At 31.8% G+C, this 72,089-nt stretch overlaps 1 long non-coding RNA gene across 2 annotated transcripts; it reads right to left on the reverse strand.

The window, feature by feature from the left end:
• Positions 1-9,985: 9,985 nt before the first annotated feature.
• On the reverse strand, positions 9,986-58,710 carry LOC118203743 (uncharacterized). 2 transcript variants are annotated; one of them, XR_004760633.2, is made up of 4 exons: positions 58,527-58,710; positions 21,531-21,643; positions 15,956-16,217; positions 9,986-10,317 (listed from the first exon to the last, which is right to left on the reverse strand). It is a non-coding gene; the product is annotated as an uncharacterized LOC118203743 (long non-coding RNA). The 2 variants fall into 2 exon arrangements; XR_004760635.2 differs by lacking the exon at positions 21,531-21,643.
• Between the last annotated feature and the right edge of the window lie 13,379 nt (positions 58,711-72,089).

The following is a 72,089-nucleotide window of genomic DNA, read 5'->3' on the forward strand; positions in this document are numbered from 1 at the left end:
AAGGCAGCAGCTTATAACTTAGCACTTAAATATATGAACGCTATATTAATGATATGAACGCTGAAGGAATTTATTCAGAAATATCTAGTTTTAAAAACCATTCTATTTCAATAATTCCGAAAACAAAAGCAGATACAAGCTTAGAACTTTTAAAAATACTTCACGATTATAATTTAGTTCAGTCCTATCCGAATTTGGAAGCAGTGTTAAGAATTATTTTAACGTTGCTGCAGCTAGTTGCGAAAGAAACTTTAGCAAACTTAAAATAATAAAGAACTGTATGATATCTTCACTAGGCCAAGAAAACTTTCAAACATGGCCATTCTGTCTATAGAACATGAGTTAAGTAATCAAATAGATTTTGAAAAACATTATTGTTGATTTTGCTTCTTTAAAAGCAAAAAAAATTAAATTATAAATATGCTTGAAAAGTTTATGCCATAAATTTTTGAGCAGATGTTTTATTTATACTACTTAATATTACTTGCCATTTATTCAAAAAGCATATTTTTAATGTTTCCCATTTGAAAATTTTTAATCATTATATGTGTTTCACTTTGTGGAATATACAAAGTTATAATTAAATATTACTGTAAGAGTTATTGTATTTTCACTTGAAATAGTTACTTTTAATGAGCATAATATATATATAAATATAGTTAATTTCTTCTATATGTATATGTAATGCAATAATGCATATATATATATATATTGCTAGTGTTTGTATAATGTTATGTTTTAAAACATCATTTAGTATTATTTATTTATCCCCCCCCCACACACAAATAAATAAATAATCTTGCATTGTATGCAAGGACGCTCATTTACCGCTTTGCCTCAATGAAAAAATATATAGGCACGGCTCTGTGTAAGGTATTTCTCCTTTAAGGTATTTCTCCTTTCTGCATTCCTTCGTGGTGTAACGGTTAGCACACTCGGCATGTATTCGAGAAGTCAAGGTTCGAATCCCGGGAAGGACATTGCTTATTTTTCACGTCTCCAGCATCAAATAATCTAATGACAATATAAGTTTAATTTCACATTTCTTAAATATGACGCAGCAAGTACTTTTAGTAGGATGGATGTTAGAAATACATATCTCAATTAAAATTTATTTCAAAATTAAATACAGTAAATCAGATTCGAATTCATTTTCTCATTTATTACGATACAAATATTTCTTAATATCTGAATAAAAAAATAATGAAACCTTCCTGCTGCAGTCTATTGTGTATTTGAGTTTAAAGAATGGTATAGAAATATTTAGCATTTTCATTTTTCTTTTACTCCAGCCTGGAAGATTTGGACTAAGTTGAAAGGTATATAATGAAATTTCGCATTATTTCTAGCTCCTGTTTTGGACATTAGAAACACCTATAGCTTGATCTTTCCTTTTCAACATCATTAAAGACGTTACAGTACTAAGACAATTATTAATTGCTAATCAAATGTTGTCGTTCAAAGAGGATATGATCTCTCATTTATCATTTATCTAGCCTGGCATACTGCCAGTTCTTAGAAATGCTAGCATTCAAAATTCCATAAGATTTTAATTTATGTTTCAAATTAAAGCAGTGTATTATTTAATTAATTCAGCTATTCAAAAACAACACACATATTTAATAATTTAAATCTTTACTTTAATGATACATTTAATTTATATAATTTATGATGTATTCTATTACTAATTTTTGTAATTAACAAAATATCTCTCTGACGCCATGCAAACACATAACTCAGTTAGAGAACAGAACAATCTTTCGTGGCCGCTTAACAATAGGTTTTTTATTAGTATTATGAAAAATCCATTAGTAAGCTTATGTAAAGCTGTTCATTAGAGTGAAAAATATGCGAAAAAATTTTTCGTGCACATGACGCATGTTCAAGTGCATATGTGTCTAACATATTTATAAGTAAATGGGAATATTATGTTAATGCTTTATATATCCTAATTAGGATAAAAGTTATTAGATTCTTAAAAATATATGAAAATTAAGTGTCACATTTTCACAGTTGGAAGAGAGCTATACCTTCGTTACTACATTTAGCAAAAATTTACAGTTTATTTCTAAATTATATGTTACAAAATATTGTTCTATAAAAGTATTTAATACGAATAGTTTCTCAAAAGTGTTAGAAAGTTATTCCTGTAATTAGTGGCTGAGTGGTTAAATCCTTTGAATACTGGGAGTTCAACCCAAGTTCGATCCCAGGGTAAAGGCTTCCCTGCAACTTTGGTTTTCTCCCTGTGCAACGGAAATACGAGCTAATTTTCTTTCAAAAATCCTCCAAGAAAACATCTCTCTTCTCAGGCAGATAGCACTTGCGCACTTTGCCATATTTTCGTTTCTGTTTCTCATTGCTGCACTGTACTTTTTGAAAAAGCGAGAAAAGTGAAAGAAGGACGCGATTACGAGTCGGGAATCGTTCGAATTAACAGCTAAGGAAAACGTTCCGAGACAATGGTTTGTAGAAACATTAGGCATTAAAAATGAACAATGCCCTCGCCAGGACTCGAACCTCGGATCGCTCGAATACACTCCAAGCGTACTGACCATTAAACCACGAAGGCATGCCAAGGAGAAATACGTTATATACTCCCCCTTTAAAGGCAACTGGGGATTAGGGCACCCTATCTCCAAATCGTGGTGGTGGAGGATCATCATCCACCACCTTTTCTAGTTCGGGCGCCACTGCAGAGACATTAGGATTTTTTTTTTTTTTTTTGGAAGCAGAAAACATGGAAAATGTGAAATACCCTCGACAGGACTCGAACCTCTCGAATACGTGCCGAGCAAGCTGACTATTTACACTACGAAGGAATCCTGAGAAGGCGAGAGAAATACTTTATAGATTTAAGACAGAAAGAGTGGAAAACAACCAAAAGAGAAAGTAATAAATGGCGGAGGGAGAAACAGAAGGAAGAGAGAGAGCACTCCTGGATGCACGGAGGAAAAACGCTTCTCTTGAGAGAAGAAACTTTGGCCGAAATGCTCTTGACGAGAAATATAAGAATAATCAAAACATTAAAAAATACAACCTGCAAATCGTCGATTTTTAGTTACTAAGTAATATTTGACTTTAAACGTTTTTGAAATCTATAAGAATAAAAAGGATCTTTTGAGTGAATAATGAGGGTTTTCTTCTATGAGTACGAAGCAATGTACGGCCCCCTGTTCGCACAAAATATCAGAAAAAAAAAAAAAAAAAAACTAATTCTTTTTTCTCATGGTGGTCCCTGAATGTATTTAACATATGAAATTCAGTTACAGACACAAACATATTGACAATTCATGTCATACTACACTATACTCCTAAAGCTTTGGACACTTTGACTAAAATGGTTACTTATTTTTTATAAATTACTTTTCATAATTTTTATATTTTACATATAGCCATGATAAATTGTGTTTTATAATTTTCTGCGTTTTACATATAGTAATGAAGGAAAGAATTTTTTTTCCAGCAGCATATAATAAAGCAGCGAATAAAAGTATGTGTGAGCATTTGGTAAGCAGACAAAAATTATTTGAAACTTTACAGTTAAATTCCTATTTTCGGCAGAAGTTTGTCGGGTTAGATGAATTTGCTTTTGATTATGTAATACACTTTTTTTCTCAAATGATCTAATTAAAAGGAAATTACTCTGAACACTTTCTGGTATTATTAAAATTACGTGAACGGATATGATATGAATCCTTGTTAACATCACTCACAGTGGTAGCTTTAGTTTCACTTTTCCGTAACAGATGGCGCTAGGTACTACCCCGGCAATTGTAATGCCGCCAAAAAAAGGGGGGGAAGCTCAAATTTTCTTTTTCATCCTCATGAAACTTATTTCTACACATTTGAATTGTATCAGGAGCTACTATAAAATTTTTTTTCATTCATTTACTGCCTTTACCTGTTTATTTTTCACTAATTTTTATCTCGTGAAAACTGTAAGGGCAAATTATGCGCTGAATCGCAATTTTTAGGGTAAGACTTAAATGAAAAGTCTTGCACATATAAACAAACTAGCTATCATTACCATATTCTGTATTTTAAAGGAAGTTAATTACCGTTTTTTACTGAGCTAACATTCTTTTTACTTACAATGTGTACCTTCGTAACTACTCATGCGTTTTGTGTTATAATATTATAAATTGAAAGTTTCTCAATCGTATGATGTTAAAGCTAGGAGGGTGGATATATATGAATAAATATTGTTTATATGTACTTTTTTTCCTCCCTCCTAACTTTTAATAGCATGCATACAACGTATAAATGTGTTAAGTTTGCATGGAAGAAATATAATCGCTTAAATTAAAAAGACAAAAGATCTTTGATGATCAAACGCCCAGTTTTGACCCATTACACTTGAGATAAAATTCACCCCAGATATGCTGTGCACGAGTAGCATGACTAATGAGCACTTAAATTTGGAAACAAATAATTTCTATAAATATTATTTCAGGGCACATTTAAATTGTTTTATTTTAATCAATTGTATTCTTGTCCTTTAAAATAAGCTAGATGAATACTCACTTTCGCTGGTGATATTCCACTGAAAGATGTCGTTGATGCCTTTTGCCTTGTTGGTGGGTGGGAGTAAGCGAAAATGTTATCATTGTCATAAAAGTTGAATATTCTTAGATAAAATACACGCTAGAATTTAGCTTATTTAAAGTGGCTTTTTTTTTTTTTTTTTTTTTTTCGTTAAACGTTTTTTAAAATGTACACATTCGAATTTATATTAAATTCTTAATTTATGCTCTCATATTGCAAAAAAGGAGGGCTAATAAAGTTTCAATTGTATACCTCACTTGGATAAGAGTTAATTTTGTCGCTGAACCCTAACGATACCATCTAGTGTAATCCTTCTTATTCAGACTTACTCCCTTTATCTGCTACAATTAATTTTTATAGCTTTTTTTTAAATAATACTATGGATTAACAAAACTTAGAATCGCAATAAAACAATTATTTATGAAAGTAGGGAATCAAACAAGATTTAATTGATAATTATAAAAACTTTAACATAATATTAAAATGTATATCGAATGCGATATGTAGTATGCTCCAGAACATTACCAAGACTCCCATCAAAGATTCTAGAGTACTAAATCTCATACCTTCAGCATTGGCAAAATTAAAACTACTTTCAAAATCTTAATCGAGACAGTTAACTTCGCGAAGGAAAAAAGCATTTCGACTAACTGCATAAATTTTGATATTCTCCTACAATTTAGCATGATTTGTTTCATACATATTATATACGAATATTCTTTATTTCCCGTTTTATGCTTAAGTTTATCGAAGAAAAGCTGATACTGTTTCAATTTCTTTTTATATATTTAAAATATATATTAAAAGGCAAAAAGAAAAGTTAATACTTTTAAACCCCTTCTTAAGATGTTCCCGTTTGGTTTGAAATGCCACACCTTCGGCAGGCTGTTTATTCCTTTCTGAATCATTAGTGTTTTGCAGACAGTGGCATGTCCAAGCATGAATCCCTGACACGATTCAGTTTAACAATAACCTTTTTTGATAAAATTCCTAAGGAGATTTTGGCCAAAAGTATTTCTAATTTCATGCATGATATTAATTTTGGATTTATTTCTGTACAAGAAAGGCTATCTGTTTAAAGAGAGGGATACTTTCGTGAACCACTTTCAAAGGGAAACAGACTCGTAGTCAACATAAACATTGAGACAACTGAGAAAATACAGCAATTCCGTTCTTCGCGATTTGAAGCCAGGTCAATCTACCAATTATCAGCTGTGATATCCGCTCGTGAACACGAATGATTTTAGTGATAGACTTTTCAATACCATTGTGGTTGTAATGTTTCAAATCAAGTTGATTTTTCTGTTGATTTTTTTTTTTTTTTTTTCAGTAGTCAATATTTAAATAAAAACTGTATAAGTTATTTCTCCCGCCTTCTTAGAATGCCTTCGGGGTGTAGTGGTCATCATGCTCGATGCGATTTCGAGAGGTCCATGGTTCGAGTCCCGGCGAGGGTATTGCTCATTTTTCATCTCTTCTGCTTCGAAATAATAATGTCCCTACAACTTTAATATACCTTAACAGCTTTCTATGCATGCAACGCATCTACATCAGCATCATCTTATCATCCTAATTCATTGTTTGAAATGAGCTAACCTCTAGGGTGTAACTTGCGACTCACCTGTTAAAAACACAAAAAACTGGTAACAATTGTTCAGAGAAGTTTGAAAAATGCTTTGTTGAAATATTTCTTGTTCTTCTTCCACTTCTCTCAAGAGCACTTTGCAGCTCCTGAGCTACCCTAGGAGCGGGCTATAATTTTGAAATTTTATCGACTTAATGTGCAAGGTTTTCCAAACATGTTCAATCGAGTTTAAATCCAGCCCATTCTCTGCATACGTTCGCTTTACAAGTAGCCACAACTGAGTTTCGCTTGATGTAGTCGTGAGCTTTCTTCCACTAAGATGAATTCATTGCTGATATGCTCACTATAAGTTTCCCGTTTGAATACCACATTTTAACTCTGTATGTAAGAATTTAAAAAACTACCTTGAAAAACAAGCAAGGTGTGGGTTTTCTTTTTTAAACGCATGTCTTTCTAATACTTTGCTAAGTCAAAATCTTGTTTGTAACACTCTTTAAATAAGTGTTCGTAGAGAATCCCTCTTTTAGCAGAATATTATAATCTATGAAAATCTAGTTACCACGTCCCTACTCCGTTTCAAATGTGCACGCTTACTGTCGTCGAAGCAAGAGGTACCAAAATGTGGGTATCTCGCATAGAAGTCTCTTTCGTGCAGCCTAGTATAGATCAGCAGATGTGAGTTCTTGTATTTGCAGTAAGCTCAACAGCGATCTATGGTGATCTTACCTATCCGTTTCCCTTCAGGGTTAAAATGGTCCTTCGACTTAGTTGTGGTCCATAGAAGGCCATATTTTACACAAGGTGTTTTCCTATTCAGTACTCTTAACAGTTCCACAAGCTAGGCACATGCTTTGTGGTGTAATTGTGAGGATCGCAATCCTTTCTTACCGCCTAACTTCGAAGTATAATTAGAAGCACTTCGGGTTAGAATAAAAAGGTCCGGAGTTCGAATCCCGACAAGGGCACGCTGATTTCTCATGTTTTTCGGCTACAGAAAATTTGTAAGGCGCAAGTGGTTCGAGAACTAAAATATGGTGGACGATAATTCGTCACCCACCTGGATTTGGCGAACGGCTCCCGTCCTTCTCAGTCGCAATAAAGTTGGAGAGAATGTAGGGAATTTACTTCTTCCTTACCGCCCGTCCTTATGATGTAATCGGAAGCACTTCATTTAGTATCGGGACTTCGAATCCAGTAGAGCGCATTGTTTTCTTCCTTTTTGTGTGTGTGTGTTTCCTGCTTTGAAGTAAGACTTAGTAGATCTAGATGACTGTCCGTGACTTTTTCCGTTCCTGTTTACATACGGTAATACTAAATATTCTTCATTACTAAAGGATCCGCTGTAATTTGCAAGAGGAAAATCTTACCCAGCTCAAAGTAGGGCCAAATATGAATTATGACTTTTTTATGCGTTCTAAATTTCTTAATACAATTTTATAGTATATAATAATAATTTTAATTATTTATTTGAATCGAAATGTTATTTAATCAAGACATTTCAAGAGTTGAAAACCTGGATGTCATTGAAAGAACAACCTATTTGGTTCGAATTAACAGTTTACATTGACATCTTAAAACTCAAGTAGTTAAGAACCTTAAAACTTTTGTCCAATTTCAAAGGATAAGAAAAGAATGCAGAATTAGAGCTGTGATATGCTTACAGGAACAATACATTAAAAATTCAGCCAAAATGCTAATTTTAAAAGTAATGAAATATAGGCAAAAATATTTTTATGTATTCTTAAAAATTTTGATTTCTTAACTTTAAATTCAGTATTATGCTACAGAAAAAAATTCAACAATTCCTTGATTTAGTTCTAGATATTTTATGTTTAATTTAGAAAACTTATTTTCAGCAACAAGATTTTTTTTTGATTGAATAAAGTGAATGAAAATTTAAAACGTTCTGAAACCTCTTTCTTTGTAAGGAAAATACGCACTTGAAATTTAAACACGGGCTACAAATGGTAGTGTGAGTATATTAAACTTTTAAGTTTTATATTTAATCTGTATAGCATTTTAACACTCTAAAACTGTTGACATAAAGTGTTTGTATCAGTTCCATTAATCTACTTTAGTTCAAACTTCTTTTACTGTACTGAAAGGGAGAAGATGTCTAAATGTCCCAAAGTATTCACTATCGTATGGTTTGCAAAATCCGTTTTCGCAGCTTTTAGAATACGAAACTGCCTCCAAATATCATCAATACGCACCAGGAAGCATCAGCACAAAGAAGGACCCCTTTTTTTGGTCTTGAATAAAAGATCGACCACCGAAGAAAACGTATCCAAGTCCCACTAACCGTGGGAGACTCCGGACATCAACAAAGCAACTGAAAATTTCTCCTCGCTTATGCTCTCGGAGATGAAGCAGTCGCGAACAAAGGGCGAGGTTTTCCTCCCCAGGTACATGTCCTTGAGATCTTTTATTCTGGTTATGGAACGTGCAGCATAGGGAATTTTACCTACCTCTGGGCTTTAACGTATTTTCCAGTCTTTGTCTAAGACACCCATTCAAAACTACCTTCTTGGGGGTACACTGAAAACAGTTCCTCCCAACAAAGGAAGCTGAGTAAAGGTAGGTGAATACAGGTAGGGGTTACTTGGGGTACCTATTCTCTGGGATGGGAGAAGGGGCCGAAATTGACCGACAGCTGGGCTGAGTCGTGGATCAGCGCGCTTTGACCCGAGGAACAGATGCGATGCTGAAGCAGCAGCTGGCGTTCCAAGAGGGAGGGTCGAACCTCGAATCCCGATTGGCCAACTAAGGAAGAGAATACCAGGTGCTCGGATAGTCTTCGATTCATCGGATGAACGACCTTTCTCCTCCTTTTCTTAGACGATGCTAGTTGAAGAAATACAATAAGTTTTTCGTTTTTAAAGTAGCTAAGCTCATTTTCTAATATGAATGATGAATAATCCCGTGAAATGGATGAAGAACAAGCTTGCTACTTTGAAATTATTATATTATGCATCGGAGGAAATTATCAAAATTCTATGGAGTTGACTCAACGTTGATGCTTTAAAGTAGACTTCTGGAAATCCTAGTCCAAGGAATTAGACGAAAAAGCACATAAAGCGCTTTGTGAGCTTTCTATTTATCTCAACACCTTTCTTACATTAATCGTCTTTTAACATGAAAAAGGGATTGTAAGCTTCGTAAAAACAAAAATAAACAAAGTACTATTTTAAGTGACCGTATTTTTTGGAAAGATGACATTCGGGAAATTCTTTCGGGAATTTCCCACTTTCTTAAAAGAAAGAAAAGTTAAGCAGGAAACTTAGTTACAGTTCCCATTTGTTTTATGCCCGAGATAAATGTTCGAAATTTTTGATATTCAAGGTATAAAAAAAAAAAAAAAAAAACTCCAGAACTAGCCGAGGTACGGTGATTATGTATTATTTTAAGTGCTGCAATATTTGTAAGTTAATCAATAATAAAAATAAGATTAAATTCTTAAAATTTAGAATACTTTAAAAATGAGGGGAAAAAAAACAAGCTAAATTTTGGAGCAGATTTTGAACAATCTTGATTTCGAGAAGAATCAGATATAGGTCCGTCTTCTTCAGAAGCATTTTAATCCTGAAGAACGTTGATCTGTATTTGGTCTCCTTCGAAATTGATAAAGTTTTATTCAAAATCTACGCCAGACTAAGATTGTTATTATTATTATTTTGCCTAATTTTAAAGTTTAAACTGGCGTGTTTCTTTTCTCTTTGATTTAGAATACTGTTCTAAACTTTAGAAAATTAGTTTGGAAGAAAATTATTCAAGCAAGAAAAATATATAACAGTGAATAATAATCAAAATTAAGGAAATGCCTGTTAATTCACATCAAAGCAGAAGAAACTCCATCATTCGATATATTTTATTAATCTCCTCATCTAATAAAATCACTCAAATCTACTTCATAAAAAAGTCATGTTAAACATAAAACCTTAAAATTTATGGGCTGGGAAATGAATTTGATTAATTTGTTTGTAGAATTCCAGTCAAGCAATATTGGTTTTAGAGATTCGAAATCGCTGACTTGTCAGCTTTGCAGTTAGTTCTTTAACAGATTTTGAAGCTACAGTTTCATGCGTTGAATTCCAGCTACATGATATGATCTGCCTTTTCGAAGAGAATATCTAGTATCCAGAGAGTGACTTGTCCAAACATCGGTTCTGAAACCTATCTGTTAGCTAAGAATAAAATAAGATAGTAGTATTAAGGTTTTAGAAGTTGATATACGCAATATTATTGTTACAATTATAATTTACATATTCTCTGTAAATAATATAAGGTTTATTATAATTATATTCAATAATAAGTATGCAAGATTGTTTTTTAAAAGGCAGATTTTTGATAAAAAATTGTTATTTATGACAATGCAATAACGTGTCATTCATTATTTGATACAGCAAAAATGAAAATTGCTCTTTCAGGCGTTCACTATCCATAAGTCAGCCTACATCACTGCGATAGTTAATTTTATGCCCCTCGCACTCGAGCTGTGAATTAAACAGCAATACGGTTGCAACAGTTTTGCTACTTAGCTTACCAGGGACCGAGTGGATAAGATAAGAGCGGTGAATATAGGTAATTCTAAAAAAATGTAGGCTAGAATGGGCTACCTGCGCGTATTTTTACATAGTTTTCCTAATGTGTGAACTAAATGTGACCCAGTTTTCTTTAGGACGTTCTTCATAAACTCATCTCTTTCCTTGAACAGATTGCCTTCGTATGTTTTGCCACTTTTGACTAAACAGCAGTTAGTTACCAAAGGATTTGAAATGTAGTTGGCAAACGCTGCATCGTTGACGAATGAGAAGAAAGCAATACCTATTCATTCATTCATTATTAAGTGTGCCGAGATATTGCATTTAAATGTAACGTGTCCGGCTCATGACAAGTAGCAATACCTAGGCATCAGATTAGAGAAACAAGAAAGTCAACAGTCACACGGTCACAACACACGGCCAACTGGCTTATTATTCAACTTGATTAAATTTGGGCAATAGGTGCTGCAGGAAATGAGCAGAAATTCCGCATTTGTTGCCTCTGTGCTGTTTACGGATGAACTGCAGTTCCAAGGGCCATCCTAAGCTTTTACAACACACAATGCTGGTCATCAATTAGTCAGTCAAGCCTCCCCATCTTCCGATAGGAATCGCTAAAATTATTCCCTATCTTTGGGACATCAGAAGGCCGAATTCATCCCCTTGCTGCAGCAGACGAATTCCAAAGCGGAATGAAGCTGTCACACATATCCGGAATATCCCTGGACTCTGAACAGATACGTCAACCTGCGATATGACATTGTACCTCTTGCATCATTCCTGATAACTCGCACTTCGAACCGTAAATAAGCTATTGCGGTAAAAACGAAAAATTTTACATTTTTGAAGAAAGGCTAACGAAAGTTGATAGGTTTGGTTTGGTTTATTTAATTATGACAAAGCACACTAGGGCTAGCTGCCTGAGGGAAGGGATGCCTTCGTGGAGGACTTTCTAAGGGAAACTGGCTCGTATGCACGTTACACATGGTGAAAACCACGAAAACGCCCGTGCAGTCAGCCCGTTCGCGGGATTCGAACCTCAGCAAGTTGATAGAAGCGAAGGGAAAAAGCAGATGACGACTATGCTTAGTATGGAAGCTTAATTGAAAATGAAAAAGGTTTTTGTTTACAATTTGGACATTCAGTTCAGAATTAGCTGCGCCACCAGCGTTATGAAGCAGACAGTGAGTTGATATATCCAAATTAAACTGCGGAGTAAAGGAATTATTGCAAAATAAAATTCTTTTGTTTTGTTTAAAATTAAATGCTTCGTTTAATTATCAGTTCAAATAAAATTTATCTTTATTTGGCTTACTTTTAAATGCTTTCGAATAAAAAATATGTGTGAGTTTTTTATTCAGTAACTTTAATTTAGAAAATTTAAAGGGAATTTATTAGGTCATCCAAGAGGAAGTACATTTTCAGCTTTAAATCGGAGCTTTTACACAAAAAAGCTTGAAAGCGTAATTAAAAAAAATAAAAAATATGCAAAGATCATAGAATTTTCTTTACTCTTCATCACAGTATAATTAGTTTCAAGTTGCGAAGTATATAAAATATTTCAATTTACGGGATGCTTATCATTATCTTCGCAGACACAGCTAATTAAACTCAGTAGTTCAGAGACAGGTAAATTTATTATCATCTTTCCTCATTTTAAAAAAAAATTGAAATAAATACAAACTAATTACAGATTGCAAGCAGGTAATATTACAGATAAATTTATGGAATTGTTTCATAACAATTAAACTTTACTAAGTTGGGCAAAACGCCTAATTTATCTCCAGCTACTTCAGTTTATTAAAATAACCTGATTTCAATCGAATATAGTTCTATCAGAAAAAATGAAGCTGTCAGGTCATTTACAGCACATAGAATTGAATATCTGAGTAGAGTCGGCAGCCTTACCAAGACATAGTTATTAATGCTGAGGTTACAGTGAGATCAAAACTACAGAGATTAGACAATCAAACTAAAACACCTGCATCTAGAACGTAAAACTTTTGCAATACGGTTTAGACCCTCTTTTGAAGGATAATATTGCAACGATTCTTCTTGAACATGAGAGTTAGAATTCTTGCTTAGACACTAAATGTATTTTTAGCATTTTCTTCTTTAGCAATTTTTCAAAAAGGGGCTTATTTCACTCGATGATATTTTACAAGGATAATTTTTCTATGTCCTTTAACATTCCCTAGACACACTCAGTGGTGTTGAGATTAGGGCTTTGTTCAGGATGGAGCAGATGTTCAAGTTTACTTTTATGGTCTTCAAATCCCTCTGTCACCAAATCGTGATGTGATCTGGTGCACTATGATTCTATCCTGATACACATTACCTCTTCCGGGATACAATGTTTGAACATCTGAGGGCAATTGGTGCAATGAAAATCCGTGAAAGGGAATCAAGAATGATAACTGCTCCCCGAGTTCCAGGCTACTGTGGCCCAAACCGTCACCAATTCATCTTTACCGCCACTGAGAATACCAGAAAACTCACATCATGAGCCTTTGTAGGAGCTCTTCATATATAAACTCTATCAGACGGGGGGGGGTGGAGACGGCGACTATGGACTCAGCGCTGAATTATACACATTTTTGCGCTGCATACTGTATTTGCGCGTTTCCCTCCTGACAGCAATGAAAATGGTGCTTACACTAGCGCTGGTCATCAAAAGCTTTCCTATATCTGCTTGGCTACGAATAATTTGAGTAGTCATTTTACGTTTTTTGGCTACAACTTTTTCTTTAATATTCTTACATCTTTTCTGGATAACTTCCTCTTACCTTAGAAACTGCATAAATTATTCGAAGTTCTTCATTTTTCCAGATATACAAATATAAGGCTGAATGTTGTGCTACGCATATTACAATACATAAAATAAAATTTTGACCTTGATGAAAGATATAGCAGCCAGATGGGCACTAATAATTTGTCCTGTTTTGAACTCTAATACATCTCCCATTTATATCTAGTAATTCTAGATATTTGAAGTCAATACCTGTAATGCCTCTGAAAATTCCCATTTTACACAGTTAATGTAGATAACATTCTGAAACATTCATGATTCTCAACCGAATGTGCATACGCTTGGTTTGAAATATTGAGTGCTATATTCGCTCCATGTTTCAGTTTTATACTGTGTAGCTCTTCTATATCTTTGTTAAATCGTTCTGTACTAGTGATTGTCAAATGAGGTTATACCAGGAATTCTCGAACTACTTTTATAAAAATCTAATATACCTTTATAATAAAATTTATGACAGGTTTCAAACCTTTTTTATGCCTACCTGGAAAATTAAAGAAGCAGTTTTTAATCAAGCTATTGCCAAAGAAAAAAAAAATGCAGTGAAAATACTGTAAACGTTACAAAACTATTTAAGGAATTTTAATTTATTTCCCCAACATTACCTTTAACTGAGAACCGCTATGATCATTTAAAATATTAAATAAAATAAATTACAGCATAATAATACTTTAATTTTAATAAAAACTTTAATAGTTCTATATAGAAAATGTTTAAATACTTTAATTCTTTCAGTCATACAATACAATCTTTTATTTATTTATTTATCAAAAATCATGGCCAAAAATAAATAAATAAATAAAAAAATAAAATAAAAACAGGTATTTCTAATCAAAATTTATAACCAATTTATGTCTGAGAGGTTTTGAATCTTCAGGGAGATAGGTGTGCCTACTTGATTGTACTGATCAAAGTGATAGCCGGTTGTTCTAAAACCCTTAGATGCAGCAGCAAATTTAATGAATTTATCTACTGTGGTTTTTATGTTTACATGTACCATTGTTGAAAAACTCTTATCGCACTCACACATTGTTAGAAAGACTTAAATTTGAGGGAACCTTTAGCGATACGATGAAATATGTTCACTCTCTATAATCAGAAGGATGTCAAAAAACTTTTTTTTAATTGGATTTGAGGATTTCATCATAGGGCAATCCTGCAATTTCTTTTTTATTTGATTAAAACATTTCTGGAAGCTCGTAGGTTTTTACTGGAGAAAAAGTGTCTCACACCCTAAAATCACTGTCTAAATGTCTGAAAAGTATAATATACCGGCTTTAATCAAAACCAGTCACGAAACACAAAGGTTGTTGCGCAATTATCCTGCAGACCTTTATTCGTTTCAGTCAGCTGCTGGAAGATGCCAAGAAAGAAATGTAGACTACGCAGCCTTTTCCAATCTATAAAATCTGTTGCCCCATCCGCATCTGAGTCAGAGAGGAAAATTGAACATCATATCTCGTTATGCGAATCTTGTTTCTTCAATAACTCAGCTTTCTTTGGAGGTGCTCTTGATGAAAACTAGGTTGAAACTACTAAACAGATTTCCTTCATGTAATTTTTCTATAACTGAAAAATTTAATCATTTTAATTTATTTCCTGTAGAAAGTCACATTATTTCCAAATTTCAGAAAATGTGTATCACTACCCATTTTTTGTGAGACTGCAAATAATCTATACCTCTTTTAGTTTTAAGTAGCAAAATGTCTTTCATACCTCCATTTTTATATCATTTGGGCAGTTCTGGGAAATCACAGCCGCCATCTGAACTACAGAGGACTAATCTATCTCAACCTTTTTGGGCTACAAAAAGACAATTATACTGGAAGTTATAGTACACCCCATGTCAGAGTAATCTGCAAAGCACTTTTCTTTGTCTATATCATGCTGAGTCACGAAGTTGTCAAATATCTCCGATATCTTTACCCATCTTACAAGTTTGTTGCAGAACGAAATACTTTCTACAGTAAGCGGAACAAAATTAATATACGCTAAAAGTGTTAGTAGCTGAGCCATTCTTGAGTATCTACAATTTCATTTTGTTTCCGGCAAATTTTGAGAATTTGTATTCATTATGGAGAAAATGATTAATACAGAGCTGGTTTACTCCCCATTTACAAATATTCTTCTCAAAATGACTTTCGCAACAGGAAGTAAATATAAGTGGCTATCAGAGTGAAATTTCAAGCCATTTCTATTCTTAAATTCTTAAAGTGATTTGTAATGATGCTTCAAGGCTTTTCATATCCCAAACTGGAAGCGATGAAATTACTTGTTTTCAGATTTTATCCCTGTTCAGGTACTCTTAGAAAACCCCACAGGCTTTGCCCTCTTTAAGTTATTTTGTGTCTTACAAAAATATTTTTAAAACGAAGATAACTTTATTGAATTATTGGAAACTGTAAATAACACATAAAACTTAAAACTATCTTCTTTTCTTAAAATATTCTTAACACAAGTATCATACTTTCTTACCTCTGAAAAAACTTGAGCTAGAATATGAAGGCAGAACTTTCTTTTCACTATATAGGTGCTCTTATTCAATGACAACCAGCAACTAGCTCAGAGTAGTTTCTTCCTAAGCAGAGAAGCTTCAGCTTCCACTGAGTCAGTAACATAATTAGTTGTAAATTTCTTCCATTTTTCGATTCGAATCTTTGTCTTTTAACATGTCATGTTTGTTTAAGGTTAGCCACCAATCCATTTTGCCCAGCATGCGAGAGAAAGTTGGGGAAAACTGCAAAAGATATAACAATTTCGAAGTAAATTTAGGATTCTAATTTCAACATACATACCTGATAACAGAGTTATTAATCGGCTACTCGTTTGCGTTCAGAAGGAATAGAAAATAATCATAAAAGCATTTCATGAATTATTTTTTTAAGCAGGCACTTAATAGTTCGGCTACCATTGCTTTCTCTGGAGGGACTGACAGTTACAACTATGCCTTCTTCGGGATTCGAATCCGGACTCTTCGGTATCCCAGTCGGCTCCACTAACCACTGGAAGATATTCCATTAACCACTGGAAAAAGTCTATATAAGCTATTTCAATATGTCAGCAACAGAATATGTGATATGTATGTTCATTATGTAATTTTGTATTTATGCTGTGCCAGGTTCTCATACATAAAGTTCGTACTGTATCTGAATGCTGTAATGTATCTGTACATGTTTATATCTTTTATTTATGGTACCTAGTTTATACTAAGGATCACGCGTACCTCAATGGCATGCTTCTTGTAAACTTTAACTATCATGATAACTTATATGTATGGGTGTATATATCAATATGAGTGAGAGTATGTATACTTCTATTTGTTTCGGAATATCTATGTATGTAAGTGTGTATATGTCTGTATATGAGTTTGTATTTATATGTATTTACATATATTTTGATTGTGCTCTTCTTCAAGTGCCTTGTATGCACATGTATATATTTCTTTGTACATTGTTGTACTCTTCTTCAAGTGCCTTGTATGCATATGTAGAGCTGCGGCCTGGTAGCTAGTGGTTGACTCCCGCCGAGTTGGTAACCAATTCTGCGTGGATATATCTATACCTGGGTCGGAAGCCAACTCAGCGGTTTACCTCCACTAACCACTATATCGTCTGGGTGGCAGTAAAGGGGTTATTATATTCGCTACTTTAAAAATAGTAAGAAAATAATCTTAATTAAAAAAATTGCAACTAAATATTCTTCTAAGGATAAAGTAATAAATGAAATTAATAGGAAACCAAAGGAGAAAATGTCTCTCAGTTCTTGAAAATTCCTCGCCACGATTTGTTTCTTACCATGACAACTCTTCGTATATCTTCTGAAGGGCAAACGTATACTCCTGGGTTTTACGCGCAAGACAGTAAGAACTACCCGGTATCCATTATTTTCTCATCTTCATAGTCTTTATTATTTAATAGCTCACTGAAATACTTTTGAGTAAAATGAACAGCAGTAGTTAGGGAAAAGGCAGAAAAACTAACTTGTTAATAAATTAATAAAATATTTATGTGTAGCTATGTCTAAATAAGAGGAAAGAAGCTTGTCATGTTATTACAATGTCAGTTTATTCTTTATTACATAAACAATGCTTTAAAAGTGTCCAAATTTTAAATGAAAAATGTAATCAAAACTATTTTGCATTTTCGGAGATTTTAGGAAAGTTACTTATTCTACTAATTATGCAAAACTGCCTTACGATCTCTCGATTTAGATTAATACAATTATTACTTGCGACTACATCATACTATAATAAATCGTTCTATTCATAGCTCCTAGGTTTTCATTTCATGCTGCAGGTCTTCGTTATTTGGGACAGCACTATTTGGCTAATTTGTGGATTAGGTTGCTGCAATGTTTATAGTGTCTTTCGACACTAGCTTATCTTCCTTGAGATATAATTTCGGTATACAGCAATACCTCGCGTAGTACGGATAATTGGTGTCACCAAAATAATGGACTGTTTGGGGGGGAAACCAGAGGAGGAATTAAATACATACAGAAAATGATAAATGGTTCCAAATTTTTTTCTCGGTATTTTTCAATCAATAAAACACGATTAATCAATTGAAATGTCATTATTAGAAATAATTGTAAGAAGTGCATTTTTCGCAATTCATTTCTTTATTTTCTATAAATAAATGAAAGTAATAATTTTAAGAAATGTAATTTTTCGTAATTTACTTTTTATTCTCTAAAAATTGCAATATTCGATATCTGTAGATTTCTCTTCTTTCTCCTTTCCTTTTTATATATTTTTTTAAATAACGAATTACATTGTTTATCGTTCGGCGAATTGTAAGGCTATGTTCAGTATCGGAATCGAATTCCATAATATATTTGACAAGGTTTCATGATTTTTTATAGTTGTTCAGTTATTAATTTTCGAGCAGATTTCAACTTAGTCACCATTGCCTAAGTTGTCTTCCCGTTCTTGCATCAGTTTAATAAAAGTCTTTATATAATTCATCAGGATTCGATTTGATGCAGTCAGTTACGTTGACAGAATTTAATTCAATGAAACCAAGTTGCTCAGTTTTCACTATATTATTAACGACATCATCATTACCAGTTTCATAACTAATAAAATCATCTGCACAGTATGGTATGATGTATTTCCATACTGTCTTCATATTGCTTAGCGTTAATTTATTTCATGCTTGACAGTATTTTCGATAACGTTTCTGATGTTTTAGCTCTCATTAAAATTTCATTAAAGAAGGCAGTAGACGCATTTTTTTATAGTGTTAATGGCTTGCAAAAAAGTGAAGCACAAATAATAGGCCTTAAAATGTCCCTATGACACCTTGAATCATTGGTCGGATCCATAGCACAAGATTTTGCAGAAAGAATTTTATGTAATATATAAAGGAAGAGGAACTGAACTCATCATTTATGAATTAAAAGTTTTGTGCAGTAATATTTTAATTTTGCTGTATTCGAATTTTGTTTGTTTTGAAATTTTTAAATCGTACTATGGAAAAATTGGATTGATCGAAGCCGGGCTATGCGATTGCTGTATTTTGCCCCCCCTTTTATTATACCATTAAAACCAACATACCGCTGAGTGATACCGTTAATAAAGTAAGACGTACATATATAGCTAAATATTAGCAATCATATTCCAAGGCCGAATACTAATCGAGTTTTTCTGTAAATGTATTTGAAGAAAAGCATAACTAATACTCGAACTTATCAATAACAGTTCAGAATTTTCGCACTTAATAATACGCTAATGGTGTTTTCTTCTTTATTATTTCCTTTCCTGTATATAACACACAGGAGGAAGCTTTCCCCACGTCAGTGGTTATGAGTCCATAACATTTGATCTATCCGCTTACACCATTGCCAGTAAAAGACGTTCAAAATGCTTGCGATGCAATTTTATGAACCCCCCTAAAAATAAAAAAAAAAATAAAAAAAATAAAAAAATAAAAAAAACTTCATTTGATTCAGCTGTCATATTAGAAGATATTTCATTGTTATTATTATTATTATTTCTTTTCCTTTCTTTATCTCTTTTTGTTTAAAAAATATTAAAGATGTCTCTTGGTTCTGACAACATGACGGGGGTCTCCCACATTCAGTGGTTGACGCTGAAATCAACCAACAATCATTCGCAGGTCAATGTTTTTTTACCATTGAAGGATGCGTGCTTATTGGCGAACGTCCTTCAAATCTTGAAGTGGTAGTTTATTATACCAACTCGCGACACTTTCCGACCTCTAAATGAAACTGGTATTCACTGTAATTCCTATAAACACCTTTTTCTCACGAGTAATTTAAAACCCTTTGTTGGCGAAACAGCTTTCATGTTATAACGGTTTATTAAAGAACATTTTCATCGTGAATGAAATGCACTTTTGCGCATGTTATTCACGATGGATTATTACGATATTACGAATTTCCGTAAATGGATTTTGCATTCTTAAAAAGTAATAATATTAAAGCAAAGTCGATTAATTTCGTTTTCAAACTTTAATGTGAAGCTGAAAACTATATGCAGGAATGCTTCTGGAAGATTTCTTTCTGAAGCATGAAAACTCTTCTCAATTTACTTTCGTCTGTAAACTTCATTAAAAACTATTTTATTAACTTAAAAGAAATCTTTTAATAACATGCGAAAAACTCTTACGCAGTGCACTTGAAATGATAACAATTTAACCATTCGTTTACCCTTTGGTAACTCAGCTTTCCTTTCGTCTCACATTTTAGAATTTTCATTTTTTTCAACCATTAAACATTAGAACCTGTAAGATTTCACATTAAGCTCTAAAGATCACAATTAAGCATCCTCAACAGTGGTGTATCACCAGGGTACCTGGGCTACTCGGCCCTGCCCCAAATCGAAGAATTAACTTTCCTAATTATACTGGCAAATGCACAAACTTGTAATAAGTTAGGAATTTCACATTAATAATTGAAGCTAGTGCTCATGATAATTTTGACAGTGAGTAATAATTGAGGTATTAAAAATATAATAATATTTTTTTTTTTTTTTTTTTAAGCTGTACAGTTCGAGTTGGTGACGAGAACCTGAAATAAAAGGGATTAATAGCGCAAGTAAACGAAAACTAGTGCTGCTATGTGAAAGAATTTATAAGAATATGACAATATAAGATATAGATTACCACATGGAAAAATGCATAAGGTACGAGGCAGCAGAATACAAATATACAAACAGGTAACAGGTACATAATTACAGGTTCAATACAAATTACATATTATAGATGTTTAAAATAGACACTGGTTTGCTTAAGTTGGACAAATCATTATAGTCATAAATTACATACTTTAACAGCTGTGCTGCAATTAGTTGCTTGACCCTCGTGAAACTTCTTGGCAATGTTATAATAATGGGTTCTAAGCAGGCCGACATTAAGTTCTTTATGAATACTTTTATTACGTATGTACCAAGATGAATTAGTGACCTGACGGAGAACACAGTTCTGAGCCGTTTGCAAATTTTTTCGATTTGTTCTGCAGGTTCACCCAGACTGAATATACATAACATGGTAAGAGACGCAGAACGGACTTATAAATGAGCAACTTGTTATCTAAAGACAAAACACTGTTTCGAGCAATTAAGGGAAAGAAGTGAGCTTTACGCACTCGAAATTTCTGTATAATAGATGTAATGTGTGTGTGGGGGGGTAAAAGTTTTATTGAGGATCATCTCAAGTTAAAGAACTTCCTTGGCCCAGGGTAGGGTAGTTCCATAAAACTTGAGATTCTTCTTGATGTTCTTTTCCCTAGAGAACTTGATAGTTTGGGTTTTGTCAATATTTACAAGGATCTTTCACTTGGCAAGCTAAATCTCTAATGTTTGTATGTGTTCTTGTAACCGTTGGATGACTGAACTAAGAAATGCACTTTGTGCTAGAATCGCTGTATCATCAGCATATATTGCGAGTGTGGAGATGGGTGTGGTGGAAATGTTGTTCACGTAAATGTTAAATAATGTGGGTCCATGTAAGGACATTTTTGGTACATTAGCATGGATAGCTCGGCGGGTAGAATATGTGCCAGAGACGCGAACGATAAAGGTGTCTACCTGTTAGGTAAGATTTCACAATGTTTGTGATGTAGTTTCGGAAACCTAGACAGCGTAACTTGTAGGTGAGTGCATCCAGCCATACATAATCGGAGGCCAAAGTCAGAAGTAAGCTACAAATAAAGCAAAACAATATAAACATGAATAATTTAAAAACATGTGTTTTAAGCGATAATCAAATAATCATGAAAATGAACATTATGTTTTGTAATTTTTTCCCTAGTTATGAAAAATTTTAGATCATCTAGATAAAAATAATATTTTTAAATAAAAAATATGGGAACCTTAATAAATCTGTAGTTTGATGGGGAAATGCCAAAGTAATGAGCTACAGGATAATTTTTTCACCTTCCACTGAAAGGCTACACGTTGTTTAACTAGCACTGAAAGTTAACATTTTATGTACATATAAAAAAGGAATGAAAAATTAAAAAATAAAATTCATTTGCTCTAATTGCTGCAACAAATAATGTGATATATTGAAAGAATTTTTTCCCCCTACAGGCCTGGCAAACCGAAATAAAAAATACATTAAAATGGAGTCCTCAAAAAATACAAACATAGGAAAAACATGCAAAATTGTAGCTCTTCGTCAGGGAGAAAACCGCAGTTTCACACGATCATTCGCTTTCTGCTGAATTTATTTTTAGAAGAATTTAAAATTGTGAATAATTCAGAAAATCTCCAAGGGCAGTAATTTGAAATAATTATTAATTCCCAAATCATCCCCAAAACAGACTAGTTCCAAAGCGAAAACAGTGTCAAATGTATTTATAAAGAATAAAAAAACCCAGCTAGATTGATCAGAAGCTTGCAAAAATTATGGAAAATTAAAAATTTTATTTGCAACAAAAACTACGCATTTGTTTGAACCTTATTTGAAGCAGGAAAAATTATTAATCTAACGTAAATATATTACTAGTTGAAAGAACGGCATTTTGCTAAGCCATGCCTTCACAGGTATTTTTTAAAATCAATACTGCTGCTTTTTTTTTTTTTTTTTTTTTCATTGTATAACTAAAAGTTCTTTCCACGAATCAAAATGCCATTGTTTTCTCAACTGCCATATCCTGTTGACAGTTTTGTTTCTGGCATTTTTTAAAAATTTAATAAAATTTTTGTTCTGTTTCAAATGAGGTTCAAACAACTGCTTAAGTTTTGAGTTACAAATAAATCTAAGCTTATGCATTTGTTTGTATATAAATACACACATAAATTTTAATAATTAATTTCGATTTGATTATCTCCTAAGAAAGGATAAGTAAATACTAACAAAATGGGGCATTTTTAAGATGAAATACTAATGCAATCGCCATCACCTCTGTAGCGTGAGCTTCTTATTTTTGCAGTTATTGCTGGTTTACGTGGCATAACAGCCACTACTTTGCTGCCACTAGATTTCGACGCGGTTTTAAATAACAGGATTATCTGAGCCCTGTAAAGTAATTTCTTCTGCTTGTTAATATCTTCGAATAATTATTTAAGTTCTTGTTATTTGAGATACCGCTAGAGTGAGCGTAGTGTGTTAGCGTCAAGTCGACGCATTGTGAATTTTAAAGAGTTTAATAAAGGGTACTTTTAACCCTTCTCCTGTGCAGTTTCTACACTCACTTCAGTTGTCACTTTAGAAGATAAACAAGGGGTTCTTACAAGCAATAAGGCTTTCCTCATGTTAATTTGGGTACTTACCCTTTCTATTCTAAAAATAGTAACAACTTTTTTCTGGACTGTGTCATTGCTAGACCAATCCATCAAATAACTTGCACATAACGACGATTATGTAGCTAATTCGAATTTCAAAGTTTCGAAATCCGAAACCCTTCTTTGAATAAGTCTTCATACTGGATAACTGTGCACTTGCTTTCTGCACCTCTGCTTCCATAGACTACTGCTTGCTACTTCTTTTCTTATCACAAAGCTATCAAAAATGTAAAATGTCCGAAATAGGCGCGATTAGCATGCAAAGTGAATTGTGGTTGCAAATATCAATTGAAATAAAAAAGGAATATTTAATCTGCCTCGGCTGCCAATTTTGCTTCTTATTATGGATCAACATCTTCACAATCAACTTTCATACATCATTACGTCTAAGTCTACAACAACATTACACACACACATATATATATATATACATATATTCAATTTCAAAATGAAGTAAAAAGTCGGAACGTAAATTAAATGCATACATATATATACATAGACAGACATATACATATATATACATGAATACATAGACAGACATAAAAATTAAAGAATATTTAATTAAATAATGAATTTTGTGCAGTGCTGCGAAATTCATTAATTAATTAATAAAAGAATGAGACACGTATAGAGCAGATATCGACTAAAGATGGGAATCTAACAGGAAGCCATTAATTAAAACAATATGAAGAAATAAGTTGGACATCAAACCCGAAACAAAAGTAAATCAGCCCTCCCCCTCAAAAAAAAAAAAAAAAAAAAAAAAAAAAGGGAGGAGAGATAACAGAAAATTCGATGTCTTTCTCAAGCAGCAGCCGAAAGAATTGTCAACAGATACACATTTTTGAATTATATCTGGAAACAAACTGCAAAAGAAAAATAATCAAATTAAAATATGTTTTGAGAAACACTGAAAACTAAATTTATAGAACATTTTTAAGGAAATTTGATGGACATTTAATAAGGAAATTAAATATATATTTATACATATACAGATAAGAAATTATATGTAAAGCAACTTTTTTAATTTTTGCGAACATCACTTAACATTCTAATTGAATGTGTAACGTGTATACGAGCTAGTTTCCCTTAGAAAGTCCTCCACGAAGGCACCCCTCCCCTTAGGCAGATAGCCCTCGTGTGCTTTGCCATAATTAAATACACCAACACACACACCATTCTAATTGAAATTGGATATTCCGCTCTCCATCCTTTTCATAACAGAGCTAAATCGGAACTTAAAGTCAAAATTTGCAAACCAAAACATTTTTCCTTCTCAATCAGACCTCCATCTTGGATTATGTCACATTTCGTTTTCTGCTTCGCTTCTTCCAAATATTCTAGCTAGTTGTCCTCGAAATTATATCTAAAAAATTTATGTAGTTCCTCAAGAACAGGCAATATTTGTGCAAGCATTTTGTGGCCCCTTAACTAAATAAAAAGAAATATTTAAATTTGCCATAACTGCCAAGACTGTTTTTTATAGATTAACATCTACGCTATCAACTTTTCTACATTATTATTCTCATGAGAGGGCCCGCCAGAGGCCGAGCGGTAACGTCGCTGAACACTGGTAGTTCGGTCCGAATCCCGCGAACGGGCTGGCTGCATGAGCGTTTCCGTGGTTTCCCCATGTGTAACGTGTATACGAGCCAGTTTCCCTTAGAAAGTCCTCCACGAAGGCATCCCTTCCCTTAGGCAGATAGCCCTCGTGTGCTTTGCCATAATTAAATACACACTTACACCTATCCTCATGAAAGTAAAATTATACTCTATTATTACGCATTTAGCATTGCTGCACTTGAGCATAATACACTGGTGTGCAAAAATTAAGGACGAAGTCGAAAAATTAGCATATCAGCTGAACGAAGAGGCAGAGCGGACAGAAAGACCAATCAGGAGATTAAGTAAGGTGATGTACGGTAGCACATGCGCAGATATGCAGGTTGACGTAATGGGGGAGTGTCTGAGTAGTATAAAGCATGTTGTCGGTGTAAGATCAGTATTTCTGGCAAAGAGATTGCACGCCGTATAGCAGTTAAAATCACACCGAGTTGCTGCCTCAGCGAGAAATGGCGAATAATTAATCTGTTAGACGACATCTGGATGCTTTTACCCGAGGTCGAATCATTGGGAAGTTGGAGGAAGGCCGCAGTGTGACAAGTGTGGCTGCAGAGTTCGGAATTGCTACAGCATCGTTTCACGACTTTGGAGACAATTTCAAACTACAGGAACAGCTATCCGGGGGGTTTAGTAGTGGTCGTCCACGAGGAACCACACCCGCAGATGACCGGTATATTGCCTTACAGGCCAGAAGAAACAGGCGGCAGACAGCGGGAGAAATCGCTAGACACACGACACAGGCGACTGGACGACCGATATCGCGTTTTACCGTGGCCAGAAGACTGCACGGTGGTGGCCTGTTTGCACGACGCCCTGTACGGTGTGTACCGCTAACGCCTGCCCATCGGAGAAGGCGTTCTCTGTGGTGCCGGGAACACCGGAATTGGAGAGACAATGAATGGGGACGAGTACTCTTTACAGATGAGAGCAGATTCAGTCTGAGTAGAGATTCTCATCGCATACTCATCTGGAGAGAGCGGGAAAGCCGCAATCATCCCTCGAACATCATTGAAAGGGACAGGTATGGAGGTGGCAGTGTTCTCGTTTGGGGAGGCATCATGGTTGGTAGTCGTACAGACCTTCACATCTTCGACGCAGGTTCAGTCAACGGGACACGTTATTGTAACGAGATTCTTCTTCCATATGTGCGTCTTTTTAGAGGCGCTATGGGTCCGCAGTTCCTTTTCATGGACGACAATGCACCATGTCATCGCACAGTATCTGCCGAACAGCTCCTAGAGAGTGAGGATATTGAACGTATGGATTGGCCGGCACGATCTCCGGATCTCAATCCCATCGAGCATGTATGGAATATTCTAGGCAGACGCTTGGCAGCTCGTACCTTACCACCAGTAACGATTCCGGAGCTTCGATTGGCGCTACAAGACGAATGGGCAGCAATGCCTCAGCAACTCATTGACACCCTCATTCTCAGCATGGGCAGACGCTGTGAAACCTGCCTAGCAGTCAGGGGAGATCATATCCCCTATTAAAGACCGGATGTTTCTTGCTGGACACCCATCACAGGGATGTTTCGGCCTTCAGTCGCATTGCTCTCCATGCTACTTTTTCAATAAAGCTTCTTTTTATCCCTCTGATTTCTCTTTTAGTAAGTGTTGCTTACATTACTTATGTCCTTACGTATTGGGAATCTCACGGTATTAAATGTGTTGATTTATAAAGCTTTTGTACAAAGTTATATTGAAAAAACCGTCTCGTACTTAATTTTTGCACACCAGTGTATATATTTATTTGGGTTTCGGGTTAGGACTTGGATTAAGACCTTTTATTGATTAGAAGCAGACAAAAGGTAGAAAATGGCATTTTATAAGTTGAAGTTTTACTTTCTTTGATGAAGGCAAAATGCCAAATTTCGTTTGTTAAGTGATACAGTACGGTCATATTATTTTGTCATCATTTTTAACGCACGGGAAGTTTAAAGAGTTCATAGCATATGTTAAGCATTTTTTAAATTACATTTTTGTTCCTTTGAGGGAATTAAGTTGTACTGCGTAGTTGCAAACTGAACTTAAAAAAAAAAAACGTTTTAACTCTTAGGAGTGTTAATTTTTCTCTTCATTCACTTGGAAATGCTTTATAAGAAACCGAAAGATTTGCAATCTTTTTTCATAGGGTTGGGAAGAATGCCTTGCCTCTGAATATTCAATCAAATTTTACTCTGCCCAGTCTGTCACTAAAACGTAGCTCATTACAACCTAAATGTGAAAAACTTTTGTTCTTAACATAAAATACGATTTTAGAACAGGTGCCTAAAAATGCAAAAAAATTTGATTTCAAAGATGAGATAAATAAATCTGACTTATTTTACTAGCTCCACCTCTTGTATTCATCCGTTGAAGTTTCATAGAAAATGCAAATGAGAATAACAAGCTTAGTCTCGTTTTTTTAACTAGCTTCGTACTTTCAGCCTAAGAAATCCCAATAAATACATGACTCTCTATTGTCTAAGCAATTTATACAGCGTAAAAGAAATAACTTAATGTTATTGCTGTATCAATCATACTTTGCAGGCCATTAATAGAGAAATTTAAAAAACTGCATTTTCAACTGCTGTCAACCTGCAAAGGACTAAAAACTTCGTACCTATTATTATTACAGATTGGTTAAAATAGACTACTATTAACAAAATTTCAATGGAGATATCATAGGAATGCGTGTTCCTTTTCCTTTTTAAAGATTCGGTTAATGGAGAAACGATGTACAGATTGTCTAATTAATATCTTTTCTATCAAGAATGCTTCTGCTATTAAAAAAAAAGATCGCAATAACGTTAAATGAGGTTGCATTGACCATAAAAATAGCTTACTATCGGCTAAAGCGTTGATCTGATGAGTGGGTATAATTGTCGTAAGATCTGCCTTTTCAAAGAAATGTTTTTAGAATTAAACTAAATTCATATTTCTTCTCGACATGATTGAAAAATAAACATGATTTGAATCTGAATTTATCAGTTCAAGTGAACTTCCTTTAGGTTATGGCAAAGTATGATAAAAGATTTTTTTGGCACATAAACTGAAAGGTTATCATGCGCCAAACTCAAATGTATTTTGCTTTATTAAAATAAAAGCAGACTTACAAAAGAATGGAAAGAAATAGAAATAATGTAGTGATGAATGCTAATTTTAACAGGTGCATGAAACTCAGATAATGATTTCAAATGTATAAGTAAAATCAGAAAAATAGGAAATACATTAACATAGTATTAAAGTACCAAAAAAACTACATTAAAACACAAGAGCAAATTAAATAATATTAACCAATTTCTTTTAGGTGCTAAAATAAACTGAAATCGACTTCTTTCCATATTAAAAGGTCAAGAAGCAAGTTACAGCTATAAAAATTCGTCAGCCTTAGTCTGTTAAAATACATACCCTGTTAAAAATTATTCACCGACGGAATAGTGTTACGAACAAACCAGTTCACTTCTATCTTTTAAGAAGTAATTGTGTATAATTCGAGAGTTACCAGTTCTAAGCTAGATCGATTTAGATCAAGGGGTTCTAATTTCCAAAGACCAAAAGAATCTAATTTAAACTCCTAGAGCACTTCAAAAGAATCTAATTTAAACATTCGATATTCTAGGTTCGATCCAAGGAAAGCTCTTTGAAGAATTTATTGTAGCTTACGATTACACAATTAAGTAGATTATTTACCGTATTTATTAAGCCATTTTCAGCTAATGAAAGTAAAATCAGAAAAACTAATCGCGCAATCTCATCCATGAAGTTAATCCGCCCCAGAATTAAATCCTTTGAGGTAATTGATTGAGCTTGTCTTTAATGACTATTAACGGTTTTGATGGGCTGGCATATGTGTGAAGGTGAAACTTTTGTTTAATACACATGCGGGAGATTTGTTTGTATCAAATTAGGTGAGTAATCCGCTGCCGAAACATCTACTCTGTTATTTCACTTAGTGAGAGTTAAGAGATCGAAGGGTTTCAATTTAACTGCACATAGAGATTCAATTAGTGCGAGTTATATGACTGTAGAAATACATATGCAACTTGCTTTTGTCGTATTAGTTAAAGGGAATGCTTAAGGCTATGAAAAATACGCATACAGAATTAGAGACCATACATAATTGTGTGTTTGTTTCCTACAAAACATAATTAAGTGGATTAACTATTAATATGCGTAAAATAAAGGAGACGGAAAATAAAATTCTAACTTTAATAACGCAATATTAACGAAGTCTAATTTTTAATATAGTTGTTTCCCATTTATATCTTAAAAATAGTAACATATTTATAATAAATCTCTTTATACTGGATTATTTAAAAACTAAAACTTCTCACATTATTCTTATATAACGTTTTTGATGCAGATAATTACATAACTCTTCAACCAATTAAAAAAACTATACAAAAAAATTAATTAATCTTAAAAAAAAAATCTGAAAGATTTCAGATTTTACATTACACCCAAATGGACTTTTTTTAACGTTTTTTGGGTTATCTATGTTTATTAAAAATCATGTTCTTTGCACTTAAAAATCATAAAATTCAGTTAAACAGCAATGCCGTAAAATAATTTATAAATGAGCGAAGATTTAGAATTTTCGATACATAGTCTCGCACGCTGGAAATAGAAATGTTCCGTTTTTTTTATTATTATTATTTTAAGTGTTGTCATTGCTCGCTTTGAAATCGTCGAGTTTGTTAATCAGAAATGCGTTAAAGTGTTACAAATATGAAATCGATAATAAAACAAAATTTTAAATTCCAAATTATGGCTTTCAGATGCCCATATTCGGTGGAAGATTACATTTTTCAAAATTTGGTGGCTCTAGGTACCGCTGTTTTATTCCAATACGAGAAAAATATATACGTTTATGCAAATTCTTCATTATTTAATTTCTTTAAATATAACACAGGGCGATAATATTTGGTGACAACAATTTTGAAAGTTAACCGACATTTCTAATGAACCAACGCAAAATGCCAAAACGAAATTAATAGCCCTTCAGCACAAATTGCCCCTTTGGAAAAATAATATTAAAAATCTACAAAATGAAGCCGAAATCAGCCAATAATCATAAAAGTCAAATCAAAATTAATGTCTTTTAAACCAACTATTCTAAAATTTTCAATAAAGGAACGGTGAATCTTGAGGTTTCTTCTGCCAATTTCTATAAACGATTTCTCAGATGGCGAATATTTTCTGACTGATGGGTAGTATTGATGAATTTGCTCAGTTGTACTCAGTCTTATATATATATTGAAGCAGTAAACTTAGGATTGGTTTTATGTAAAGACGTGACTTAAGAACATTTCGATGTGTTTAATTTTACACGTTGCATGGCACGGTTAATTTTAAAAATTTAATTTAACACTTACGTGTGAGAGTGGGAGTCCACTGTTATTTTTTTCCGTTTTTTTTTATTTAAAGCAAGAATTATTATTCAAAGTATAACGAAAAATAAGTCTTATGCTATCTTGGATCATAAGTTTGTATGTCAGTGCTCATTACGAGTGCATATGAAATTTCTTTCAGCGTTTTTTTTTAACTGTTATTGCTTTAATACTTCCCGACTCAAACATCGTGAAATTTATACATTTTCTAAAAACATCTTGTTTTAGGAGTTTAACTCAGTTTAAGGGTTTTAAAACCCTTATGTTTTTATATAAGCTCTGACATAACCAAACTTCATTATGCTTTGTTTCGCAGCATTTCAATTTTAAAATTCAATTATCATCATTACTTTTAAAATGCACACTCCTCAACAAACTTGTGCATACTGATTAAATAATTTATCGCCTAATAACAACTGCTCGAGTGAGTTAACTAAGACCTGAACCAAGCGCATCATGTTTCACATACCTTTTACTTTGCGTCTTAAGCTGCAGTGAATTGGTGGCAATAAGTAAAAATTCACAACGCATATAAATATCATCCCCAATTTAGTAATAAAGAAATTGGAATTGGCGCAAATATTATAAGAAACCAAGGTATTAAACCACTTTAAAAATAATCAAATATAACAAGACAGTGAAAAATAGCAAGTTTTGCATTTCACGGAATATCTTGTTCAAGAGAAAAAAAATGCAAATGAAAAAGCTTGTTTTTGAACCAACAGATGCACAATCAAACTTAACTATAATTTAAAAGTAAACTGTGCATCCTCTAACCCAAACTCAGCAGGTCAGAAAGGGAAATGAAAATAGACTGCAAAAACGAAATTGATGCCAATAAAAATACAGCAGGATTTTTTTTTTTTTTTTTTTTTATTTTAGAAAAAGTTTTAATTAAATTTAAAATGTGTAGGTAAAAGAAATTTCAGCTGGAATTATTTTTAGTCATGCTTAATTGCGTAATCAGCAAAGAAAAACTTATGTCTCATAATAAGAAAAATGTATCTCTTAAATAAAAGGAACATTTCGAACAATCTGTCTGTCTGTCTGTGTCTTTCGTTCGTCCTGCGCGTAAGCTAATCGAACCAGAACTACGAAATTTGGTACATAGGTGCATCTAGACAAGAACCAGTGAACCTCGAAGCAGTTTTTTCAAAATTCGACTGAGATTTTTATTTATTTATTTTATGTTTTTTTTTTTTTTTTTTTTTTTGATGAAATCGCATCAAATTGATAATTCTCTCTCATTATGTCAGCAAAAATGGCACGCAGCCATTGTTGTTGAAATATCACAGTTGCAATTGTTGTTGATATCAGCACTGTTGCTATTTGGAAAAATGACAGTGATAATTCTGTGCAGTTTTTAAATAATTTAATGTTTCTCTTGGATACTGGACGTTTGTTTTTCGGTGCATTTAAAAGCCAGATGAAGGCTGGCCGCATAGCGGCGAGTAAATTAATTAAAGAAAGAAAAAAAAAAAAACTTAATGCGAGTCAAGGCATAAATTTTGCAAACAAACAAGAAAGGGAAATTTTGAAATAAAACTAATAATTCGAAATAAATTTGTGCGTACATATATTTTATTTTATATGTATTTTATTTTATACATAGGAACATTAACTGTGGAAGAAAGGTCGAGTCACTTAGTTTTTCCACTTCATTCTCGTTTAGCATGTTTCGCTTCATAAAAAGCACGCGAATAAACTGACTTAAACTATAGCCTCAAATAACGTGAAAAAAATAAATGAAGAACGGCGATGACGACACGAGTTAACGATCACAGACGGGGGCCTGGCAACGGTCTTGAAGTTACTACTTTAAAGTGACATACCAGTTATTGTTCTGTGTTGTCGCTTCACGGATTTAAAACAGGCAAAGTAAAATAAAATGATATTTCACCTATTTTTACTTTCATCTATCTGATTCCTTTGAGATTTATTTTATTGCATTATTTTCGAGCTAAAAACTGCTAAAATTTGTGTGCATAGTTAACTTTTACACATACATAGACTTTTTTTTAAGTTGGATATTTAATAAACATTACTATTTTAAGAAACAGTAACATATCCAATAAAAACCAAAGCTTTAGAAAAATGTATGAAATAATAGCTTCTGAAAGGTGCACCTTTTTATATTGTTTAATAGTTTGTGCAAACAGTGCACCTTTCAAAGTGCCTTATACTGATTAATTATTTTGAATGTAACTGATGAATAATAAGATTATAATGAAAAAAATATTTAATGAACTGATAAAATATGAAAGATTATTTTCTTTGAACAGAATTTTTAAACAGATGCATTGAATTTTCCAACTTTAATTCTAGGCCAAAATAAATAACAAATCAATGACTGCTGCATCCGTATTCAACGGACAATTTTAGGATATAATGAATGTAGTGTTAATAAAAGCAACTAACATCGAAGTCATGCAAAATCCTGGCTAGCCTGTTTGTCCCTGGAAAAATGATAGAAATGTTATATAGCTTCTTCGGAGAGGTTCAAGTCAACTGTAAGGTTTTTAACAAACAGCGATTTTGTTAGAGATTATGATTTTCACTATTGAAGAATGAACTGGCCCATGTGGTTATAATGAAGTTAAAAACAGGTAAAATACCGTAGGATGATTCGCTGAAACCATGTTTAAATGTTTAAACATGATTTCATCATGCCATCCTACAATATTTTATTTCGTTTTTAACTTCAAATTAGAGAAGGCATGTAAATGTAACTTAAAGTAGAAAAAGTAGCCGAAGATGTTTAAAAAATATAACAGAATATATCTGTTCGTGTTTAAACGTGGTTTTAGCGTGTCAGCCTACAATATTTTATCTCGCTTTTAACTTTAAGATAAAGACGGCATGCAAATGCAACTAAAATTAGAAAAATAAGCCAAAGGTATTTAAAAATTGTAACAGAATGACTAGTCTTTGAAAATCGCATGAAGTCTTCAGTTCGGTCCTGATAATTTAACTTGTTTTCCAATTTTCATTACTACTAAATCGAATGTTTGTCTCTACAAACCATATTTCATATCACTCGAAATTCATTTGTCAAGTATCTTCCTGCTGTAAAGTGAAAAAAATCTAACAGATGCAAACTATTAAGCATACTAATAAATATACTAATAAACATACTAATAAATACTAAAAATACTAACTGCATTTTATTACGTTCTTTAAAATAAATTATAATCAAGGATGCTATAGTGTTTAAGTTTATTTACCTAGCAATGTATAAGATTAAAACCTGAACTATCACATCTAAATAACCATACGGATCACAATAAAAGGAAATAAAACTAGGAGCTTCGTGTTAATCATATTGCCAATAAATGGAGATGACCACTACCTTTTGATTGAAGATGATATTACTTGTGGGTTACTTGAAATTAGTATGCTGAAATTCTGGTGAATCCTTCCATTATTTGGATTTACTGTTAGAGGCTTTTATTATTTGTAGAATATTTAGGATACGTTTCGTTGAATTTTGCAAAGTTTGTAAACATTTCAACTGATAAATATATCGAGAATTTTATTTTTGGTTTTGAAGCAATTTTGCATTTTCCTCTGCTAAACAGTTCTTAAACATGGAATACATATTTCTGAGGCCATAAAATTATTTCTTAATGTTGCAAAAATATGTTACAACATTTATTCATTCTGGAAATCTTGAGGCCTACTGGCGACCGAGCGGTAAGTTCTTTGAACACTAGTAGTTCAATCTGGGTTCAGATCGGTGAATTACAGGACTGCATGGTAGTTTCCATGCTTTTCAACATATGGGAAGAGAATGCTAACCGATTCTGCTTAGAAAGCCCTCTATCACAGCGTCCTTAGGAAGATGACCCTCGAGTGCTTTGTCGTAGTCTGAATAATCCAATCTTCAACCTTTTTTATAACATCATAAATTAATGCGTAAATTTGCCAAGATAATAAAACAATGTATTGTGACAGAAAAAAAGTCTTCTTAAAAATTAGTGAAAACAAACAAAAGCTTTAATACATTTATCAAGATGAATGTAATACTAATTTCTGTGTTGTATTATTATTGATTTTACATAAAACCATCTTGAAAATTTACAGAGAGTCAGAAGCATTCATCTGTAATTTAAATTTCATTCGACGAATCCATTCCTTTATAATTTTCATGAACATAATCTTAGTCTAGAGGAATTAAATAATAGCAGAAGAATTTCAGAGTAAAGGCAAAAAAATGAAAATAACATTCTCTTCATGCAATAAACGATAAATAAAGTTTGGGATAAAAGAAAGTTTTCTTTAAAGCAATTGACAAAAAAGTTTCATTCATAATATTTTATTTTGATATATTTTCACAAAGAGCGAGAAAATTAATTCACATAAATTATTCACTGAATTTCAAATCAAAATTAATTATTTTTAATTTTTATGAACAATATTGGTGGGGGATAGGAACATTTTTGGTGGGGGGAGCCATTGTGAAGTTAGTCGTCCTCCTCCTCTCAAATGTGACCACTTCCTAAATTTTGAAAATTGGCCGAATCCTGATTTTTTTGAGATTCTACGCAAGAAATTCTCAGTTTTGATTTTTGTTTCCTTTGTTTAATATTTTTCAAATGGGTCATTTACATGAACGGAACGCCACTCTTATTTCATAACATATAATACGAACAACTATTTAAAAATTAGAAGAAGAATTTTGTTTTGTTTCTTGATATATGAGATTTCAAGGCATGATTTATTTATTTTGCGTTTTGGCTGTATATATAACAGAAGTATGTATCCACCTTCAGTAAAAATGATAATTCATAAATCTGTATTATTAATTAATGAAGATTCTCTATGTATGTATTTTGTTGTTGAGCCCATATTTCATTAAATATTGGTTGCCAGAGCCTCAAGGAGATTAGACTTCTACTTCCACCCCAATTTTGAAAGGCAGCACCCAGGAGATGGCCCAGGGGGTCTCCCAACACTCTCCTCTACTACCCGAGAGGACTTTCGGCTCGCCATATATTTGGAATACTCCCATGCATAAAGACACTATACATTTATAAACATCCGTTGCCTCCTATGAAGGAAAGAACAGTTACAACTATGTCTTCTCCGGGATTCGAGCCTGGGCGCTTCGGCACCGCAGTAGGCTTTCCTAACCACTATACCGTCTGGGGGGGGGTATGTGTGAAGATAGATATGCAATATAAATACGTTCCTCGCATTGGGGGAATACGGCCTAAATCCCCCAGATTTTGAGCACATATATTCATTCCTCTAGCTGAACATATGCATCTCAAAGTCCGAAATTTTGAATTTGCTTTTATTTATTTTAAATTTTGTGCAAAAATTTTGATCAACGAACTTTAAACTTTGAATGGAATATGTTGCCAATCGGAAAAGTGTAAGATATTTATGTTTCAAATTTAATCAGAAAACTTGGCCGTTTAAAAGAAACGTACTGAAACTGTCCGAAACAGAATATTTTTATCTTTTCCCGGTCAGTATCTTGATATTCGGAAAAACGCAAAGTATTAAATTTTTCTTCTAAATTTAATCTGCCTGCTATTGATTAACAGGGGGATTTAAAAGCAATAAACGCAGTTCTCCATCTGTTTTATTATTAATTATTAGTTGGATCAGTGAAATGACACGAACAGGATTCATTAAAATCATTGTTTTTTTCTTCTTTTTTGTAATAATGATTTTGAGTGACTCGTCTAATCAAATGACAATAACTTTTGATTACATTGTAAATCAACAGATAAGAACTTAGTATTATATAAGAGTTTCGGGTCGCGATCCTAAACGGAGTCGCAAATTGAAGTTTTAGGGATGCGAAAATTCAATTCGATAGATAAATTTTAAACTTCCTTCATATGACTTTAAAGAAATTACATCAAATAACAAAGTTATTGTCATTTGATCAAACTAGCGGCCTAAAGTAATTGTTACAAAAAAGAAATTATTTTTAACGAATCTTATTGGAGTCATTTCACTGATCTATCTAACTAATAATTAATAGTATAGATGAAGAACTGCGTTTATTGCTTTTAAATATCTCTGTTAATCAATAACAGGCAGCTTAAATTTAGAAGAAAAATTTAATACTTTACGTTTGAAAAAAAAAATTACGCGAAAAAAAAAACTCAATGATAAAAAGGCGTTGCGACTGAAAAAAGTAAAAGAAGTGCTGATATAAATCATAACTATCTATTAAAGAATTTTAAGGTAACCGTCTCTATGTTTGAAAAGTGATTTCCAATATCCAAATCTTTATTTCTTGTTTCTCTAAACCCTATTACTAATGCAGCAAAGATCCGAAGAATTTCCGTTTGTTTTACGCTAGCCTACATGAGTTTCATCCTGAAACCGAACAGACAGCTTCATCAGGTAATTTCGTAGAACTCCATTATCTGGCGTCTTATCTGAAGCTTTTTTAGTAATTTCTACTCTTCGCCGAACACAAAGGGTAGGAAACGCGGCATACAGTGGGCGTAGCCAGGCAGGTAGGAAAAAAGTTCTTGAAATCGCCAAACCTAATCGAGAACAAGGTCGTGACGTCAACAATCACGAGCTAGTGTAGGTGGCCACAACTAGTTAGTCAACTGCCTGATTCATACAGACGGTTTTCGTTGTGTGTTTCATAAAACGGCAATTTTGAAACGCCGTTTTCAAATTGTCCACCACTTGAGTATGACTAGAGAATGGTTCCTATAATTTCAGATATACCTGGAAAAAAATTATCAAAGCACATAAGATTTTATAAAGTATTAGTTCCTTCTTTTCCAATTAGTTGCACACTCATCGAAATTGTCACATGAGGATTAATTTGCGACATATCTACCGTGTTTATTCGCGTAATAGTCGCGCCCTCATTTTAAAGGAGAGAAAACTGTCAAAAGTGTACAATATTGAGTAGTAGATTTCCATGCATAATAGTCGCACCTAGCCTTTCACAATAAAATCTGGCAAAAAAAACTGCGACTATTACACGAGTTAACACTGTAGTAGTTTTACTTAAACAATAATGATTTACTAAATTTGGGGTGTCAGATAATTTTAAAGTTTAATCCGATAAAACGAGTTATTTGAAAGAATATTTTTCTCCGTAAAAAGAACGATTCCAAATTTTCAGTCTTTTTTTAGTATACTCATAGGATGAGTAAATCGATTATTACAAGATATAATTAATAATAATAATAACTCAACATATAAACAAATTTATTTCACTCCAGTTTTATGATGCAAATTATTTAGAATCGGGGATGTCATCCTTTCAGAATTCTATTGTTTCGTAGTACTTTCGTGGGGTACCTAATTCCGTAAAAATGAAATATTAAGAGGAAAGCAGAGTCCATCTTGAGAGGTTAGTTTGTAGAGGACTAAAATCTGCAACTTTTAACTCGCAATTCAGACAATTGTTTTACATTATTGTCAACAAAATAGTACGCTCCATATGCAGATAATTTAGTACTGCTGTCAGTGCTTTTATTAAATTTTACTTTCTGTTGTCTTACAATTAAATACCTAAGCATACTTTAGGATTATATGTATATTTGGTCACATCAGTATCAAGCCTCCCCTTACTCCTGTATTTTATTGAGGTGCTGCTTCTGTATTAGATTTGTTTTGAAACTGGTTTTGTTTTATCCTTAAAATTATCTCAAATTTAAAAGTCTCTTAAATTTCACATTCTTAGTTCCTAAAAGTCTACTCACTTGGGGTACCTAATGCCCTAAAAATGGAATAATAAGAGGAAAGGAGGGTCCGTCTTGAGAGGTTAGTTTGTTAAGGACTAAAATCTGCAGCTTTTAACTCGTAATTCAGACAACTGTTTCACTTTATTGTCAACAAAATAGCACTTGCGAAATATGTCAAAGTTATGCTTGTGTGCATAGTTTCTGTGGTCACAATCTCACATGAGTTACAGCCCATTCCAAAAAAACAGGAATGAGAGCAAAGGATTTTTCTAATTAAATTAGTCCTCAGAAGCTGAGTAAATTAAGCAGTGCCGGAATGCCAAATTACACTCCATTTCCGGAAGAAATAAGGATTTTACAAATGTTTGCAAGTAAATTGTGAAATTCGACTAGTCTTTCAAGCGTAAAGTTCAAGTAGTTTTTCAAAAAAAATTTTTTTTTTTCCTCTAAAAACTACGAAATTTAATTTTCATACGATCCCACTGTTCCTATACTTTGTAAGGTATCTTATGTTAATGAATAATAATAATACATTATCAACGTTTGAATTTAATTATCTGTTATGTTAATTTAAATATCCACAAGTAATATTAGTTACTTCTGTAGCAGAAATTGTGCTTTGTTATTTTAAACAAAAAAGTTTAATTTTCTTCCGCACTTTGTGAATTGTTCAAGATGCAGCGATAGCTCGCTGTTTATCTAATAGGTTCTGTAGGGCATATTAATATCTAGCCTCCAGTTACAATAGAAACCCTACATTTTATATTTACGAAAATTTTATGCTCTTTATGAAAAATAAAATACAAGTTTGACTCACATACGGTAAAAACTTTACTAGATACTTTCTTATAAAATTAGAAATCATATTTAGGGCTCGTAAGCAGATTGAAGGGCGAAATATTTGCATCTGTAAGCAGTTAAAAATAAATTCAGTTTAGAAAATTGCTGATTATTTTAATAGACTAAATGCTGGACATATTTACGCGGATTGTTGTGAAAAATATACTTTTTCAAAAGAGATGTTATACACAGGATCTTGTAGAATTCGGGTTCTAGAAAACATGTCAGGCTACAGCATCGACATAAGCTGAAAATAAATATTTGAAATATTTTTACTTTACAGAAGTTTTGTGTGATTGGTAAATAATGCTTCTAAAGTATTGAAACTTGCACGACGGTATTAATAACGTAATTTTAGCTTTTGAAAACTTATATAAATTATTTGCATGAAAATTCTTTCAGCATATCCCTTTTAACAAAACTAGTAAGTAACAAAAGAATAGAATTCCATGAAAAATCCACTTCGAAGTACTCTAATTTATTAACCGACGCTTCACAGCGAGTTGAGAAGTAAGTCAAATATTTCAAATTTTGAAATTAAATAAAATTGGTGTAAAAAAAGTTTGAAATGTTTCAGATTTTAAATTACGTCCAAAGGGGCGTTTTTTTAATGTTTTGTGTGTTACCTTTATTTATTAAATATCACGTTCTTTGCACTTAAACCATAAAATTCAGTTCAGTAGCAATTAGCATGCAACATCCAAGATACGCGTTATTATGACTATTGCCATGACGTTATTGCTTGAAACATCTCCAGGCATCGGAAGTAGCTGACTCGAAGATATGTATATGCGTAAGGCTCATCAATACTTGTCACGAGATTATTCTCAGTTAAGAACTTCATCATGTTATGTTAGGGATGCCATGTCACTCCTTACGGCATTATACGCAGGATGAGGCTTATCAGCCCAGGAACCTGACAAAACGTGCACCGCACCTGAGCCTTCAGTAGCAAAGTCGGCGGCAAAATAATTTTAAAAGGAGCATATCTTTAGAATTTCCGATACACAGTTCCGCGCCCGCTGGAGGTTCCCCCCCTGCCATAGAGTGTTGCCATTGCTCGCTTTTAAATCGTTGAGTTTGTTACTCAAAAATTCGTTGAAGTTTTACAAAATATGAAATCGATAATAAAACAAATTCCAAATTTGTTCTTCCACATGCCCATATTCGTAGGAGGAGGACGTCATTCAAAATGCGATGGCTCTATGTACCATTGTTTTATCACAATACGAGAAATATACATACATTTATACAGATTTTTCATTATTTAATTTCTTCAAATATAATGCAAGACTTTTGGTGGCAACAGTTTGAAAAGTGAAACGGACATTTATAGTGATTCAACGCAAAATCGCAAAACGAAAACATTAGCCCTTCAGGGACAAAGCCCCTTTACATTATTGTCAACAAAATAGTACAAATAAATACAAAATAATAATAATAATAATAATAATAATAATCAATTTTTGTCACGGAAGTAAAAAATTTTATATTTTATTTTTTATGATTATAAAATTTTTCTAAATATAAGAACCGTATAAAAAGTTAAATTTCATAATTCTTATAAAATTCATATCTCATATCCTTAAACTTGAAAACATTAAAACACGTATATTTGCTTTAATTTAAAATATCTTTAAAAAATTTCAACAAACTTTAATTTTTTTAATTACAAATAGTCGGTTATAGCAAATCGCTCGAGAGCTGTATCTACATAAAACGTACATTCGCGGAAGTCTTGAAAGGAAACTAACTTATACTTTTGTTGGACGATCTTAGCCATTTGGTAGCTAGGCACAATCAGAGCTGTGAGACTATGAAGATGAAAGAAAATTATTCGTAAATATTTCCCCGCTTTCCTTCTGTTGTCCAACAGTACTTTGCACATATATCATGAATATATTACACGTATACCTAAAATGTAAGATGAAGGACAAACTATCTTTTCAGAGAACCATCATCAAATCTTGTTTTGCTCTGCGCTCACGTATTTGTACAAGAAAATTACAAGCTGAATTTTGATCAGTGGCAGATGAAAACGATTGTTAGAATATAGAAAAGCAAACAAGAGGTGCTTTCGTGGAAGACTTTTTGAGAAAAACTTTAGTTACCATCAACACTCACCTTCCTGTGCATTACCTTGAAGCTCATTTCTGTTTCATTGCACGGCTTAAATCTAACACAAAAGTAAAATCTCTATTTCTTGTTTTACAGAAACGTTCACTGAAAATTATTTTTTAAACAAATTTTATGAGACTAATTCACTAAAATCGTTATATATCTTCGTATTTCGCATAAATATGCCTTCTCACGGCCTAATAAATCTATACATATAAAATTAAAGGTTGTTAATAACATATTTACACCAAGTAATCATAATATTTACATTTAGAAGTAAAAACAAGAAATATGAAAGCCATCAGATTTTATATTACGCCCAAAAGGGCGTCTTTTTAAACGTTTTATGTGTTACTTTTATTAAATATCATGTTCGCAGTTAAACCACAAAAAATCCAATTCAACAACAATATCACAAAATATTTCAAAACAGCTAAACAGCAGATCTTCAGAATTTCCGATACACAGTCTCGCGCGCTGGAGATAAAAATGCTTTCTTTTTTCGTGCATTGTTGCCATTGCTCGCTTTGAAACCGTGGAGTTTGTTAATCAAAATTTTGTTAAAGTTTCACAAAATTTGAAAGAGATAATAAAACAAATCCGAAATTGAAAATTCGGGCTTCCAAGTGCCCATGCTCGGCTGGAGGACTACGTTATTCAAAATTTGATGGCTCTAGGTACCATTGCTTTTTCACAATGCGAGAAACCTTCATGCTTTCAAGTAGATTCTTCATTATTTAGTTTCTTTAAATATAATAAATGGCGATAATATTTGGCGGCAACAGTTTGAAAAGTGAATCAACGCAGAAAATGAAAACGACGCTAAATGCAGTTTTAAGACTAATAGCTCTCTTTTCTCTTAGCAAAATGACTAACAGCACTTTGGGTCTATACAAATGACTCCATTTGAAACTTGCTTAAAAAACTAATTCTTAAGTAACCTTCAAGTGCTCACACGTAAAGTATTAAAATTACTTTAAATAAATATCTAACACAAGAGAGTGTTAATTTTTTTTTTTTTTTTTTTTTTTTTTGGAAGCCAAGTATTGTAACAAACGTCAGTTAAAAATTTGAGACGTGTTAATTACTGTATATTAAGCTAGCTACCTTTTAAAAATTGCAGCGGCGAAAACAAATCTCAAGGCCGTTTTAAATAGTTGTTTTTGAAGAATTAATGCGTTAATTTTCAGGTAGGAGAAATTGACTTTTTCAAAGAAGTAATTTGTCAGATATCAGAAAATTGTGGCTTGAGAAACAAAAAGAATTTTTAGGTTTTGTTGCAACACTTTCTCCACAAACGCTACAAATTAGAAGTTACTCCATTATGATTTAGTTACAATGACCGTTTCTTTAACTTTTGATACTCCCAGCATTTTTTTCAAATCACTTATCCTATACATAAAATTTTTAGTAAATTGATTAAAATGGTTGAGATTATGAAAAGTTAATCGTTGGTTAAGTGGATTAAAAATAGTGTTTTCGTAAGAAAATTTAATTTAGATTAAGTAAAATGTATCTTAAAAGCATTTTTCAAAACCGTGCACTTTTAATTTAAAAAAAAAGGCGAAAGTTTATATTTTTTTAACTTAACAAATCTAAAATACTGAAAAAGTATTTTGCATACACACCGAATTGAGGAAGTGACAATTAAACTGTTTTTACATTTGCATCATAATGGATGAAAATCTATTTTGTTCATAAAATACAACATACATACACTAAAACGTAATGCCACACGTGACCTGATTGCTCAGGAAAAATAAAGCGCCAACTAAACGCTTAACTATGCAGTAACTTTCCTAGCGCAAAAGACAACAGTAAATTCCTTCAAATCACTTCACAAAAGGCAAACATGCTCTCACAAGAACTTCTTTCTTACAGTTGTTTTCCTTTTATCTTCTCACAAGAACTTCTTTCTTACAGTTGTGTTTTTTACTGAGGAGATAATAATTTTTTCAGAGACATCCTTTTGCTTTCTTTTCCTTCTTTCTGCTTTAAATAGATTGTTTTAGTCTATTTGATTATGGCATAGCATTCGAAATCTATTTCGCCTAAGGAGAGGGTTGCCTTCACGAAGGACTTTCTAAGGGAAACTGGCTGGTATGCACGTTAAACTTCCGGAAAACCACAAAAGCACCCATGCAGCCAGCCCGTTCAGGATACGAACCCCGAACCGGGCTATATAACTCGTATTATCAAGTAAATATACATATTTTAAATTTATTTTTAATTTAATTAATAATTATAGTTTGTTGAATTTGTTTCTGTAGATTGAGTAGCTAAGGATTTTATAAATAACATAAATTAAATGTTATAAAAAATTTTATAATATCAAGAATTTTTATATGATACTTGGATAAGAATGTTGAGACCGAGTGGTAAAGTCGCTGAACACTGGTAGTTTGGTACAGGGTTCGAAAGGGCTGGTTGCATAGGTGTTTTTGTGCTTTTTCACATGTGTAATGTGTACATGAGCCAATTTTCTTAGAAAGCCCTCCCTCCTTTTAGGCAGATAGCCTCCGTGCGTTTGCCATGATTAAATATGTCAAATCAAAACACAGGAAAATTTCAAGCTCACTTTAAAAGATTTCTAGTTTCGCATGTAAAGTAATATTTCTCATGTTTCTACTAGAAATTACAGGAAAAACACTGAAATAATTTTATATTTAAAATGTTATAATGACATTAGGTATTTTTTAAAGCAGGAGATGTGAAAAATGAGCAATGTCCTCGCCGGGACTCGAACCATGGACCTCTCGAATACGCGCCGAGCGTGCTGGCCATTACACCACGAAGGTATGCTAAGAAGCAGGGAAAAATTCCTTATAGTAATAAAAGTTTCAGATTTTTTTTTTTTTTTTAATATAACGGAATTCTAATACGGGAATGCTGAATAGATTGAATTTTCTCAATGAGTTGCCAAGTAAAATTTCAAATATAATCTATCAACAGGAAGATTTCAAAACAAAATAATAATAATAATTGTAGCAATAAAGCGATAGGGATTTAATGCGTTTTTTTTTTCAATTCTTGGACAAAATTTAATATTGACGCATAATTAAGCAAGCCTAAATGGCATTTGGGAAATAAATTTTAAACTGACAGTGTAAACTTATGGATATTTAAATAGTTTGTTTGATTTAGTACTTAAATTTTTAAAACTTGAATGAAAACAGAAAAGTTTTTCAGTATTCTTAAAAGCAAAGTTTATTTTGCACTATAGTTTTTATAAATTGCACAGTTATTTTGCTTCCCTGCAGATATTTTCGAACTGAAGTTTCATTGCACTGTAAAATTTGACACTAGCACGATAATGTTTCATATTTATTTAGACGATGGGTTGTTGGAATACGGCTTCGTGCTTCGGAATTCTATTTTATATGCTGATATATGGCTTCTATAATTTTTTCTTTTGAAGACTGGTGATTCCAACATCTTTTCAGTAGCTTTTCGCGTGTTTAGGCTTCCTGCTCTTATGCATATTACCTGGTGTATTTTGTTACTGTATAAGAACCAGACTAAATTTTCTGTAAAAAGATTTGGGATTCATTTTTTGTAAGCAATAGTCATCAGAAGAACGTCAGATCAAAAGAAGGAAGCTGTACAAGCGAAAGAAAGTGAGTGAAATATTTCGGAAATGATGTGGAGTTGATGTCGCCTCATATAAAATTTGCATTACCGGTAGGGGGTATTAAAATGATTTATTTCCTAAAAATGCCGAAAAAGTATTCGGAAACGAGAACACCCAAGAAGTGCTTTATTCTGTATTTATTGCGAGTGCTTTATTCTAGCCGTAATTAGTTGATTTGATTTCTTTCCATTTGAAAGGGAGATGATCCTTCATTCCTTCGAGCGAATTTTATTTACTCTATTAGTTGGTTTGCTTAAGTCATGAAATTTTCATTTGATGAGCTCAGGAGTGAAGCAATATGTAAAAGCTAACAATCTTGAATAGGGTTAATATCAGCAGCGATATGCTAAGATATTTTTCATTTTAAATTCTCAATTAAATGCAACACACATCTTAAGATTTGCAGGAGAAATATCCGAAATTTTGCTAGTGCTTTAGCTATTATACTCGTAATATAATGGTCATCATTTTCATTACATTTTTGGAAAATATTAAGTCCTTCCTGTGTATGATTAAATAACTTAAAACTTGTTTCTGCAAAAATGGAGACTAAATGAATGAATGATCATTCAAACGAAATGTAGTGGACATTTTTTTAAAAAAATTTCCTTTTAGTAATTTTATTTTCCTTTTTTAAATCCCAGAATATGAATCGTAACACTCTTTTAATTTGCGTTTTTATTTAAGATTTTAATACATCTTCATTGCTTTTAAGTAAAACTATGTAATGTATGGAGTACTTTATTTTAACATTAAGTTCAATTTTGAACATTGAATATTTTATCTTTATCACTTGCGTAACATAATTAGAAACTTTTGATACTCTTATAATCATGCTGAGGGCTTGAAATGCAGATAAATGAAAAATCATTTTGTTTTACAGAATATTAATGCAATTTATTTTTCGGATGAGATGACTGCGATTTACTAATTTTTTTAAGTTCTTCAACTAATCTTCTCAGTCCTTTTAATCTATACATGAATAGTTTCATTCGCACCGAGATGTCAGGGTTTCTCGTAAGATATAATGCAACTCAATGAACTAAGGAGTCCTAACTGAATTGCAATTAATTTATCCTAATTTACCTTTAAGTATGAAATAAATCAAAATTTTTTTTCTTACACAAAAGTTTAGGCATTGTTTTATTTTCTGCGGTACTTAACTTTCGCTGCAACTGATTAATTTCTTCACAGAAAGTTCCATAGATCCCAGGAAAGGTTGACCGAGATTTCATGGCCGACTGAGTAGAAGCAAGGTTAGCGCATTAAGCAATGGTAAACAGCGTTCGGTTTCGTTCGAAAGATTTTGAATGGATGACCTAAAAACAGAAATAAAGCGGATCACCTTGTGTTTGTTTCAAATGACAAGATTCTTACCTAGGATATGATGAGCTGTTGTTTAATTATTTCTAATGGCTTAGGGCTATACCCGTCAAGCGTGTAAAAAACGATTAACCATCGCTAAATGAAAAAAGAAACAAAGTTTTTTTCTCTGCATTGTGCATCAAAACAGAAAAGTATCTTTGCTTTAATGTCTATGTTAAATAAACATGGACAAAGCTAAATCTGAAAATAACAGGACAATGATACTTAATTAAAAGACTACAAGCATCTTAGTATATATTTTATTAAACTTTAAATCAATAAATGATCAAAACCAATTAGAGACTTGTTTTTCTTCCTGGAGGAGACAACACTACTAACTAGACGTCAGCGCCTAAATGGAAACTGGCTCTTGAATTTCAAAAAAATTATATCTTAACACTTCGCAAAAGCTATAACAGAAAGAATTCGTTTAATTCAAAGAGACTAAACTCTTGATTTTTTTTTAATTTACAAAGTCAATAGAAAAGAATCCAGGATTCATATATTAGAGGCATTTGATGGCAGTTCGGACTCAGTTACTTAAGTTCTACGTGTTGATTCTAGATTTATTACAGAAGCGAATTGAATTCAAATTAAATATAGGCTAACAAATGACTGTGAAATAAACTATGAAATAAAAGTGTAAAAGGATTCCATTCAGTTCGTCACAAATTATAGGTGACAGTCCTAACGAATGCTTCGTATTAATATGCTATGGTTTGCTTTTATCTCTACTTATAGTTTAACAATTGACTAACAGTGTGGCATGTAATACACGAAGTGTAAATTAATTTTGCGTTAGGATATTTTTAGGACATTTCTGATTTTGACATGTCACAACACAGCCTCGCTGCGATTCTGACATAAAGTGTGAGTAATCGCTTTCAAGCTAATGAGAATCTGGTTTCGGTTGAAACTGTTTTTTTATTGCCATTACGACACGCCTTTGTTCATACTACAAAAATTTCTAATCGCTGCTAAACAAGTTTTTCCACTCCCGTTATTTTCGTTCTTTTTTAATTTTGCTTTATTTCTCCAGTATTCTTTATATGAGTTAGAAGAGACTATCCTGTCATCAAGTTTCATTCCAAAGACAAGCAGACTGTGCTCAACAATAAAGCAATTTTTCTGCTGACCGCTGTCTATAAATATAAGCGATTAAGAAAAACAAACGCGCACAAGCAACCCGCATGTCTTTCCCGAGTTCAGCAGCAAATGAATAAAACAAATTCAGATACTATTGCTAGACTCTGAAAAGAGAAAAACTACTAAAGAAAGAATTTTACGAAATTTGATTTAATTGCTTTTTTCTAGGATTTAAAAATCTTGACATCTTAGTCTTTCATATTCTAACTTAATATCTGAAAGGACTACTAAACCGTTATCCTTTATATGTAGAAAAAGTGAAAGTATTAAAACATTTTAATCCATTTTTCCACACTGAATATTATTCGCATATATATATATATATTAGTTAACAATGAGTGTATATATATATATATATACACTCATTGTTAACTAAAAAGGAATTACTGTAATTCAGAATTCTATGAACCGAAGTTAGCTGAAATACAAACTAACAAGAAATTATGCAAACATCAATATTCTCATTATAAATACAAAATACACAAAATTAACAGTCTAAGGAAAGACTTAACAGTTTAAATGAAACTTTATAAGTTTACATAAAATTTCGTAAAAGTTGGTGTCATGTAGATGCGTGATGAAGACAGACATGGCGAATTAATAATATTCCTTTTTATTTCCGATTACACCCATTGGCAGATATGCCATTGGAATAAATTGTCAGATATGTGATTGTTTTTTGAAGAACAAAGTAGGTACCGTTACATTTTTAAAATATAATTTTGAAGAAAGCTGTAAGTTGCAAGTTGGCAGAAGCGAAGCGGAGACGTAGGTGCGATGTGTTTGAGATGAAATCTTAGTTTAGGAATGACATGGGTTCAATTTATTTTTAATTGATTAATTTTAAGGGTTTAAAATTATTGCCTGAAGGCTTGTGTTAGCGCTGTTTGGATAGGTTGATTATAAGCAATATCTATTTTTGGAACAAAGGGAAAATAGGCATATTAAAATGAAACTTTAAAGAGATTTGTAAATTAAAGTTAGAATTTTGCTTTACAAATATATATATATATATATGTGTGTGTGTGTGTGTGTGTGTGTGTAGCATAGCTGCCAACCTCAAAATACGAAATACTAGAAAGAATCTAAACTTCCCGAAAGGTTTACCCTCAGCGTGCCGTCATTGTTTCAAAGAAACTCCAAGCTGACTTTATAATGCACGATTTAGGCTACTGAACTACTTATATAATGCCGATGTATATTTTATGTTCTTTGTATAATTCTGCTTAAATTATACAAAGAACATGAAATGGTGACTATGTAATTAAATACATAGTCATTGTTTTATGTTTTTTGTATAATTATATTATTTTTTTGTTTAATGAGAAAATCCTGAGTAAGGCAGAAAAGCTTTTACATATCAAAGAACGTTTAATACGTTGAAAATAAAATTAATTTATGTACATACCATTGTGTTCATAAACTTATTAATGCACGATTTATCGATGGAAAGCATAAGTAAATACAAATATTAAATGATTAAACATTAGTTGAGCTTTTATAAAAACATCTACAAGTGTCTAGAGTTAAGATAACTCAAATCAAATAAAATTTAATTAATAAATACTAAAAACCACAGGGAGGGGAGAAATGGAATCAACACAATTTAAGTTTATTACATTAATAAATTTTATATGTGTCCAGGAAACATTTCCCTTCGTAAAAGCTAAAAAATAAACACAGGGATATACAATGCTCCCAAGTGAATCTATGATATAAGAAAACAAGAAATATTGCTCAAGATCTTTTTAAGGAAGCCTTTCCCCCGTTTACGAGAGCTTCGTCAAAGTAATCTTTATTGTTCTATTAATTTTTTATGCTTATTTTCACTAATTTTTTGGGTAAAAGTTTCGTGCTTATAATGTACAGGTACATGAATTAGAACTATTCTGTAACCTTACAGAATATTATATCTAATATAAAGCGTATATTACATATAATAGCATAATATATAGCATTATTAACTGTTTATTGATTATAACAATAGCATGAATATTAATTAACCTTTATGAAGGTCGACATTTCCAGTGCCAATGAAATCTTTGCACGGAAGCAATGCATGAACAAGGAAACATCCATTTGATCTCAGTTACCGAAATATTCAAATTAGAAAAGAAACACGCCTGTGTAAAATTTAAAATTAAGCAAAAAAAGTTTTTAGCTTCATCTAGGTTTTATGTAAACCCGCCAGTGGCCGAGCTAAAATTATAAGTTTTAAGGATGATCAGATACAAATAATCTTCGTCAGATGAAAAAAATTTCTTTTTTCGGCCAAAGTTTTTCCAAAACTAAGATAACCGAATCGGGTTGCTTTCTTTGCTTAGTTTTAAACATCGAAATATTATTTAAAGAAACAATATTGTTGAAAAATCCATCGCTATTATAATTTGGAAGATAACTGAATGATTTTAAACCTCTGAAGTCTTTTATTAACAATTTCATAATATAAACGGACACGAGTTCTCTTCGTGGTGAAACGACCATGAGGTTTTTCAGGTGCAAAAGGTTTCGTACCAATTCTAGTCTATAATTCCTACAAAACTTTTAGTTGTAATTTAGATCTTTACCTAGAAATTGGGTTAAAAAAGGGTATTACTGACCAGGTTTGAGAAATAAGTCTTTTTTATCCAAAGTGGCATTTCTAGTCAGAAAATCACTGTCGATGGAATTTAAGAAGCAAAGGTTACACATTTATTATAAATAGCTTCATAAGCTCAGTAAAATACAGCACCCATATTAGGCATAAAAGTGAAATTATTATCATGATGGACAAGGATTCATGATAGGACATGAGCTGTTATTTCACTGAAAAAACTTGACTTTTTATCTATCACTTAATTCGTATTAATAAATATATTATGTAAAATAAGGCATTTTCTTCTGTTTTTATAGCTTACGTTGTAAACATGACAGCTTTTTGTTTATAACTCACGCTGTAAATGAATCTAAGCGTTATTTCAAATAATACGTTAGGAAAAACCTTCGTGCTAATTGTGCTGTGGGCCTATTGGTAATTGTTGCCAAATAAGATTTTACAAAATATTATCCATGCAAATCGAATCACTGAGCGAAGCATAATGACAGTATAAAAAGATAGCACGATAAGCCTTAGTAATGGTTTGGTTTATTGAGATTGCTGCAAAGCACCCTAGTGATATTTGCTCAAGGGAAGGTATAATTTCGTGGAGGATTTGCTAAGAGAAACTGACTCGTATACACGTAACACATGAGGAAAATACGAAAACGCTCATGCAATCCACCCGTTTCCCTGGAATTGAAGCCAAGTCGGAAGTACCAGTGTCCAGGGACTTTACCGCTCGGCAACTGGTAGACCATGAAACAATGGATAAAAAAGGTACGGATTCTGTGAGCAGTATCATGACACAAACAATTTTTATAAAAATAATTTCTATAAAACTTTTTGTTGAAGTTCATTAACATTTTTAACTCGAGGAGATAGAAATACAGTTAGTTTTCAAATGGTAACATACCAAACATAGTGAAAATTCTATATTTTTTCAGGCAAAAATTAGGTATTTTGTAAAAGCTGATTTATAATAATAAACGATTGATTGTTTTATTTAAAAATGTCACTTTTAGAGACTGAGTTGTAAACTGATGCAATAGAAAAATTTTCTGCTGATTTTGAATACAAAAATTCATTCTAATGCCACAACTGCCAACTTTAAAATCTGAAAAATCGATAATTTTTGCGAAATAAACGGGTAGTTAACACTGCGCGGCGAAGACATTTCAAAAGAACTCTAAACTCATTTTATAATGCATGGCTTAAGTTACTGAACTATTTGTAATTAAATTCAGATATGAAATATATTAGCATTACGTGAATATTTTATTAATGTCATTTACTAATTTCATTTTGTAATTTTCTTACACATTTATACTAAGAAAATCCCAGATGAAAATAAAATAAATTAATGTACATAATATTTGTGTAGGTAAACTTATTTACATATGTATTGTTAATCGAGGTAAACAAAATTAAATACAAAACTGATTAAACACTGCTTGAATCTTCATATCAAAATCTACAACTGTCTACAGTGGATTAAGACAACTCAGATCAAATGAAATTTAATTAAGAAAAATTTAATAAGATTAATAAAATGTAATACGAAAAAATAAATTCAGATAAAGTAAATTTTAAGGAACAAAAATTATTAAAGTTATTAGAAAAATTATAAAAATTATCCTGAAAATCATTAGAGGTAAAGGAATGGAATTCGAATAATTTAATTTCAATAAATTACATTTATTGTTGGAAACAATTCGCTTAAAATAAAGGTTAAAATCTAAAAACCGGGAGATTTAGTGAACACCGGAAGATGAGATGAAAAACCGGGAGAGCTGGCAGCCATGCAAAGCAAATTTAATGTTAGATCAATGTAGGTATTTTCCATGCATTATGAAATATTATCTTTGATAGATTACTAGTGATCTACCATGGAGTGAAAAGGAAGTGGAGCTAAAATTAAAACGATTACGAAATGACTCCTTAGCTGATTCATATGTAATAGTTTCTAAAAGATAAATCTAATAACACTAAGATTCCAGCTAAATAAACTTTACTTTGTTGGCTAGATCTTTACTTGAACTGTGAACCGACAAATTAATTAAGTTCAGACTGTATCAATGACAAGCCGTGATAAGGGAGGGAAGACACTTTTATTCAACTCAAGAAAGGATTTACAGACGACCCTCCTGGTGCTTATAAACGTAGCCAATACTTTTGGCTGCAATTCAAACTAGAAATGTAAAATTAAAACTAAGTTAAATAATCAGCGGAAGCTGCACTAACGCGAATTGACTGTAAGCCCTACCACCGACGTACACAAACCGGTAATTAATATGCACAGCTGTAAAATATCAAGCTTCAATCAGAGAAACAGCATTGCCGAACGACAGAACACGCTCTGTCTTAAGTAACTCAGACACCAGCTTAAATAGTAATATCTTTCTACACTACTTTGCGTATCATGCGAAACTGAAACATTCTGGCAGGAAACGAAAAGGAAGCAAGATAGGTAAGTAAGTAAATAAATAAAAAAAAAAAAAAAAAAAAAAAAAAAAAAAAAAAAAAAAGATTGCCTTAAAACTAAATTAGTCTTTACAATATAATCGATAAATATTAATTTTGAAAGCGCAGTTATCGTTTCGATGCTATATCTTTTGAAATAATACCATCCCGAAAACCTTGGGATAGATAGAAAATATGTATATACATATAATCAGAAGATTTCCTATGGTTTAAAGATTTTTAAATGTGAAAATTTTTTAGACGCCGTAGGAAATTGAACATATTACTTCTCTTCATTTGATCAAGTATTGACCGAGATCTTAAAAAAAATTGTTCAGAGCAAATGTTGTAAAATTATTAGCTTTTACTTATAAAAATGTAATATTAAGCATATCATAATAGCACTGCCTTTTATTAATTAGCATAGCAAATCGTTAAGTTAAACAAACATATGTAATACATCTATAAGGCATGTAATATAATGCAAATTTAGCTTAGAACTCAGTGTTACAAACACCATGATTATTCCTCAAAGTAACTGTAAAACATAACTATCAAATCAGACGGACTTCAGTGCGCCTTATACAGAATGTATTAGGTTATTGCATTCAAAGTTTAAATTGGGGCTATTTTAAAAAATTTAAGTGTGTAATACATAGTATTCAACTTAATAACAAATGTCTTTATGGAATCCGTTCCTAATAACTACATTGCTGGTATCATTAATACATAAAAGGCACAGTAATAAAGTATGTTCGTATTTAAGGTAATAGCAAGCACGATAAATGTAAATTATTAAATAAAGAAGGGAGGAAATACATTATAGGTTAAACAAAAATAGAAAAGATATTGAAGGTACATTAAATATGAAAAATCACATTTTAATATATTACATTTAATGTTTCTCTCTATGCTTGTTAATACTTCAGTTAAACCAGTTTGTTATTTTCTTTGATATTTAGTGGCTTTTAATCAAATTCAAAATACGACAGTCAGTCATAAGTAATAATAATTAGCCAAGAAAGCTGAGAAATATATAAAGTGCTGTTCATAGAACTCCTTAACGAAGAATAAATATCAAAATTGAACAAAATGGAATTATAGCAATATGTAAAGTAAGAGTTGTAAATTGAGGAAAAAAAAAAAGAATAATCGACTTAGCTAAGCTAATTAGTGCTAGTTAGATAAGGTAACAAAATGATTTTAACTAGAGTATGTTAAATACTTGCATGTGTAATATTAATGAATATTAAGTAATTTGTTCCTAGTTACGAATTGATTTGCTCCTAGTTACAGGCCATGAATAATTCATGGAACTGAAAGAACGTGAAGAAGAAGAAAAGGGAAAATGGGGAAAAGTTAGAACAGAATCCATTTTGCATTTAGTTTCTCCCGTAGTATTTCATTCATAAAAATATCTGAGAGTTAAGTTGCCCATATGTTTATTTTCCAAAATCATAAGCATAAATCTAGGAGGTACGTTTTTAACGTTGCTCTATCTTATAAAATTAATCTCTTCTTTGCAAAGGCATCCGTTTAAGAAGGCTTAATAAATAAATACATGAACAAGCAGATCAAAACTTTCATACTTTTACAGTCTTCAGGTAATTTGTGCGATCTGAGAAACGTCCATTCCTTTTCGTTTCCTCCATCACTCAATAATAGTAAATTGTGTTTTGGACGAAAATATGATTTATAAATTCCGAAAATTTTAGTTAAAAATAAAGTTTACTAAGAATTCGAATTAATAGCCCTTGTGTGCCTCTAAATTTATTTTAAAACGTAACTAGTATATTTATCTCAAAACTTTAAAAAATTCTGAATTCAAACCACCTGTTATTTCAATGCATTTCCTTCTTAATTTAGTAACTTTTATCATCCCATCATGAGATGTCAATCCCTTCAAAATTCTGCAACAAAGATAAAAGCAAATAGTTAAAGACCTTTTTGGTCAAATCTAATCTAGTAGATCAGAGGTATTACACAATACTTCGGCTTGCTTGGAGAAACACATACAAAGTTATAATTAATCATTCCCTCAAAATACTTTACATTAATAACATCTCAATTTTATTATTTCAAATTTAATAACACTGAAATCAAACAGAAGCCATTTACTTTGGTTTATTTAATTATGATAACGTACTCGAGGGCTGTCTGCCTAAGGGACTCGTATACATGCTACACATGGGAACCACCGCGCCGGGATTTGAACTACCAGTGTTCAGCGACTCTAACGACTTTTGGAAAAAATAAGCCTTTTTCAAAAAATTTCCTCTACATACTGAATATACCTGTATATCTACCCACGAAAATATCACAAAATTAAAACAAAGATAACTGCTTGATTATCATAAATAAGTTCATCTTTTTATATATATTTATGTGATGGATAACTATACGAATACGGTCAAATTTCTAGGAAACAGCTACCCGTATAGTTCTAAATTGAAGCCGAAAAATATATTTTAATTGCTTCCTTTAATAACTACACTGTTTTATGAAAACAAACGCATAGTATAAAATTCGATTAAATAAAGTTACTGCGTATCTAAAATTCGCAAATGTTGGGAGTTTGATAACAAACTCATAGGAAATTTAAGAATAAGTTACATTTGTACATGTATATGACAGTAACAAATACCATAAACATACTCACCTGGCTCACGCTACAGGCAATGAGCGTCACATTCACGGTCCTTGGCAACGACAGGCTCGTTCTTTTAGCCGCAAGGATCACTCAAGATAGGCCGGGACGAGTGCAATATTTAGTAAACGCTAACAATACTGCAAATCATCCCGACCTGGCCAGAGCAAATTTAGACTGTACTACCTTTTCAGCACCTGTATTATAAAACGCGCCTTTTTCAGAACTTGCATGCAATAATTGTTAAAACAATTTTGAAGAAAATGAGTCCAGTTTTTAACATGCCCTGGATAGCATAAAAAGACATCAATTATGTTACATCATATTCAACGCATTTTAACTTGCATACATTGTCATGTTACGAAAAGATCATAAAAATTAGTTTAATATAGGCTATGTTCCTTAATTCGTTTAGGAAGAAAGGTCGCCTTCTCCGAGAGTTCAAGTTTATCGTATAGAATGAAAAAACGCACGAGGAAAAAAAGAATTACGTTATTAAAGTCAAGTTAAATTTATTCTTTAGTAAAATAAGTGTTGTTTTGTCTACCATTGACTGTTTAACGCAAATATGAATTAGTTTTTATCTATCGTTCGGAACTGAATTAAAAACATTAGCACGAGTAGCTGTTTTAAAGTGAACGAGGAACTTCACCAAAGCGCGACCTGCAATCTGAGATTGATTGAGAAATTTTCCCAAATGCGATCTCTTTCACTTACCGTTATTTTGTGCAAATGGTGAGCACAATTAAATCCGTTTGAGAAAGTAGGGCTGCGATTAAAGAAAAGTGTTACGTACCTTTAGAAAAGAATGGGTTACAAGAACAGCAAAAACTTGTTTCTTTATCTAGGCCGCTGTAATAAAGGATTTGCACTGAAACGACTGTAGTCCCGCAAATCAACATATTAAGACCCTCGCTAATGTCTTCATTTTCAATTCTTTTTCTTCAACTTCCACTAAATGATATCTTAAAGTGTAAAGAGAAATAAATACATTAAAAATTTTAACTGAAAAACCTATCCAATCCTAAGACAAACTACAGCACATTCTAATTTACCATAACGTGTTTATGATTGAAAAGAAAATTTTCTCCTCTGCTCTGAATAAGGTTAGCGAAGTAATTGCCGAAGGTGAAAAATTTTGAATGGAACAATAATAAGTAGTAAAAAGGAAAAACTTTAAAATGGACTATTACAGCATTGGAGGCACGACTGTTATCATATCAAGCACGTGAAGATTGGGAAGTGTCCTATCAGTCAGCCGGACACAGGAAGTTAATGTTTTTACTTCAAAAGGGGGTATATTCAAGAAACTTCGCCTAGTCTGTGACAAACACCGTAAAATCGTTTTCTGAAGACGCTCTGCCGTATGGCAATGAAAGCACATTTACAGGTGCTTTAGATTGACCACGCAGTAATTTCTTATAGTTAGATACGTAGTTCTGCCAGACTTTTATAAGTGTTAAATTCTGCATTGCTTATTCCAAAATATTAGCAACCATTTAAACACGGCTGTCTATTATTTATTAATTGTAAAACTAAATTAAAATTTTAAAATGCCAAAAAATGGTAATAACTGTTTAAAAAAGAACAGCAAGCAAAAGTTGCGTGAGAAAATTTTTAGCTTTAAAGTTTTCAGTTTCAACAATTTAATCTATGTGAGTTGGAAAAGACATTTTAGGATAGATATTCAGGGCAAAACGGAACTGAAATTGACAAATCTGCGGTAATTTTTTAAACAGAGCTTGCAAGGCGAATACTGTTTGAATGCATTTAAAAAAAAAATTCTCGCGGGAAGCAGGGAATTCCCACGTCATGCGGTTTCACTGACCTAATAGAATCGAACACCCGCGAGCAGGGAACAACCACTACCTTCCGCGCAAGTTGGTCTCGTCGCGTTAGAACACACCTGTGTCCAAGTAAACCACATCTTTTACGTAATTTGATAACAAAAACCGGAGTATATTGGAGGCATCATGACAGTCAGGCACGTAATGGTTTTGAGTCAGATAATGCGCAGGGTGTTCTCACGACAGCAGCTTGATAGAGAAACAGCTACTGGCTAGTGTTTTTTAATGCTTTTGAGTTTCGCATTTGGTGTGAGTAGGTTTTAGAGAAACGTGTTTCAATTTTGTTATGGCATATCAGTTATGCAGGAACTCAACGCTAATTACTTCATAAAAGCTATTCATTCGCCTCATCCTAATTACTCTGATAAATTTTACAAAATGTTTACTTCTAGTTTAACTGATTTTCAAAATCTTTCTCCTTCCTTTTCTTTAAAAATAAAAAATAAACTGGTATTCGTCAAGCAGATGACTAATCATATAAAAGAAACTTCTCCCTCTCAAAACCCAATTTAATCGATACTTGTTATTACAAAAATAATGAATTTAGATGTCAGCTGCCATCTTTAAAAACTGAACAAACGAATATAATAGCAGCTGTTAAAAAATTGGAATATAATTTCAGTATTTTAAAAGCTTTTTTTTTTTTTGTTTTTTTTTTTTGTTTTGTTTCTAAAACAAATAGCATAAATGTTTAACATTTTAAGCGAAGTGGAAGAGTTCGAAACATTTCTAGCCTTAAAGCTGTACACAAAATTTTACTATTTAAAATATAGAAAAAAAAAAAAAAAAAAAAAAAAAAAAAACTGCGCATTTGCTATAACCTAAAACCGATGATTTTATAATATGTTTAACTTTTTCTGAAACTTTTTTTTTTTTTTTTTTTTTTTTTTTTTGCATCGAGCTTTACTAGTAAGATAACCTAGTTCTCTAATACCACATTACTATTTGGAATTAACAATGTAACACAGATGCATATTATAGAATACAAACGATGCAACACAAATGCATATTATAGAATGCAAACAAACAAAAAAAAAAAAAAAAAAACTGCGCTTTTCCTAAATCCTAAAACTGATGAGTTTGTAATTTGTTTAACATATTCTTAAAACTTTTTTTAGCATCGAGCTTTACTTGTAAACTAACCTAGTTCTCGAATATCACATTACTATTTGGAATTAGCAATGTAACACAAATGCATATTACTAGACAAATTTATCGGTAAACTACGTCATTAGAATTGAACAAGTTTTCAGAAGAGCAGCTAAATACTATATGGAAACTAAACATTAATTTTACTCGAAAAGATCATTGCATATATATAAATTACATTTTAAATTCTAGAAAACTAAAAGCCGCTTAAAGAAATATTAATCCATCACAAAAATTTTTAAGCTTAAATTCATATTAATGAGTAATACTATTCCTCTCTTATATACATTGTATTTGCTAAACTAATCACATTTGACTGCACTTCCCAAAATTGAGTTTCAGCTTCTGATCACGCACCCTTTATTTACGTTAGTGATATAACGAGGGGAAGGAGAATTTCTAATTCGTAGTAGTTTTACATTTTAACATGTTTAGCAGCTATCAAGCATGTTACTTAGCTTACAAGCATGAGCTCTTAAAATATATTTCGATTGTAAACATTTGAAACTTTAATAGGTAGATTAAATCAAGTAACGAAGACATGTTGCAGGAAATATTTCTTACATTTACACAATTATTTATTTAGCAGGTGATCTGATTATTCAGCCACTTTGGAATTGAAACCTGACACGGAATGCGTCTCAAAATTAATTCATGACAATCGGACATGCTATATTTCTGGCGTAGATGACATTTTTCTTTTTTTTCCTACGAAAAACTCGTTACTCTTATTACTTTAGCTATGGCTGAAACATTTTGCTAATTTAAAAAATGCAAAATTCCTTTAATTCATATGTTATCAAATTCAAAGTGTAACTCTAGAGCGCTAAAACTTACTCACCCATGGGAAGAGCGGCTGGAGGTGACCGCAGGAGTGTAAGCTCCGTCCGCAAGCATCCGAATGTAAGTCCGAAATAATAAAGCCGTGAGACCAGTTGCTCGCGTCTAGCATGCAGCACATGAGATAGTCTGAGGTTGGATCCAGAAACCTTGAACTAAAACCCCCTGGGCGGCACCTGGAACTCGTCTGCGTGGCGTCGGTTTTCGTGCTTTGTTATAAGCTTGAGAGAGAACATAGTTGCGAAGCAGCTGGAAAAGCGGCCAATGGTCGCCAATTCATAGTTCTTGGCGAATCAGAACCTGTTATTTGCCCTGCGTAAGACCCGGGAAACATCCAATAAGGAAATGCCTCTTCCCGCTGAATTTAAAAGTGATTACCTTGTACGTACGTCCCAGCGAAATTCTTGTTCGGAGCAAATTCTATAAATAACTTTGCATTCCTTTGTGAAAACCTGTTCTTTTAGTAACATTCTTGGGCATGATTATGTTTATTAATTGATATATTTAAAACATTAGAAACTGTAAATTAAATTATAAACATAGATTTTTTTTAAGCAGTCACTTTATTATTGGGCTCATAATGTAAACAGCCTTATAAGAAATTAATGATTCTTATCGAAGTTATTTCGAACACTGACAGACTTCAATATGCATAACTCAAATCTTTCGTCACCAGAGCATATAGAAAATAATTTTCTCTTTGTTTTTAAAGCATTCAACAGATTTTTACAAAGCGCTTTAACCGATTTCTCATAAAATCCGTAATTATCTTGCATTTAGTGTATCTGAAAAAATTTTGAAGAAAATCTAGAATGAAAAAAAATTTAGTTTTCTTAAATCTTTCGTAGCTGGCTCTTAAACTTTCACAGAATCGTAGAGTTTGTGCTTTTGTAATTTGCTAATTTTTGTAAGAAACACTTTTAAACACTCTTATATTTCTAATTAATTAATACGCTTATAATCATTTACCTTATATACTTAATGCTTTTCCTCACATCTATTTTCATCACTTATTTTTTAAACACATGTGAAACATAAAATATCTTCCCACAAGTGATTTTATTTGAGTGTAAATGTAAGTAATAATGGAAAAGTGGAATTTGGAAAAGATATTAACTAAACAATTCGTGTTAATTAAAAAAAATAAATGGTATATCTAGACTTTATAACTTAGATTTAAATGCGGCTCAAAAAAGTTTAAAATTTTGCACTGATTGCCAAGTAAAAGTGTTTTAAAGAAGGGGGGAAACGCTTTAAGAGAAACTTTTACGGTTAATTACTGAGTCGATTAAAAGTAATTTAGAAATTAAGCACACATATAAAATGTTATATTTTGTAATAAAAAGTTCATTAAATTATTCTATCAACACAAAAATTTTTTAGGGAAATAAAGCGAAAGCATTTTTATTCATATAAATGCGAGGCATTTTGCAGCATTTATTTAAGCTATGGAAATTTCGTATTGAAGAAAAGTAACATGTTTTAGAGATAATTGTACTAACTTTAAAAGACGAATGTCATGCGTTTTTTGACACTGGCCTTTGTTGGCCGACTAGCACACAAAATGACACTCTGTGTGTGGAACTTCTACTCGATAATTAATTATTAAGAAATTTTTTTAAAAAAGAAATGGCCGTTTTTATACACTTCTGCTTTCAAATAATAATAATAATAAGCGTACTATATCGAGATTGAATTTTTCATGTCCAAATTGAAATTGCATTTGCTGGAATACAAAAATTCATGTGCGTTGTGCATACCAGCCTTCAGCAGTCTTACTCAGTCAGCCACTGGTAAACCTCAAAGCAATCTTTAATTGCTCTAATTGTTTATTTAAACAACTAAGGCAAAGAAGATTATGATTATTTTTATATAGAGGATATCTAATATTATTATTAATATTCAACTTAATTGGATGCATTTAAACATAATAGCATCGTATAGCATAACGTAACGTCATAGTTTATTTCTTTATAAAGTGAGCGACTGTCGTATTGAAAAGGAAAGTACCTTGTGAACGGCACGGTCATAACAAAGAATGTTCAAAATTTATCTGTTGTATAAAAATTACAAACTTTCATATATATATATGTATATATATATAATCAAGAAATAATTAACATAAATTTTATAATAAACATTGTTCCATATTAAGTAACGTACATAATAAATGCAAGTAGACTGCTTACAGTAGTCGCACGCTGATTGTGTTCAATATTTTATCTATGCTTATATAAAAGGAGTAATTTAATTGCTTTAATTTAATTGAGAACCTGTTTGAAAACATTTAAACCAGAGACCTTCAAGTTCGACGAATATAAGAGTTTAATGTTTGGATCTAAAAATTTCAGGCAGACGTGCTAACGCAAAAATATTATTATTATTATTATTATTTTCTATTACAAAAACAGCTTAAAAAAGAGTACATTGGATTACAATCCAACTCTTTGAAATAGTAACTTTAAAAAAGTGGCGAGGAGATATTCCTCTGGACTGTAAAGAGTTGGCCTTTGAATATAAAAAGCTAAAATACAGTCTTCAAATAATGAAATTCGACCTATCACCCAATACTTCAAGTATTAAATTTAAATTAATGTGTATTTGCATTACATTATTAAACTTATTTTGTTAAAGTTATTTTGTTAAAACTTGTTTTGTTTTAACAAAGGAAACTAGATTTCAATATTTATGCTGAAACCAAAGCTTCTGTTGAAATATATTACCAGACATTCCTTTTTTTCCCTAGAATTCTAGCTGACTTCGGATAAGAAAGGAATTTTTAGAAATAAATTAACTAATATTTAAAAATTTAAAACATTTACCCCTTATCTATTTTGATGTATTATCAAATCTATCTTTATCTATATTTATCTTTATCTATACCTTATCTATATTCTGTATTAGAAAAATTTAATTTATATAAAAAAGTTATGGAAAATTATTATTTACGTCATTACTTACCCACAAAAGTATTCTTTTGTTCTCAACTGCAAAAAATCAGTGACAGAATTTCTTCTCACGCATGGCGTGTCAAAATTCATATCTTACTCCAGCTTTGGATTTCTACCAAAATTTGACGAGTGAAAAATTTGAGGGTTAAGAATTAATTATATCTAAGATCCGGCCGTAAATCCAAATATCTGAAATTTTAATAAACTAGAAGTCATCTGCTGATAATAAAGTTTGCATGAGATAAGGCAAACGCGTTAATGTACTTTGCTTTAATTATATAATGCACTCCTTTAATTTTAAAATGGAATTAATTTATCCGGATGCAGTAATGATTTTATGGGGGAGGGAACTATGAAGAAAAGAAATGAAAATAATCTAATAACATAAGAAAAAAAAATATAGAAAGGACTAAATAACAAAGTTTCATTTTACTTTTTACATTATACTTGCTTCAAGATAAACAATTTTTTTGCTCCATTGCAACTTTCCGTTTAAAAGTTGCAATGAATTATGTGCTTCAGCTTATAAATCGGAAACAAGAGGAGGAAGAATGTAGATTATTTAGAACAAGCATACTCTCAAGACTATATATGTAAATAAACTGTTATACAACTTCAACATTTTTGCATCGTAAAGCGAGACTAAATTTAAGGACAGTTTGTTAGACTAATAATGCATTAGACAACAGCTAAGGTATCGTTTCTATGCAACAAAACTTTTTATTCATATTCAAATATGTATTTTATAAAATAATTTAATTTATCATTAAAGCAACTTTGGTATATGATGAACGTAAACTGGTGAGCCTATACCAAGTGGAAATTAATAAAAAGTGCAGGAAAATTAATATAGTACATTCCAAATGTGTATTTCATTCTACTGTGAAACCAGTTATCGTTTTTAATACGGTTTCCTTAAACAGGGGGAATTACTTATTAGGAGCAGTAATAATGATTTGCATTAAGAACTGCTTATCAGAAGAACGAATTGGAAACATTGTAAAACACACCATTATATCAGGTACTACCGAAATTTTGCGCAGTAAAATCGTAAAAGCAAAAAGCACAAACTTAATTCCTTGTTAGTTTGGGGCCAAGATAAAAATCCACTTTTGAGACCAGTTTTTTACACACTTTGCTTGTTACATTAGTTTTAGATCTCTTTCACCGGTGAAGACTCGTATTTTCCCCTTCGCCGCTGATGTCAAATGGTAGCCGTCTGGCGCCAAACTGGCAGGTGAAGATCTAAGCAGGTTAAATTATATTCGTTGTATTTCGTGGTTGTTTCAAGTGAGGTTATTCCCTATTCAGTATATCATCTCGCAGTTCAATTTAAAATCACATTTCCCCTCCACATCGCGGGTCTGAGTTTTAATTACTTTATTTGAAAAGCAAAAATATATTTAAAATAAATAAATAAATTGCGCTTTTTGAGTATTTATTATGGTTATATATAACTTAATTAGAATAATTCAAGTGCACTTCTGAAATATAAAGATTGAACTTAACGTTAAATGAATTATATTAAGCGCGTCTCGAAGTATTATTGAATTCGTTGCATATGATACTGCCAGGAAGTTTCGTGTTTTTGGTTGTTAATAATCAAACTTCAGTATTTTTGCATATATAAGGTACCTTTGATCTCTACAAATCTGCTTGCCGATCACAGAATGTGAGAAATTATATTCAACGTTAATATAGTATAATCATTTTTATAGTTCATTGATTTAGTAACAAATCGCGATTTTCATTTCTGAAAAGTTACTTGCACTAAAATTTAGGAGTGAGAAGAAAAAATAATTATTTTTTCAGACTGGAAACTTCCGAAAGAATCATTATATTGAAGGAAGTGATACTGTAATTGTCAAAATGACTTTATTTGTACTTTATTGGACAAAAATGCAACTAAAAATAAAATTTTGAAATTTTATTTAGGTTTAAATATTGCATAAATATTCAAATATGTTTATAATATTTAACTTAATTAAAAGTAAACCGAACAAAGAATTTATTAACAAAAGAAACAAGGAAGCAAAATTAACAAAGAAACAAACAAAGAAAAATTATTAACAAAGAAAAATATCAAATAATATGAACTTTTTCTGCTCTATGCACAAGAACATTGATATAACAAAAAACTGATATTTATGCTTCACTTCTTTTCACTCCAAAAGTAAATTGTTGCCTTGTTCATAAAAACCTGTTATATTGTGACTTACCTCACTTGTCTGGCAGTAGCATCAGAACAAGCTCACGAAATTCATCATTGCAAAGAGAGCAAGATTGAGCCTGTCGTTGGCAAAAGCCTTGAGCACCATACAGCTGACAGCACGACTTCGCTCAGTTCTACCCTCAATTTTGATGGAGAGCACCCCAGGCGGGCGGTTTCGAGGGTCTCCCACACCTCTTCTCCTACCAACAACCTCTCGTGAGAACTTTCGCCTCGCCATATATTTAGAGTGCCCCCTCGCCGCAAAGAAACTATACATGTAGAAGCATCCATGCCTTCTCCGGGATTCGAACCCGGGCCCTTCGGTACCGCAGTAGGCTCCCCTAAGCACTATATCTTTTGACGACTCATAAAAACTATATTGTTCCTCTAAAAAACGGTGAATAATCAAATATTTGTCGTGGAAATAACATTACTTTAATTTTAATATGCTATCCAGTGATATCTGTGCATTTATTTAACCAAAACTTTAAAAAAAATGACATTTCTTTTAATTATGTGTGTATTTAAGGTTACATACACATATTCTGAAAGGGAAAATATGTACACTTCCAAATTTGATCGAAATCTATACCATCTTCAAGGACATGACATGCATACGCTGCCTATAATTAACGTACAAATTCCAAAATAGGGAGCCATAGAATTTTCCTATTTTCAGATAAAAATGGAATTATTTTTGGATAATATATATCTAGTGGCAATATTGTGGGCAGCGGTTAACTATACCGATACAGTTACTAATATGTGATCAGTTTATACAGCGTAATACTGCACAAACTGACCACATATGCCGAATAGAGTAATCTAACCATTATATTTTATTATCCCCAGGTTTTTAATCAATAATAGGGACTTTATTTAAGAATAATAAGAACTTCAGTACTAAGAATTTTATTGCCTTCGCCTTATAACAATAACCCCTTGTCATACTGTTGATTAAGAGATGTTGGATTCAAATCCTATATAATGAAAAAAAATTAAGATTTTTCCTCAATACCATTCAAAAATAATTAATAGTATACAGCAAGTTTTACGGGATATAATTATTGCATTTTTAACTGATTACAGCTTCAGGTAATTCACTGAGTTTGAGGAAAAACAGACTCAAGAAATACGCAGTCTTCAAAAGACTTATTAATTCAGAATGACTAATTAATATACATAAATAATTTAAATATAAATAAATAATTTAAACATAATTAATAAATTAAATCAACAAATAAAAGACTGAACCTAACTTTTGATGCTGAGGCTTCTTTTAATACGCAAAGAAATCGAAGATTTAATTTAATCATCTGTATATAAACTTAAATTTTTAATAAATTATAAAAAACTCGTTTTTACTGTTTTATATCACATATTATTCTTTCATTGAATAGGAATTGTATGGAAAGTAGAATGAGAATAAACATACCAGCAGTGGGTCTTTTAAGGACCATCAATCAATTACCATTTAAACTGTAGAGAATTCTAGCATAAATATATACATATATATATAATCGTTGTCTCAACCCGCACTTTTTATAATTATCACAACTAATCGTAAAAATATTGCTCAAATTTATATAAAAATTTAATATCTTTAACTTCTATATATTCTAGTACTGGGCGTACTAAATTTCTGGCAATTCCAACTAACACTGGCCGCTCAGTTGCGTAAGATTTGAAAATAATAAAAGTTATATTTTGCCATTATATATTGTCATAAATATAATTACTGAAACATATTTCAAATAATAAAAAACTAAATTAACTGCGCTACAAAATGCTATATAATTTTTTTTCGGAACTGAATGAATTCCAGTCTCATTTTATTAATAATTTTTCGTTTAAACCCAGTATTTTATAAAAAGTTTACATTAGTTGTCAACATTTTATTCTGAATTGTGGTTGCAATATACTATTGTAAGATTTCATATAGCTGGAATAATTATAAGAAAAACTCCAAATTTCACGATAACAAAATTCATTTTTTTTAACTTTAGTCCTTGATTATAAGGCTCTTTATTTCTTGAATTGCATGTTATTTTATTTATTTATTTATTTATTTATTGTGTGTTTCTTCTCTAGCTTAAGAGTGACTCATGCACAAATTGTCTTTTTTACACTTCAGAGGTTTCCAGGACAGATTCTCCTGTCTCGTCATCAGTTGAGAAATCGAATCGTCCCACTCTTCAAAACTTCAGAAAGACTCGGATGAAAATTTTCTGGCTCTTTCTTCGCTTTTTCTCTCCTTTCTTTTTTAGTTTTTCTTGTTTTCTACAGCTTTGATATTCTCAATATGTTTTTTCTTTTCTCTCTCTCTCTCTCTCTTTTTTTTTTTTTTTTTTTTTTTTTTTTGAAAGAGAGGGAGATAATATTCGAGTATCTGAGAAGAATTCATGATGAAGAATTCAACAATGATATGAAGCTTCTTTATTTTCTCTTTACTTTCTTAGATTTCACTTTTGACCCGAAAAGAAAAAGCCGTCTTGTAAGGAGATGGCACATTTTTGGATGTCTCAGAAATAATGAATCTAATGACACTAAGTGCACGGCATTCCGATCAGACTCAACTGGTTGTTCTAGCAGTTAATCTTTCTTAACAGAATCAACACTTTTTTCGTTGTGCTTTCAATCAATAGTCTTTTCTCTGCAGAAATGTATAATAAGACCACAATATTTATGTTTACTCAACTAGAATTCCCTAATTTCAAGCCTGTTTAAACTGTAAAGCGCCACCGCCGGTGCAAGCTCTCCAGTTGCAGTGGCATCAACTCCTGCAGTGGTAAGCCCATTTTGATCCTCTTTCCACACGCTCTTTTTTTTTAATTATAATTATAATTAAAAAAAAGTAATTTCGTCACAAATGAAGAACCTCCATGAGTTTAGAGAAGCATCTTCAAATTTGTTGCATTTTAAATAAATGTCCAATTTTTAGAAGTCTGGTCACTCCATGCCTGGCAGTCAATAAATTAGGGCCTTCTGATATCAGATAGCCTTTTAAAAATTCCTGAGATACTTTTCTTGCTGGAACATTATCTTCCTGGGGCAATAACCTTTCCTTTTACCATTTTTGTTTTGTTGTGTTAAATGTTTCTTTTGAAAAAGCAACTCAGCATTTAATGTAGTTTTGATCAATAAAACAATGCTACTTTCTTGATCCTCCGAAACAAAGTACTCGGGGTCCCTTTTACTCACTTTTGCTTCTTTCAGCTCCTTTGCAAAAAGGTTCCGCTAATATTCTATTGCTTAACTATTTAAACGATAGCTTTATCTTTCCCAATTTCCGACAATTTTCTTTTTTAACTTTTCTTTTATACAATTTTGCTCCTGTCATTCATCCACTGTTCTATAATAAATTATAATAAACATATCATCAAGACTAAAACTTGGTTGTCTTAACAATGGTCCATATGGCCCTCTTTTTGATTTAATTGTCATAAAGCTGAACAAATTGTATAGGATATTATGAATAATGAATCCAACAACACTAAATGCAGTGATTAGCAGAGAATTAATTAATTACAAAATCTTATAGTTAAAAAATAATATATACTTCAAATTGTTCTAGTTAAAGTTACTTCCTTCAAAATTAATAAAGTACATATGTTTGTGCCTTTTAAGCATAATATGCTAAACATTAAGACATTAAGAGCACGGTTAAAGAGGAATATGGCATTTTTAGCATAAAACGATAGATATTTTTTAGAGCAAAATAGCGAATGAAGGTTTACCTCTTAAGGAAAACAAAAAATAGCCAAAAATATCGTTTTGTCTAGCAGCTTCTCGAAACATACTTCCGACTCAAACTATCATGCTACTGAAATAGTGCTTAGATAGATGCAAGATAAAAAATAGAGCCACACGGTCAGCCATTACCCCTGTTGAGTTCTAAGTATGGTTCAAGCTTATTTCTCAACCTTGAAAACTCATGGCTCGCTATCGGCACGTATCCTGCTATTGGTGCACTTACTCTACTGACTAACTGAAATATAATCGGATTTTAAATAAAGATACTCTTAATTTCATAATGTTATTATTTACAGAAATTTGTTGCCTTCTTAGACGTTTCATAAAATGAGTCGAAATTCAGAACCAGTTCTTGCTTTATTAAACTAATTTAATTAGAAAGATCTTTTGAGATTAATTTGATGTATTATTTAATTTTCGTGTCTGCTTATTTACTTTCTAAACAAAGGCGAGAAAACATTCCATGATTATGGATTGAAAAGTATTCTTTGAAAATTTGAGTTAGCTGATAAAAATGCAGTTACCTTAAAGTCCTGACGCGAATATAAGACGACATCTTAAAAAAAATCCTTCTAAAAAGGGATCATATCTTACATGGTCAGCCTAAAATAAAACATATATATATATATATATATATATATATATATGATAATTTATTTCTAAACTTTCACTTTAAAAAGCACATTTGCTAAATTTTAACTTGAAGAATGGTCTTTAAGCAATTTAATTAGCTTTCTAGCAGATAAGCCTCAGCATAATAAACTCATGCAAGTAAGTTTGTTTTATATGCAATATCTTTTTTCATGTTGAAAACTTTGAAAAATTTTGTTTCGTCTTCTAATTTTCAAAACATCTCATCTCATAATACACTAATTTCAAAATTCATGCCGTATAGTTTGTATAAGTTTTTTATTTCCTTCCCGTATATATGTATGTATAACTGAATAATATTTAATTAGTAAATGCTATTATTTTTATTTTTTATATTAAAAAACATTTTTCTCCTTGGGTCAACATTTGACTTAATAATATGTATTTAGTCCAAAGGGGCAATTTGCCCTGAAGGACTATTATTTTCGTTTTGGCATTTTGCGGTGGTTCATTATAAATGCCAGATTCACTTTTCAAATTATTGCCACCAAATATTATGGTCTTGTATTACAGTTAAAGAAATTAAATAATGAAGAATCTGCATAAATGTACTATGTTTCTCGCATTGTGGTAAAACAACAGTACCTAGAGCCATCCAATTTTGAATAACATAAATCTTCTACTTAATTTGGAATTTGGAGTTTGTTTTATTATCTATTTCATATTTTATAAAACTTTAACAAATTTTTGATTAACAAACTCAACAATTTAAAAGCAGGCAATGGCAACACTCTACGGAGGGAGAAAAAAACTTTTTTATCTCCAACGCGCGGAACTGTGTATCGGAAATTCTAAAGATATGCTCATTTTTTAAATTATTTTGCCATATTGCTGTTGAATTGAATTTTATGGTTTAAGTGCGAAGAACATGATATTTAATAAAGAAAGGTAACACACAAAACGTTAAAGGAACGAGCCTTTGGACGTAATTTAAAATCTGAAACCTTTCAGATTTTTCCCCCTTTTTTCCCTCCTTTCCATTCTTTCTTTATATATATATATATATATATATATATATGTACATATATATATATATATATATATATATATATATATATGTACATATATACGTATATACATATATTATGCACATATTTTTATTCGAGACGAGTCAGATCACGTTATACCTTGATAACTGCCTTGTAAAAATTCTTAAAATTCTAAGACTTGAAATCTTCTATTAGTTATTTTAAATTTAAATTAAAAAAAGAGTTCTTTTAATACATTCTTTTGCAATTCCTCTAGAGATATAATTAAGAAACATGGCGTTGTTGATGATTCTTTAGGCTGCTCCTTGAAAGCTATCAGGTCCACCAGCTGACCGGACTACTACATGGGCATTTTCATGCTTTTCTCCATGTGTAACGTGTATACGAGCCAGTATCCTTAGAAAGTCCTCCACGAAATCATCTCACCTCTAAGGCAGATAGCCCTGGAATGCTTCGCCATAATCAAATAAACCAAACTATGACAAAGACCAAGAAATTATAAGCTATTATTTATTATTTAATGTTTGAGGACTATTATTTTATTTTTGTGTTAATTTACTTTTATTTCAGCTTTGCAAAATTTTTTTAATTTGTGCTTTGTTGTTATACAGGTTAACACTCTTGGTTGATGCCAATTCAATATATTTGATATCTTTCTATATTTGATATTTTAAATTATTTTTAAATAAATTTTAAACTATATTATATATATTTGATAATTATAAATCTCATCAATCAATTTCGTGCTTATATGCATACAATATCACGATTTATTAAAAGCATTACATTTTTCATGGGATTCTTTATTGTCTTTAAGTGTTTTCTTAACGCATGCCATTCAAAAATATTAAGCTTTAATTTCTTCTGTTCAGTAAAGAAATCTTCCTACTACTTGGTTTAACACGTTCAGTATACGCCACCAAGAAATTTAGATAATAATAGTAAAAATGCCCTATTAAAATTTCATTCTGAAATTTACTACTAAAGAAAAGGAAAAGATAACTTCATATCTGTAGCCAGTTTCCTTTTTCTTGTGACGAAAAAATAATCTGTTATTACTTAAAGATAGAAATCTCAGTCAGATGTGCTCAGCGTTCCAAGTTAAAAGTGAAAATCAAAAAGTAATTCTTTACATAGAATACTCCTAACTGTACAATAAAAAGACGGGCAGCCACCATTTTGCTGCAGATTGAGATGAAATACGTTTACATTTTTCTTTTTTCGTTCTTCTTCTTCTTCTTCTTTTTTTTTTTTTTTTTTTTTTTTTTTTTTTTAGTCGAAAGGGGCTTTGTCCCTGAAGGACTATTAGTGTTTTCGTTTTGCGATTTTGCGTTGAAAACTTTAAAAGGCTGTATCATTTTTCCAATCGTTGCCACCAAATACTATCGTCCAGTATTATATCTGAAGAAATTTAATAATGAAAAATCTGCATAAATGTATGAATGTTTCTCGCACTGTGATAAAATAACGGCACCTAGAGCCATCCAATTTTGAATGACGTTATCCTACTACTGCGAATATGGGATCTGAAAGCCCAAATTTGAAATTTGGAATTTGTTTTGTTTTCGATTTCATATTTTATAAAACTTTAACGAATTTTTGATTAACAAACTCAACGATTTAAAAGCGAGAAATGGCAAAACTCTACGACGAAAATACCCCTTTATCTCCAGCGCGCGGAACTGTGCATCGGAAATTTTAAAAATATGCTCATTTTAAAATTATTTTGCGGCTTTGCTGTTGAACTGGGTTTTATGGTTTAAGTGTAAAGAACGTGATATTTAATAAATAAAGGTAACACACAAAGCGTTAAAAAAAAAAAAAAAAAAAAAAAAAAAAAAAAAAAAAAAAAAACGCCCCTTTGGACGTAATTTAAAATCTGAAACTTTTCAGATTTTTTTTTTATTTATTTTTTTCCTTTTTTTTTTAATGGCAAATAAATATGGTCAATTTCAACATACTGAGAAATATTCTCTTCTCGTGAATTACAGTGGTGAAGCTTTCATTATCAAATCATAAAGTGACAAAGTTTTTAAGAACTGTAAAATTCTTTGTAGAAGCAAGAAACAATCTTAAGCATTTTAGTTCAGTTTGATGATGTAGTGCAAAATAGATTTCTATTAAAATGTGTAAGAACCTCTGCATCTACTACGCTCCGTCTGTGTCATTTGTTCTTTAACTCGAAATCTGTCAGTTAAAATCGAGACAGGAAGACATGCATGAGAAAGTTTTAAATTGTCTCCTTAGTTTGGGATTTTTCTTGATATTCAATTCCGTTTGCGATTTTGATTCCATGGAAAACTTGTTTTATTTAATCACTAAGCACAATATTAAAAGAAATGTTTAATGGAGAATCAAATTACAACTTTGAAAAATAATGTGTATTTTATTTAAAAAAATTATTAGTTATACTTCCCACAAATTAAAATTTCAGATATTGCTGTTTTGATAAGCGGTATTATTTCTTCCTTTTCCCCTCCCTCACGAAGGAAAAAAATCCCATTAACCAGCTTTCTGCTTCAGTATAATTATATCCAAATTTTTTTCGTTTTTTTAGACCTATCAGCGGCCGAGCGGTAAAATTGCTGAACACTGGTAGTTACAATCTGGGCTCGACTCCAGGAAAATGGGATGGATGCATGGGATTTTCCTGGTTTTCTCCCTGTGTAATACGTATAAGAGCTAGTTTCTCTTAGAAAGTCCTCCCCGAAGGCATCTCTCTCTTTAGCAGATGACCCAATTGTGCTTTGACCTCCAATAACTAAACCAAACTAAATGTTCTCAAAATATACTCTGCCCTTTTTAGCCTATTTCACATATCTGTATTATATTCAACTCATGTCTTCTTGCTACAAACTATTCTTTAAAATGTGACAACAAATTGGACGACAAAGTACAGAGTATTTCGAAATCAAGAAGAAAACTGCGTTTTAATTATTTTAAATTTCAAACTGAGTCCTATTGGAAATCCCAAAATAAGGAAAACATAACATGCAAGAAAATGAATC

The sequence above is a fragment of the Stegodyphus dumicola genome, chromosome X2 (assembly GCF_044657685.1).
Source record: "Stegodyphus dumicola isolate Sdum_Otavi_A_Nest chromosome X2, ASM4465768v1".
NCBI lineage: Eukaryota > Metazoa > Arthropoda > Arachnida > Araneae > Eresidae > Stegodyphus > Stegodyphus dumicola.